This window comes from Chamaea fasciata, unplaced genomic scaffold (genome assembly GCF_029207755.1).
Source record: "Chamaea fasciata isolate MVZ Bird 193981 ecotype frontalis unplaced genomic scaffold, bChaFas1.0.hap1 SCAF_22, whole genome shotgun sequence".
Taxonomy (NCBI): domain Eukaryota; kingdom Metazoa; phylum Chordata; class Aves; order Passeriformes; family Sylviidae; genus Chamaea; species Chamaea fasciata.
Genome location: NW_027094107.1, coordinates 334,809 through 402,371, shown reverse-complemented (window position 1 = coordinate 402,371; position 67,563 = coordinate 334,809). Strand labels below are relative to the sequence as shown.

The 67,563-nt window shown below is 56.0% G+C and overlaps 5 protein-coding genes across 12 annotated transcripts; 1 reads left to right on the top strand and 4 right to left on the bottom strand.

Moving 5' to 3' along the window:
* Nucleotides 1-20,110: 20,110 nt before the first annotated feature.
* On the bottom strand, nucleotides 20,111-28,405 carry CNGA2 (cyclic nucleotide gated channel subunit alpha 2). The gene is made up of 6 exons (XM_066202471.1): nucleotides 27,953-28,405; nucleotides 27,686-27,796; nucleotides 27,037-27,207; nucleotides 24,178-24,285; nucleotides 23,695-23,801; nucleotides 20,111-23,034 (listed from the first exon to the last, which is right to left on the bottom strand). Exons 1-6 carry the CDS (start codon nucleotides 28,309-28,311, stop codon nucleotides 21,587-21,589), a joined length of 2,304 nt encoding a protein of 767 aa, XP_066058568.1. The 5' UTR covers nucleotides 28,312-28,405; the 3' UTR covers nucleotides 20,111-21,586.
* Nucleotides 28,406-30,494: 2,089 nt separating this feature from the next.
* LOC136300186 (mitochondrial fission factor homolog B-like) lies at nucleotides 30,495-41,392 on the bottom strand. Its single transcript, XM_066202394.1, has 7 exons — nucleotides 41,307-41,392; nucleotides 38,363-38,586; nucleotides 37,638-37,786; nucleotides 36,820-36,908; nucleotides 36,096-36,257; nucleotides 33,680-33,758; nucleotides 30,495-32,823 (listed from the first exon to the last, which is right to left on the bottom strand). Exons 2-7 carry the CDS (start codon nucleotides 38,556-38,558, stop codon nucleotides 32,692-32,694), a joined length of 807 nt encoding a protein of 268 aa, XP_066058491.1. The 5' UTR covers nucleotides 38,559-38,586; nucleotides 41,307-41,392; the 3' UTR covers nucleotides 30,495-32,691.
* Nucleotides 41,393-42,642: 1,250 nt separating this feature from the next.
* Nucleotides 42,643-53,465, bottom strand: PRRG3 (proline rich and Gla domain 3). 8 transcript variants are annotated; one of them, XR_010723644.1, is made up of 5 exons: nucleotides 53,074-53,439; nucleotides 49,630-49,671; nucleotides 48,893-49,061; nucleotides 47,802-47,983; nucleotides 47,503-47,706 (listed from the first exon to the last, which is right to left on the bottom strand). XR_010723644.1 is itself a non-coding variant. In XM_066202468.1 (4 exons), the coding sequence occupies exons 2-4, from the start codon at nucleotides 49,634-49,636 to the stop codon at nucleotides 44,720-44,722; spliced, it is 705 nt and encodes a 234-aa protein (XP_066058565.1). In that variant the 5' UTR covers nucleotides 49,637-49,671; nucleotides 53,074-53,465; the 3' UTR covers nucleotides 42,643-44,719. The 8 variants fall into 8 exon arrangements, 3 of the variants coding, with proteins under 3 accessions (XP_066058565.1, XP_066058567.1, XP_066058566.1); XM_066202468.1 differs by lacking the exons at nucleotides 47,503-47,706; nucleotides 47,802-47,983; nucleotides 48,893-49,061 and adding exons at nucleotides 42,643-45,256; nucleotides 45,756-45,916 and having other exon boundaries at nucleotides 53,074-53,465; XM_066202470.1 differs by lacking the exons at nucleotides 47,503-47,706; nucleotides 47,802-47,983; nucleotides 48,893-49,061; nucleotides 53,074-53,439 and adding exons at nucleotides 42,643-45,256; nucleotides 45,756-45,916; nucleotides 49,992-51,530.
* Nucleotides 53,466-53,472: 7 nt separating this feature from the next.
* On the bottom strand, nucleotides 53,473-54,921 carry RIPPLY1 (ripply transcriptional repressor 1). The gene is made up of 4 exons (XM_066202310.1): nucleotides 54,824-54,921; nucleotides 54,399-54,474; nucleotides 53,800-53,870; nucleotides 53,473-53,719 (listed from the first exon to the last, which is right to left on the bottom strand). Exons 1-4 carry the CDS (start codon nucleotides 54,919-54,921, stop codon nucleotides 53,473-53,475), a joined length of 492 nt encoding a protein of 163 aa, XP_066058407.1.
* Nucleotides 54,922-57,530: 2,609 nt separating this feature from the next.
* On the top strand, nucleotides 57,531-58,965 carry CLDN2 (claudin 2). The gene is made up of 2 exons (XM_066202474.1): nucleotides 57,531-58,581; nucleotides 58,768-58,965. The coding sequence occupies exon 1, from the start codon at nucleotides 57,812-57,814 to the stop codon at nucleotides 58,505-58,507; it is 696 nt and encodes a 231-aa protein (XP_066058571.1). The 5' UTR covers nucleotides 57,531-57,811; the 3' UTR covers nucleotides 58,508-58,581; nucleotides 58,768-58,965.
* Nucleotides 58,966-67,563: the final 8,598 nt, after the last annotated feature.

Genomic DNA, 67,563 nt, shown 5'->3' with positions numbered 1-67,563 from the left:
TGACCAAGGGCTGACTCATGCCCTGCCTGGCTGAGCAGCCCTGGCAGGATGGGAGCCGTGGGACCAGGGAATTCCTCAGCTTTGGACACCAGGAGGAAGGGTGGGGGAGCAATGGAAACCATGTGAGCATCATGGGGGAGAATTGGGCAGCCAGAATAAGGAGTTGGACCCTGCTGCAGGAGAGACAGGAGGGATGGGATGCCAAGGGCACAGCAGCCAATGGCACATGGAAATGGGGGCAGCAGGGACATGCAGGGATGTCCCAGGGACGAAGGAAGCACGGGGACATCAGCCAGTGCTGGAGCCAGAGAGTGGCCACAGCGTGGGGGACAGCAGGAGAAAGGCGATGACAGAAGGATTTATGAGCACAGCCATATTGAGAGCCAGTTATCCGTGACCACCCTAAATCTTGTCAGAGAGAGGAGGAGAGGGACCGTCTCCAGTGGACAGGTTGGAAGATTTAACAGCACCGTTCCACAGCATAATCACAGAATGAGCCCCCAGTGCTCGGGGGGCTGCCTCCTGCCTGTGCTTCCAGGGCTGAGCCACGCCTCAGAGAGGAGGGAGGGAGGTTAAATAACCCCAGAGGCACTGCAAAGAGGCTCAGCATCTCCCCCAAAGCCCAGGGAGGGTGTCCTGGTTTAGGGCAAATGTGGGAGGAAACCTCCGAATGGGGTTCCTCTGGAAAGCAAACCCAAACGACCCCTCCTCTAACTGGTCTGGGAAAGAATTTCCTTGGAGAAAAGTGGAAAAAAACCCTATTTATTTAACAAACAAAGTGCCCACAGGCATAAAAAATTATTAACGTGAACCAACAGAACCTCTCGCCGCTGTGAAGAGAGACGGCAAATTTGAGAGAAGTCCTTGCTATGGGGGTAGCTCGGCTCGCTCAGTCTCTTATCAGTCCCTCAGTGCTGGAAAATGCCTTCCTGGGCCCCAGTGGGCTGCAGGTGTGAGCTCCAGGTGTTTTCTGGGTTTTCAGTCCAGAGCAGGTTTGAACAGTTCCAAGAAAAAGAAGGAAAAAACAACCCAGGGAACTGCCTCAGCTAGCTAGAACTAACTAAAAGCAGAAGAGAGCTCTGTCCCACTGTCTGTCCGTGCTGCAGGCAACACAGTCCAGGAGGAGAATGTGGAGGAGTGAGTGCAGTTTCTGAAAACAAACTCTGCACTTCTTCTTTCCCCCCTTCGCCCTCAGAACCAGTGTGAAAGGTGTAGAACTCAACATCCAGCATAAACAGAAGAGACAATTGGGGACACAACATCACAAAGTCACCCCAGGACAGAGGGTCAGGGTGCTGCCAGCCTGCTGCAGTCCAGGGGCAGGATGCAGGGAAAGGCTCAGGTCCCTGCCCATGGCACACCCCAGCAGAGCCACACACCCATCCTCCCACAGCTTTTGGCAATGGCACCTCATTTCCAGCCCAGCCCCTTGTCCTAGGCACGGGAAAGAGGACACAGCCCCACAGCAGCACCCCAGAGATGGGGAGGTGATACAGGTTAACACGTGGCCAGAGTGTTATGAGCCAGGTGTAAATGTATCAATCTCTGAGGGTCCAGCCCTTGCAGATCGGCTTTAAATAATTTCAGTGAGACTGCTCTTTAGGGGTGTTTTGTAAAGTAAAAGGTTTAATAAATATAAAATAACAAACGTTACAGAAAACAAAAGAAAAGTTGCTCACAGGTGTCCGAGAAAACCTCTGACACCCTGCTAGAAACACTCCAAAAAGCCTTTTACTTGCTTTGTGCTCCGTCCTAAATACTGAATGTTTTAGGAGGGACAGCCTGGCCTGCTGCCAATAGGGAGAGGTGCAGGATTTGAAGAACAGGGAAAGGTTCAATAGGCGCTTCTCTCTTGGCACTGAGCCAATCACTGTTGGAACAGCAAAGAAGTTTCTGGGTTCTTAACTTCATAAGGAATGCAAGGGCTGAATCTTACACCATTCCCTACACAGAAAACACTTGCTGGGTGTGGGAAATGCGTTCCCACAGGAAGGTGCTTTCCCTCCCAGCACCAGGTGTACAAAAACCTCTCAGAGCTGCTCCTCTGTGCCTGGTGCCACTGCTCAGAGCCCGTGCTGGGGGCACACACACACTGCTCTGCCCGCTCTCCACACCTGCCCTGCTCTCCAGCCCAGCCTCAGCTCCTGCACAGCTCACAGAGCAGCAGATATGCCCAGTGGGTTGAGTTTTCACAGCAAGGGCTTGGGGAATGTGAGCTCAGCCAGTAACACAGCAAACCCAGGGGCCTCTCCCTGAGCCTGGGACATGGGTCACCGCCACCTCCCATGGGCAAGAGGAGGGCTCCAGCCAGGGACACGGGGGCACAGGGGACATGGGGAGAGCAGTGACAGCCACTGAAGCCCCTGCACCCACAGATGGAGGCCACGGGAGCTGCCTGCCTCCTCCTCTGCCACCAAGCAGCCTCACCATCCCTCCCCAAGGGAGAAAGAAATCAGGTAAGCAACGTCGATGAGCCCATATGGACGGGCTGGGATGCTGCCCAAGCTTCAGCTTGAAAAAAAAGTGCACATTTTGTGGTATAAATATTTTGGTTCTCCTCCCCCTCGGCAGCCCACGGGCTCCAGCACGGGAAGCACAGCAGCAGCCCTCCCCAGAGCCGTCTGGCAAGAGGCTGATCCCCACAGCTCCCAATGTGTGCTGCAACAAAAGCCCACACACACTGACCCGCCGGCCCACGTGCCTCCCAAGCATTGCCACCAAGGAGAGAGGCTGCTGGCAGAGTGGAGCCAGGCTTTCAGTCCCTGCAAGGTGCTGCTTCCCAAAGAACCTCAGGGATTGCCACGTTCGGGTCCAAGGAGAGGCCTTGTGACACGTCCAGTCCTCATGGAGCTGCTGGGGACTTTTTGTTCCTGTTGTCTCCCATGACAGAAAAGAGCCGGTTCCTTACCTGTTAGCAGCCTAAAATCACAGAATGGTTTGGGTTGGAATGGACCTTTAAGATCATCTCATTTCATCCCCTGCCATGGCAGGGACACCTTCCACTATCCCAGGTTGCTTCAAGCTGTGTCCAAGCTGTCCTTGGACACTTTCAGGTCTGGGGCAGCCACAGCTTCTCTGGGCACCCTGTGCCAGGGCCTCCCTGTCGGATTATGCCCTTTTCTGACCCAGAGATGGAGCAACTGAGAGGTGTTTTAAAACTTTTATTCCATTTTCAGTCCCATGTGAAGGGTGAGACAATACAGGTGTTACAACTCACACCATCACAATCAGATAATGCCAAACTATTTCCTAATTACAATCCATCATAAGCCTTGCTTGGCCTATCAGCTTTTGCCACACAATGCTGTTAATGCCTTAAAGCCAATCATCTGAAATCACCCCTCATGGGTCCTACTACAGTGCACCTTTCATGGTTCACTTTCTCCAAAGTATCTGGTCTATTTGCAAGGCCATCCTTTGAAACTTGTTCCCAGTTCCATTTCTCTCTCAGCAATGTCCATCCTATCCCATGGCATTTCTAAGTCAGCATTTCTTATCTCAGAGTTTGGATGCAGATGCAGACTATCCTACACCTCCCCACCCTCACAGGGAACAACATTTCCTAATACCCAATCTCTAGAAATGCTTGCTCTGAAATTCAAACAGTGGCTGTAATGCAATGGGGAATCTGCCCACCCTGCCGCAGCACCCCCAACACGAGCCCTTTCCTCAGCAGTGGAGCATCTCCTCAGGACACATCCCCACTGCTGTGCGTCCTGTCCCTACCCCACACTCCACCAGCCCACCAGGAGCCACCCCACTTCCCAGCCTCTTCCCCTTTTCTCCCCCCAGTACCATGGTGGAAGCTCTCAGGCACCAGAGCTGCTCTCTGCCATGGCAAGAGCAGGATCTGAGCAGCAATATGTAGCAGCAGGCAGGGAAGACAGGGATGGATCTTTTTTTAACCATCAAAGCACCCATGGCCATGTCTCGCCAGTGCTGAAAGCCAAGAGAACCAAGCTGCCACATTCCCACAGCATAATAGTGATTAAATCCAAGTGATGCCCCCAAAACTTTCTCCAGAGGCTTGGGAAAAGATGATGGGAATTTGGTGGTGTGAAAATGTGTTCACTTGATTGAACAGGAATGGGGAGAAAATCCATCAGGGCTTTTCTTCACCAAGTCCTCTTGGAGCAAGAATAAGAGAGGGAAGGAGAATTTGTCTAAGGAGAGTATTAAAAGCAGTTTTTCACCAGTGTACACTCTATGACTTTTAATTCTTGAGAAATTAGTTTAAAAGCCCAGCTTTGGTTGTGATTGCAGCTGGCCAGGCCCAGCCCCTCACCCTCTCGAGCTGCCCAGGGAGAGACTGGGAGCAGCTCTCAAGCAGCTGGTTTGCTCCCCGACATCCAGAGCAGGACAATTAACCTGCAATACTTGCTCAGACAGTGCCTCCCTGTGTGTGTGCTCCACAGCTACACACCCAGAGCGAAACCTGAGCCTGCGATCTGCACTTACCTGGGCAAACATTTGTTTAGTGCTCTAACAGCAAGGTGAGCCTGCTATTCCCCTGTGTAAACATCAGCTCATCAGACATAAGCACTTCTGAGCTGTGCTGCACTCCTCTCTTGAAACAGCCACTTTCTACGTGAAATCTGCTGCATCCTCCTGTGTCAACAGAGTCAGTGCTTGAGGCTGTCCTGGGCTCCTCTGAAATGTCTCTTGCCTTGGATGGGAACAGTCCGAGGGTGTTTATTGATCCATTTTTAGATGCACTCTGCTCCTTGTGCCAGCTCAGTGATTGGGTCTGCAAGGCAGGAGCCGGAAGAAAGGATGATCGGCAGCACAGACACAGAGGGAAAAGGGCTAAAACACACTGGGTTTGTCCTCCCAGGCTAACGTGGTAAATGTCTTGAAAGAGAAAGGCAAAGGGATTAAAGTAGATTCCCCTCTCTGGTCTTAGCACTGGTGCTCCCTGGGAGATGGTGACCAAAGCAGGAACATGTGGGGAGTGGGAGGACCCAAAAACAGCCCAAAGTGAGTCCTGGAATAGGAAGAATGAGGCTGGAGGAGAGGTGCCAGCAGAGCTCCCTGCAGGGCAGGATTGTGGCCCATCCCAGGGTCTCATTTGTCACCTCATGCTGGTGGCTTTGGAGCTGGTGTGGGGGCAGGAGGAGCAGATGGAGCTGCAGAGCCCAGCAGCCAGCCTGGGACAGCTCGGAGCCACTGGGAGGGGATGAGGAGCACAAGGTGCAGGGCTCAGGCTCAGGAGCAGCTTTCCACTGCCCAGCAAGGGCTCACCCACGAGGAAGGGCCAAGGAAGAAAATGGTCTAAGTCACTGAGTCCAGGAAAGCTTTGATAAACCTGAGGAGAAAAAATGTCTGTGGGGGTCTAAATGTCTTCTTAGACACCCAGGAAACCCCTCCAGCCTCAACAGACGGTGGCACCACACAAGCCCCCAGCTTCCCAGCTTCTGTTGTTTTCAGTGGAAAACAATTTTGTCTTGACTTTCGCCCCTGGTTTCAGGCTCCTGTCAGGACTTGTTTGGTGGTGTGTGGGTGAGTTATCACCATCCAGCCCACTCTGGATGCTCATTTGGGTTTCTCAGCAGTTCTGAGCTGCCTGCAGTGGTGTGGGACAGGACTGATGGTCCCATATCTCTGCTGCTGATATTTCTGTTGAGATGTAAATGCACAGAATACTGAAATGAGCCCACATCGAGGAACTGGACTGGGAAGGAGGAATCTCCTGTACCTCCTGTAGCACCCAGCTCACCCCATGCCACAGGATGGGGGCACTGCCTTCTCTCTATAGGTAGGGAAGCCAAGGCAAGAAAAGTAAAATTATTCACCCAGGATCACTCCTCAGAAGGCTCTGCACATTCAGGGAGACTCAAAAGGAGCAGAGAAGGGCACCTGAATGAGCTGGTGAATGGAGGGCACATGGAATAAAAGCCTTGTGGAAGAACAGAGCTTGCTCAGCCTTGATAAAGCAAACTGGCAGTGATGTGATTTTTTTTTCCTCTATAAATACACCTGGAGGCCAAACACTGGGGGGGGAGGGGGGGGAGCTATTTAAGCTGAAGGACGATAGTGACACATGAAAACATCCATATTTATGTCTGAGGAAGTGAAAGAGCAAGGTGTGGGGAGAGGGAAGGGAGAAAGGAATGGCCTGAAGGGGAGGAGGAGGAGATCCAGGCAGGGAGCTGCCTCTCCCAGAGGAAGATTCCCCGTAGGATCAGTGGCCTTGCAGAGCTCAGGGTCCTCCCCCTTCCTGCTGGATTAGCCCAACTTTGGCACCAAGTGGGAGCAGAGTTATGGAGGAGAGGAAGAGATGCTCAGTCCCAGCCTGAGCAGGGTGTTCAGGGAGCACTGGGGAAGGAGCTGGGTGCCAAACTGCTCCTCAAGGAGAGCAACAGGAAAACAGGTGCCTGGGCCCACAGGAGAAGCTGATGCTGCACGCTCTCATCCCCCAGGCTTTCCACACGCACCTGGCAGGTGCTGGCAAGAGTCCTTACATCCCAGGGCTGTGCACGGGCCAGCAAGGGGTACAGGTCCCCCCAAAATGCCACCAGCACACCCCTGTGCTCTGCTGTCCTCTTGGCTCAGAAGCAGAGGCAGACTTTGCTTTCTCACCCCTGCTCCTAGGAGCAAGCTGGGATTTCCATAACCATTAAAAACAAGCCTTTGTTATTAGCGCCGTGAATTATTTATCCTGTCATAATTAATGCAGGACCCTTAAGGGCTGGGGCAGAGCTCCCCAGCTCTCCTGTCAGCAAACACCTGACAGCCCCGCTCACCACTCGGGCATTAAATATTCATGGGGGCTGATAAATGGCACCAGCGGCACGCTGAGCACTGCCGGGCTGTCGAACAAAGTGCCCCGGGCATGGACACTTCCCTCGGGAAGGGCTGTGCTGGGATAAACTGGAGGTTTATCCCAGGGAGAACAGGCTCATCCCCCCTTGCTGCTCTTCCCATGCCCTGCTCTTCCACCTTCCTGGGTGTCTCTGAGCCATCCTCAGACAAGTCGCTGCCCTCAGGCTCTGGGTTCATGCCTCACTCTGTTTTCAGGTCAGGTTTGGGGAGGATGAGCCCCTGCAAGTCCTCCTTGCCTTTCAGAGATGCCATCTCCAGAGGAGGATTCCTGTAGGATGAGTGGCCTTGCAGAGCTCAGGGTCCTCACCCTTCCTGCAGGATGAGACCAGCTTTGGCACCCAGTGGGAGCGGGGAGGGGAAGCAGGAGGGGCCAAGGAAGAAAATGATCTAAGTCAGTGAGTCCAGGAAAGCTTTGATAAACTCTGAGTGTGACCTAACACCTGAGGAGAAAAAAATGTCTGTGGGGTCTAAATGTCTTCTTAGATGCTCCAGAGGGAGATGCCCACTCTGCCTGGGCCTCCCAGGACCATGAGGAGAAGGGGTGGATTCCTCTGCTCTGAGTGGCTTCACAGGTTTTAATCAAATGCCTGCAAAGAAGGAGGGAGATGGGGAGTAGCTTGCCTAATTAATAAAACAAGAGGTAATCAACAGCTGCTGTGAAGCTGCTGAACTCTTCTGCTGGTTGCTCAGACCAGCCCTTGAGAAGTGAAGCAATTCCAGAGTATGAGGCCTTCTCAAACTCAGCAGGCTTTCCGGCAGAGAGCTGCGCTGGGATCCCGGGGAGCAGGATCCATAAGGACAGGAATTACAGGACACCACAGGGACTCTGTAACAAGCTCACTGGTGTCAGACTGGTGGGAAACAAACCAAATCCAGGCCTAGTGCAACAAGTCAAGCTGCCAGGGGTCAACACTTGGCTGCTGTTATTCCTTACTCCACCAAAATCCCCTCCCATGAACTTCCCTCTGTCAGGCTGGGCCCTCCAGGACACTCTGTACCTCAGCATCCCAATGATGCTCGTTTTACATCTTTTTCCTTTTCCAAAACTGTCACTCCTTATGCATGACAGTGGCAAGATCCAGAGAAAAGCTGATCTCAATTACAGCTAAGCTGATTTAATTTCAAAATATGAGCACAGAGCACATACATTTGATCAAGAGACTATGAGACCAGAAATTTTGGAGCCTGGCTCCATGAAATTGCTTCAAGCAGCCTTTCCCTGGCTACAGTGGAGCCTGAGAAAGGATTATTCCAAAACATGCTATGAACTGACTCTGCCATGGAGGTCTGACCCCCCTGGCTGGAGGGGAGCTGCTCCCATCCCACCACTCAGGGGGTTTAAAACAAGGAGAGGGGAAAAAAAGGAGCATTAAAACTTCTTGTGTGAGCTAATCCTGGCCCAGCAGTGAAATGCTCTCACAATGACCCTTCTCCCACTTGCTGTTTCTCTTATTCGAGGCTCTCTCTGGCTCCAACATCTATTTCTCTGTCAACAGCCCTCAGTGCATCTCTCTTGCTATCTTTAGGCTCAGATTATTGATCCCTCATTCCTATCTATCCATCTCATTCTTTTGTGCTCGTTCCCGCCCGTCACTCGATTTACTGCAGGACACCTCTCCTGGTTTACAATGTGCAGCTCATTTTCAGCCCTCTTCTTTTTTTTTTTTTTTTTTTCTTTTTTTTTTTTTTTCCCCACATTTTCCCCTTTCCCTGGTGAGGAGGGACGTGAGGCAGGGAGCTGCTGGGAGATGAGCAGCCTGGCAGAACAGAGCTGCTTTCTGTCCGGAATCAACCCCCTTTGGCAGGGCTGGAACATCCCCTGGCCCGCTCCTGGGAGGGAGTTAAATATAAACCAGGCACGGGAGCCGCGGTGTCAGAGCTCCTGCCCTGCAGCTCCTGCTGTGACACACCTTATCTGAGGAGATTAGTCAGAACTCTGTCCTGAAGCTGCCTCTGAATCCCAAACACCAGCCCTACCCTCGGAGATAAGGGCAGCCCCTCCGTGCTCCGGGATCACGGCACAGCAAGGAACAAGGAAAGGCAGATGAATGGAGGGAAAATAAAGACTGAGAAAAGGGGGAGGATGAAGGTGTGCCCTCGGAGCTGCTCCGGTTTTGTTTTCACCTTTCATGTCTCCAAAGGTGAGCTGGGGGAAAGAGAGGCCAAGAACAAAGCCCTACCACTTACCCTGGCTGGTTAACTCATTATCCTTAATGTGTGCCATGCTGTGGCAAGCAGAACAAGGTGGAGGAGAAGGATTCTCTGTCTCAGAGCAGGGAAATAAAGTCCCTCCCTACTCAGCAGACAGCCTCTTTTCAGAGGGTTTGACCTGATGGATGCCCAGACTGTCCAGACACCCTCCCCAGGGCTTGGCAGGGCTGAGACCCTCACAAAGGGAAACCCAGCTTCCCTAAGGATGGTTTGGAGCTATAAAACACCAGGCAGAGCTAAGCAGGGACACACAGAGTGTGGAACCACCTGGAAAGCCACCTGAGAGACCTTCCTGAATGAGACTGAGGGCTCAGAAAATCCCAGGGAATCCCCAGATCCTGAACTCACCAAGAGTACCAGGTGGAGCAGCGATAAAGGCTGAGGGGGAACATGCAGCTCCATGAAAATATGGCCAAGGGAAGTACCAAACCTGACCCCCCTCTCAGAGGGAGCAGATCCAGCTCAGGACAATCATTTCTACAAAAGCTTTGGGGTTTGCACTGAAGACTGTCCTGCAGGGTGTTATCCCTGAGGGCACAGCACTGCAGATGCGTCCCGAGTCACAAATCCTTGAGCAGGAGAAATCTCGGGGCTGAACCCCATGGCCCAACGCAGCTGAGGGGCAGGAAAGGTGCTCTCTCCATTTCCCTGCCTGAACCACCACACTGCCCCTGCCTGGGCAAGCAACACGCAAAGACACTGATGCAAAAACCAATTTTTGTCCTTCTGACAAAGGCACAAAAGAGAGAGATGAGGAAACAGCCATTCATGGCAGACAGAGACTGAGGAAGATTCATGCCCCCTGTAAAAACTGTCTCCACATTGTAGTCCCAGCGATTCAAATGGAAATTGTTTTTACAGAAAAAGGACAATAACAGGGAGGCTGCAAGGGCACATCCTTGTTTGAGAATCCTGTTGGGTTCTTGGGAAAAAAAAGGGAAAAAGGGATGGGATGCTCTGGCTCTGGGTACTCCACGTAAAACCACAGTCCAGAGCTTCAAAACCAATAGCTCAAATTACTCCCATGCCCTGTGCAAGCTGGTGGCATTTGAAGGTGCATGCTGGCACCTCCCAAGCAGGAGTTTCCCCACAGCCCTGCTTGGTGCTCTCGCTGCCTCCCAGGCACAGAAACCTGAGGCCAGGATGGGGAATGGTGCCTGGGCTCAGTCCCTGTCCTGCAGGGATGCTCAGCCCTCACCCGACCCCTCTTTTCATGTCTCCTTGTCCCGGCTCCAGCAGCAGCCCAGGTGAGAGGAGGCAGATCCTGCCTGTGTACAGACTCTGCTCCTCCATCAGCAGCCAGCACACAGCTCCTCACTGCACTTTTCCCATCCTAAGCCTGTTGGCACCCCCAGAGTTGCCATGTGCTGGAGTGGAAGAAGCCCACAGCCTCAGGACACGAGTCTCCCTTTCCCAGACACATCTCACCTTCCGTGAACTGGCCCCAGCAGCTCTTCCCTCTCCTGCTGTCCCAGCTCAGGCTGTGGTAAGTGTGGTCATAAGTCACCTCCAGCTTCCCTGTGCAAGTGCAGCTCCCACAGGGTGGGGAAATCCTGCCAGGACACCCCAAAAGTGCCAACTCTTGTCTGACCCAACTGCTGCAGCAGCTGAAACAACCTCCGACCTCACCTGGGCAGAACCAGGAGCACAGAAATCCGTGGCTTTATAACAGAGAAATAGGATGAGAATAGGAACAGAGGAAGGAGGCACGGACACCTTCCCCTCCAGCACGTTGTGGCTGCGGGGATTTCTCTTGTTTGGCTGAAAAGCTGCTCCAAGAGGGGACACAGCTGGTTTGTGACCACCAGGACACATGGGGACAGTCCTGGGGGACAGGATGGGGAAGGGAAGGGAAGGGAAGGGAAGGGAAGGGAAGGGAAGGGAAGGGAAGGGAAGGGAAGGGAAGGGAAGGGAAGGGAAGGGAAGGGAAGGGAAGGGAAGGGAAGGGAAGGGAAGGGAAGGGAAGGGAAGGGAAGGGAAGGGAAGGGAAGGGAAGGGAAGGGAAGGGAAGGGAAGGGAAGGGAAGGGAAGGGAAGGGAAGGGAAGGGAAGGGAAGTTACTCAGCCTTAATTAGTATCAAATATTCATCTGGTAATTCCTCTGAATTGACAGGGAACGTTTGCAGCATCAATACAACTCATTTGCTGCACAGCAAAGTCAGGAGCTGCCCTGGCAGAAAGCAGAGCAGAACATCCTGAGCTGGAGCCAGAGGATCCAGTGGGTCAGAGCAGAGAACTCCATCAGCAGCTGGGGGCTCACTGGAGTGCTCCAGGCCAGAGATGGGTTTGGAGGTGGCAGCTGAGAAATTTTCTGGGCTCAGGAGACAACACGACCTGTGGTGGTGAGCAGGCAGGAAACATCTCAGCCTGAGGTCTGCCAGCAGCAGAGCCTCACCATCCTCCTGGTGCCAGACTGAGGCTGGAGAAGGGAAAAGGAACAACAGCCTCCATGCAAACAGGTCTGTCAGTCTGAGCTCTCCCTGGGAGCACAAGCTCTCTGTGTCTGACAGAAAGCAATCAAGCCAAGGCCAGCTTACAGGGAACCTTTGCCATTGCTTTGCAGTAGAAAGATTTCCATAAACTGCTGCTTTGGTTGTTTTTTTTTTTCTTTTCATGAGACATTTTGTCTCAATTTGTCTTTCCCTAAAGGTCATTCTCACAGACAGCAGCCCACTGGCGCCCATCAGTCAGAGGCTCTGACAAGCCAGAGGATCTGTCAGGCCACATTTTGCCTCCCAGCTACATTCAAGGCTTTACATCCAACGTTTTTAATTCCCCTAATGGAGTTTTCCCTTCAAGGCTAGCACACTGTCAGAGACCAGAGAGCACCAGCACGAGGCAGGGCTTGGCACAGGAGGTTTTACAATCCACGTTACAGCCAGGGAAATGCAGGTGGCTGCAGTAGGAAAGCTCAAGGCAGACTTTAGGGAAGAGGCTACAGAACTGCCCCAAATTTAGGAGCATCCAGATAAAGGTGAGATACACAGGGATCACAGCAGCCTGAGGAGGAGTCAGACTCTCTGTGTCTCAGGGGAATGCAACAGGAGGTGACAAAGCCTTGTCTGGAGCAGGACATGTCTCTGCTGTGTCACCTGCTGGCTGCAGAGCTGGCAGGAGACCCTGGCCGCGGTGGGTGGGGTCCTCCTCCAGCCCTGAAATTGGTGAGGAAACTCCACAAGGAACTTGTTCAGCTCCTGGCAGCTCTTCTGGAGGGCAGCACCCGAGCAGGGACTGCAGCTGGGTGACCAAAACCCGTGCAGGTGGCAGCACCAGCTCCAAGAGGAGTTGTGTCAGCACACAGCATTCAGGGTAATCATTTACACTCCTTTTGCTGAGGTGCTGGAAGGCAGGCACGAGCCATACCCGGACTCGCAGCAGCCCAGATTTATTTCACTGGAGGTTTGAAGAGTGGCTTTGGGACAGCTCAGGACAGCAACACAGACCCGGGGACCAGAGACCCCCAGTGGTCTCACTGTGGAGTTCAGCACCATAAAGTTGTTCAGAATCATGATATAAACAAATGATATAAAAGCTGAGGTAGGGTGAACCCCCGAAGACCCCAGAATAAGCTGCAAAGGCAGCACTACTAGCCTGAGTCTGGAAGATGTGGGCAGAGATGATGTGGGATCCCCCACATCTCAGGGATGGCAATGCAAGCTCATGAGCTGAGCAGAGTTCCCCCCAGGGGTAACAGGAGCATGGGACAGGAGCTGTCCCATGGATGTGCAAGGGAACAGATTTAGGCAAGTCAGATGCCACATGAGCTTGTAGACCAGTGAAGAGTGAGATGAGCATAAAGCCCATAGGAAAATGTATAAATCCTGTCCCAAGGGGATTCCAAGAGGGAGAAGAAACCCCCATGGTGAATGGCAGAGTGCTCCTGGCAAAGAGCTGAGAAGAGTGATAGCTTCTTGTCCCCTCTGAACCCCACAGGCCCTGGGGGAGCCCAGTGCCAGGGGCGCAGGGAAAATCCTGGCTCTGACATGCACAGCAGCCCTGACTGCAGCACTGCTGATGGCATTTGGTAGGTCTTGATTGCACAGTCAATAGGCTGTCATTATTAGTAGCATTTTAACTCGACTAAAAATAACAACAACTGCTTGTTGCATTTTTGGTTATATTGTTAAAACTTTTAATTAGACAAGCAACAAATTTTGAGGCTGGTATAAGGCTGTGTTTTTTGGCTTTTGGCAGGTAACATCCCCCAGCTGGGCTAACACATCTCTGCATCCCAGGGGTATGAGTTCAGGAAATGTGACTGCAAGGAAAAGCTCAGCCCCACACAAAGCTGGTGCAGGGTCCATCCCTGTCTGCTTCACCTCCTGCAGCCTTCCCCAGGCTGCTTCTGGGGACAGATGTGACAGGCATCATCCCGAAGACTGGCACAGGCCTGGCGGCCCCCTGAATTCTGCTCCAGTGTGGGGCTGCTCAGCCCTGGCCAAGCCCCTGTGTGTGCCCATGGCAGCTTTACCTTCTCAGTCCAGAGGGTTTCCCCACCGTGAAGATACAGAGGAGATTGGCCAAGCACCACAGAGCTGGTTAGTTCCAGGTTCCTCATCTCAAGGAGAGGCTTCATCCAGCTCCCCCCAGCAGCCCAAATAAGCCAGGCATTTCTCCATCTCCTCTGTATGCTCTCCCTTGCAACTCCCCTGACCCCTGTCCCGGTGACTGGCAGCATCTCAGGGCTTTCAGGGGCAAGAATCAGCCTGTGCCCACAGCCCACCCAAGGTACAGCTCACCACAGCATGCTCACTTTTAATTTGCTTGTCCAAGCAATAACGCAGAAATGAGGAATGGCAGTTAATTAAAAGTATCGATTCATGTGGCATTCAAAACTACCCGCACCAAGCCAGGGCAGGGAAGGAGGGAGGAAGAGAACAGGGGACAGTGAGACTGCACTGCTGCAGTCAAGGGTGTCCTTGCTCCCTGTGATTTCCCTCATGGAGAAGACTCCTCTGCTCTGACAACCCTCTCCTACAAGGCACCACCCTTAAGACTTTTCTTTACTGGGACTTTTTTTTTTCTGAGTCTGTTCTTTACCAGAGAAATCTCCAAGATTCCCATTCCCTCAGCTCCATGTGAACCCTCGTTTGACGTGCCCCACGTATTTTTAAGGCTGGCTGACAGCAGGCAGACAACCACCCAGAAATGGGGGGCAAACACAGCCAGGACATGTTTCTGCAGTGAGGCTCTCAAAGGTCAGCGCTTGCAGAGCCCTCTGACCTTCACATCAGGAGATGTTTGTCTTCGTGGCTCAGGTACGTGCAGGACTCGCGGGGTGCCTGGGGCCAGAAAATCCAGACAACTTCCAGCTCACCTGCTCTGCAAACCATCGCTCAAAGATGGCTTTAAAATCAAAATCTGTGTCTGACCCTCACATGGGAAGGGGAGTGGGAAAGGTGGGGGCCATCAGCAGCGTCTCAGGTGTCCCTTGGCAGGCAGTTGATGGGAATGGATCCAAACAGAGAGTAGGTTTAGATTAGCTATTAACAAGAATTTTTTTCCTGTGGGGGTGGTGAGGCGCTGGCACCAGAGAAGTCGTGGATGCCCCATCCCTGGAAGTGCTCATATCCAGGCTGGTGGAGCTCTGAGCAGCCTGGTCTGAGGGAAGGTGTCCCTGTATGCAACAGCAGGGTTAGAACCAGATAATCTTTAAGTCAACCCAGGCCATTCTATAATTCTATGAAGTGGAAGATGCTCATGACAAGACAGGAGCTGGAGGTGCCTAAGCCTGGCCAGTGTGGGTCTGTCTGGAGGGGGAGGTGGCTGCTGAATCCTCACTTCCCACAAGGGTAAAAGCTTTGCATCTCAAGAGATGAGCCAAGTGAGGAGCATCCAGACAGTGCTGTGCCAGAGAGAGCTGGGAGCAGGCTCAGGAGCATCCACAGCCACTCGTGAGGTAAGAAACTGTCACTCTCTTCTTGCTCCTCATTACCCATCCCATCATCTCCCAATCCCTCTGTGTTGTGATCCCTCTGGACAGCATAGCTGTCCTCATGGGATCATAAAGGAGCCAGAAACTGACTGAAAGCTTGCTCCCTGTCCTCACCTCACACAGCAAGCATGGCCTGGAGTCCAAAGGGAGCAGAGTCCCCAGGCGCATCATCCCCATCCGAGGACTCAGAAGCAAAGAGGAACCTGCAAGAAAGGACTTCTGCTCTGAACGTGCTCCAAAAGCTTCTCAGAGAAGTAACAAAGAATCTTCTCCTTTTTAAAACTGCCCTGGCAGCCTCCTCAGCGAGGTTTGCACCCACATTGTGGGCATGGACCCTGGGGGGGTCTCCATCCTCTGCCTGTGGTGTTATCAGTGAGCTCTGTGGGGACTGCAGGCACAGCTCGGGCACCTGCTCTGCCTCCTCTCCTGTGTTCCCCCCGAGCCACTGCAGACCATCCTGCCTTGCCAAGCACCCAGGCAGTTCTTCCCAGGGCACAGGTAGACACAGGGAGGGCCAGTGGCCACTTCACAGCACCCCTGTCCCCATCCCACACCACACCTGGGGATCACAGAGCTGGAGGAGATCAAAGATCCTGCTACAGCTGCAGGTAATCCATCCAGGCAAGCGGGCAGAGGGATTCACTCTTTGTGACAGACTTTATCTGGCTCCACGGAGGATAAACCTAAATCCTCTCCTGTATCTCCCCTCCGCTCTCCAATCGAGAAGATGTAATGTGACATGTGGCCAAGACCAAAAGGCAACGTTTAGGAACAGACAGGGCTGGGCTGAGGAGAGCACCAGGGAGAGCCCCATGATGGGGCAAGGGAGCCTTCACTTTCAGAAGCCCCAGACTGGTGGGCCAGGGGGAGGAGGGCTGTTGGGAAGGCACCCCAGGATCTTCCATTCCATCCCTCCACGGGAGGTGGTTGAGATGTGGCTTCACCTCCTGCTCACCCATCGCCCTGAGCTGCTGTCATGGCAACACACGCTTGGATTCAGGAAGGAACAGGTACTTGTGCTTGTTTACCCAAGAAGGAGGCAGCATCCTGGTATTTCGAACAGGAGAGAAGGAGGGGAGAGGGTCAGCGGTGAGCATGGACAGGCTGGCCTGGACCTGCAGCCTCCTGCCACCCACAAAAGGGGTGCAGCTTTCCTCCACTGTGGTTCTGCTGCTCCTGGCCGGGAGTTGTGCTCCTGGGAGTGGTGACAGTCCCCACACCACACTGGGACCCCGTGTGGAGATGGGGTGATGGAGGGCTTTGGCTGCACAGGACAAAACTGGGACATACTGGGCACTCAGCACCAAGCTGGCCCCCCAAAGGGGCAACCACACCTCAGAAAGGTCCTCTGATACTCACCAGGGGCTGCAGAGAAAACACAGATTGCTCAGCAGGGCTCTGGCAGTGGCTCCTGCCCTCTCCAGCCATTTCCCAAGAGCAGCCCCAGGACGTGGCACATCCAGCTGTGGACCATGAGTGCAAACTGAGTGCAGAGCCTTTCCTTTGGAACCCCACTCCTGCCTGCAGGAGAAGCAGGCAGGGCTTTGATTTCAGAGCTCCTGAACCCACAAGAGCCTGAGCAAGATATTTCCCCCTCCAGGAAAGAGCTTCATGGGAGGCTGGTGACCTTCTACACCACCTCCACATGCCAGCCCCTTGAGAACGGGCGGAATCTCGCTTGCAGCAGCCCTCTGCATTCAGTGCCTCACTCCTGGGACAGCAGCACCAGCAGCAGCAGCAGTCCTGGCTCCCCTGGGTGCAGAGGAGGCAGGGGCTGGAGGAAGAAAAGCTGTCTAGGGAGCTCTAAAAGAGGCTTGAGCTGGAGGGTTTGGAGTTGCCTCCAAACTTTCCTGATTTTCAAGAGGTTTTGGTCCAGCCTGCCCGTAGGAGAGACACAGTGTGGTCAGGACAACAGAGCAAGACTGGAGCTTGCCCCTGCACTTCCCACCATTCCCCTGGCACTCAGACCTTCCCACCAGGTGGAGCCTGCTGTGCTTCAGGCTTCATGCCAGACCCTGGGCTCAGAGCCAGGCCCTAAATCCACTGGTCCAAACTCACACAAACCTTGTTTTCATCTTGCTGACCTAACTTAGCTCTGGAGAATGGGCAAAGCCAGATGGTCTCCTGGGCTGCAGCCCTGCTGGCCACAGCCTCAGCAAAGGTTATTTTGGGGTTCACTCGCTACCACCAAAATGGCCTCTTCACGAAACCCTTAAGAAAAACAAAAAGCAGGCAGCTGGGAGGCAGCAGTTATCACTGCTGTGTCCTGGCAGGCTCTCTCCATTTTCCCCAGCTGTGAAATGGGTACTTGCACTTCCCAGAGGTCGATGAGAGCTTTTTCTGGGTATCATGCAGTGATGATCATTTCATTCCTGGAAGCGGTGCTCACAGGGGAGGGAAACCCAGAATGGCACAGTGCAGTCATGGCTGACTCACCTGAGCATCCCAGGCCTTTTCCTGCAGCTCTATTACAGCCAAGCCAGGTCTGGAGATGCATCTTTGAGAGCAGAAAACATCTGCTGCAGATGTCAGGGGGCTTCTCTGCTCTGATGGGGGGCTGCCTAGTGAAGTACAGGTTTCCCCCTGGCATGACCTCTCCCAAAGTCAATGGATTTGCTCCATATTTGATGCCTCCCGTCCACAACACACAGCTGAGAAAACCCCCTGAACAACAGGAGCTATCTTTGGAGAGAGCTAAAAGAAGGAAATTTTTAATAACACATGGACAAGGCAGCTCAGTGCAGTGTGGCACATGGGCACATCTCTGCAGGGCACTGAGCAGACCCTGACAGGGGTTTTCCTCCTGGATGCCTTTGGCAGCTCTCCGCTCCCCATCTCCAGGACAGCCTTAGGGAAACCACCTGTAAAATGGGCAGCAGCCAAAGCTGGATCTGCTGAGCCCCGTGTCCGCTCTGCCGGGAATTGAGGCAGCCTGCAAGTGCAGCTGTGCCATTGTGTGCTTCCCTCCAACATCTGCCTGTCCTGCTCACTGAGAAAAAAAATCACGGAGCTGCTGCTAATTTCATTAGCAGGCCCGTCAAGCGGTTCATCAATCCATGATTTCCTGGCTGGCCGCCTTGAGGAAACAAGCGGGATCTGCTCTGAATTCACAAAGCCATCCCCTGGGGTCATTTGTCTGAAGGCTTAAAATTTCCCGAGTGCATTATTATCTCGGATTAAAACTGGAGGAGGGAGGGAGGGAGCTCGGTGGGGTTTTTTCTCCCCATCCCCGGGAGGAAGGCAGACCTCCCTCACTGCCAGCAGCTCCCCACCCGCGGCAGGAGCTGCCCTGTGCGGGGCCGGGGTGGGGCACAGGTGGAGCAGAGCCCACCGCGCTGGCTCTGCGGGCCGGGGAGCAGCTGTGGAGCGGCGGGCGGAGGAAGGGACATCGGGAAACACTCGTGGGGCTGTCGCCAAAGGCTTGGCTGTCCGCGCCGGCGGGCTGCGAGCCCGCACAGAGGGTCCCGCACGCAGGGTCCCACCCGCCCGCAAGGAGGGTCCCGCACTGAGTGAGTCTCTTCACACTAAGGGTCCCCAATCCGCACGGGGATGTCACACTGAGGGTCCCCCATCCGCACAGGGATGTCGCACTGAGGGTCCCGCACAGGGATGTCACACTGAGGGTCTCGCACGGGGATGTCACACTGAGGGTCCCGCACGGGGATGTCACACTGAGGGTCCCCCATCCGCACGGGGATGTCGCACTGAGGGTCCCCAATCCGCACAGGGATGTCGCACTGAGGGTCCCCTCCCGCACGGGGATGTCGCACTGAGGGTCCCGCACAGGGATGTCACACTGAGGGTCCCCCATCCGCACAGGGATGTCGCACTGAGGGTCTCCTCCCGCACGGGGATGTCACACTAAGGGTCCCCCATCCGCACGGGGATGTCGCACTGAGGGTCCCGCACGGGGATGTCGCACTGAGTGTCCCCTCCCGCACGGGGATGTCGCACTGAGGGTCCCCAATCCGCACAGGGATGTCGCACTGAGGGTCCCCTCCCGCACGGGGATGTCGCACTGAGGGTCCCCAATCCGCACGGGGATGTCGCACTGAGGGTCCCGCACGGGGATGTCGCACTGAGGGTCCCGCACGGCGATGTCGCACTGAGGGTCTCCTCCCGCACGGCGATGTCACACTGAGGGTCCCCTCCCGCACGGCGATGTCGCACTGAGGGTCTCCTCCCGCACGGCGATGTCACACTGAGGGTCCCCTCCCGCACAGGGATGTCGCACTGAGGGTCCCCCATCCGCACGGCGATGTCGCACTGAGGGTCCCCTCGCGCACGGGGATGTCGCACTGAGGGTCCCCTCCCGCACAGGGATGTCGCACTGAGGGTCCCCTCCCGCACGGGGATGTCGCACTGAGGGTCCCCTCCCGCACGGGGATGTCACACTGAGGGTCCCCTCCCGCACGGGGATGTCGCACTGAGGGTCCCCTCCCGCACAGGGATGTCGCACTGAGGGTCCCCTCCCGCACGGGGATGTCACACTGAGGGTCCCCTCCCGCACGGGGATGTCGCACTGAGGGTCCCCTCCCGCACAGGGATGTCGCACTGAGGGTCCCCTCCCGCACAGGGATGTCGCACTGAGGGTCCCCTCCCGCACGGGGATGTCACACTGAGGGTCCCCTCCCGCACAGGGATGTCACACTGAGGGTCCCCCATCCGCACGGCGATGTCGCACTGAGGGTCCCCTCCCGCACGGGGATGTCGCACTGAGGGTCCCCTCCCGCACGGGGATGTCACACTGAGGGTCCCCTCCCGCACGGCGATGTCACACTGAGGGTCCCCTCCCGCACGGGGATGTCACACTGAGGGTCCCCCATCCGCACGGACGGCCCGGCGGTTCCGCGGGCCACAGCGCCCTCTGCCGCCCGCCCGCCGCACCCGCCCCGCAGCGCCGGGGAGAGAACGGGAGCTGCGGGGAGAACGGGGAGAAGAGGAAGTGCAGGGAACAGGCAGTGCAGGGGGGAGAGCAATTCAGGGCGGGCTCTGCAAAGAGCCAGCTGCAAATCCATGATCGATACTCGCAGGAAAGGGGGAATGTGGGAGCTCAGCTCGTGGCATTATAAGCAGCAGTAGCAGAACTACAACTACGCTGACTTCGGCCAAGAGCATCTTGATAATAAAAGGAAAAAAATCAAACGCAGAAGAGGTACAGTTTAATTCAGAGATGATGAAAAAACTTTTATTCTCTACCCCAGCTTCTAATTTTGGTACTGGAACCGTTCCTACCCCCACAATCCCAAAAAGCAAGGACATTATTTTAAAATGGAAAACGTTCATATGAAATGCAGAGAGGCAGTTTTAGATTGAAGGGAAAGAAGGAACAAAGCAAATACCCTCAGTTTTCCACTATGAACCCTTCTGGGTTGATATTTCTCCATGTGTCCTCCCATTGTTTTAGCCAAACTCTTGCCTCAGTTTGACCTAGAACAAGAATTCCCTTCTCCACCAAATACTCCCCTGCCTGGAAACCAGCCCAAGCCCACCCCGTGGGTGCAGAACCAAGAAATGAGGTGTCATCCTCCAGTCCCAGCACCTGCCTTGTGCCCTGACAGGGTGACACTGCTGCTTGCACTGGTGCTGCTGCTGCTCGCAGAGGTTTGGGGGCTGTTCTTGCACTGTTCCCTTCTCCCCCAAGCAGCTCACATCATGGAGCCCCCAGGGCTGCAGCACAGCCTGGCAGAGCTTTGCTGGCACTCGCAGTGCTGCCACGTTTCCACCCTCACACGTGTCCCTGTGGCTCTGCCACTCATCTCTCCTCCAGAAGGCAGGGGCCTTTGCAGCCTGCAGAGCCCCAAAACTCCCACTGAGTACAAGAAAACCCCCTGCCTAAGAAAATAAATGTGTTCTGCACTCTCCCTGAGCTACCCACAGCAAAGCAAATATGGGCACAGTTGGGTCCCACCATGGCTTTGTTCCTTCAAAACATGTGATTTCACTCAAACCTCTCCTGGCACATCTGGCTGTCGTTAGATAGAGGAGAGAGACACTCTGTGTCTGACTCCTGCTCGTAGTCCTGCACCTCTGCATTGCACTTGGCATCCAAGACAGGCACAGCCCCCATGGGAATCACACTGTTTCCACAGGAGGAGGGCTTGGGAACGCTGTCCCCAGGAAGGTGCAGGGCTCAGGGCACCAAATCACCTGCACCAGGTGCTCCCTGACAGCACCAAATAACAGGAGAGAGAGGCAGGCAGGAGGCAGCAGCTGCAGGCCCTGCCCAGCCTCAGCAAGGGTGGTGACCAGGGCAGTGACAGTGACCCAGACAAGCCTGTCCATCTGCAGATGTCAGAGGCACAGTTTGGCCTGTCTTAGCTGAGCTTGGGGATCTGGTGGGTAAAGAGTTTCTGGGTGCAGACTGGGCAGTGTTTGCAGACACTCACTGAGCACTGATTGCCTGAAGTGAGTTACAAAGGCTGAAGCCAAAAGGCAGTGAAAAAAGTGACAGGTCAGAGGAGGAGGCAGGACAATCCCCTGATTTGGAGCCACCGCAGGGGTTGCCATCAAGGCAGTGCCAGCAGCAGTGCTAAGGACCTGAGAAAAGGCCCTGGCAAGGCAGCCACAGGGTCAGCCTTGTGAAACAGCAAACACTGCCTCAGCACAAGGTCAGACATCATCCAGTTGACTCTGCTCCCCCTCTCTGCAACCCACCAGGTGAAGCTTTCTCCTCATCCTCAAGCAGACTGTCTGAGCTATCAGAGAAGAAATCCTCCAGCTCCTCCTGCCTCATCTTGGACTCCAGAGCGGTGATGCGCTGCTTGAGCTGCATCTGGGCATTGTTGTACTCAGCCAGGAGGCGGCCAAAGCGGGTGTGCAGCGTGTCCAGGCTCGAGGCCACCCTGTCCAGCCTCTCCTCCATGCTCTTCCCTTCTGTGTCCTCCTCTGCAGCTGACTCATCCAGCAGCCCCTCCTTGATTAGGATCTCCCGGCCACGCTCCTCCAAGATCCTTTTGGCATCGGGGTACTCCGTGATTGCTTCCATGAGATCTTCCTTTGACAGGCAGAAGAGATCAGAGTAGCCCAAGCTGCGGATGTTGGCCGTGCGCCTGTTGCCCATTTTGCTCCCTTTGATGTTGAGGATGCTGATCTCCCCAAAGCAGCCCCCTGCGGTGAGCAGAGCATACTGCGTCATGCCATCATCAGCCACCACGGCCAGCTTGCCCTCCTTGATGATGTACATCTCCTTCCCGATGTCCCCTTTCCTGCACACGTAATCCCCAGGGCTGAACACCTGAGGACGAAGCTTCAGCACCAGCTCCACTAGCAGCCCTGCCTCACAGTTCTGGAAAATCCTCACCTTCTTCAGTGTCTCCAGGTGAACGTTGATGGCAATCTCTGCCCTCAGCTTGTCAGGGAGATTCTTGAGGACCTCCCGTTCGTCCACTGCCTTCTTGTTGGTCCACAGGTAGTCGAACCACTTGATGACTTTGGTTTCCAGGTCTCTGCTCACCTTGCGGAACTGCATGTAGTGCTTGATGGAATCGATTTTGGCCTGGAACTCGGCCCTGGTGGCGTTCATGTTGGAGATCATGGAGCCCACGTTGCCCACGATGGTGGCGAAGATGAGCACGCCGACGAGGAAGTCAAAGATCACAAAGAGGTACTCCTCATCCCTCACAGGGGGAGGGGTCTCCCCGATGGTGGTCAGGGTCAGCGTGGACCAGTAAAGACAGTAGACATACTCCCGGGTCAGATAGCCATACTCAGGGTCTGTGACATTGGGGTAGACCCAGCTGTCCTCCCCGAAGCCTATGGCCTTGGAGATGGCATAATAAATGCAGGCGTTCCAGTGGATGATGACCAGGATGTAAAGGACCAAGTTGCCGATGCGGAAGACGTTGGGGTGGCTGGTTCTGGTCTCGGTCCTGTCGAAGAACTCAAACATGCGGGAGAAGCGCACCAGCCTGTTGAAACGCAGCTCGGGGCAGTGCAGCCCCACCCAAAAATAGCCCAGGTCTGTGGGCAGGGTGGAGAGAACGTCCAGCTTGAACTGGAGCGTGTGGATGTAGTTATCCTGTAACTTCTTCAGGTCCTTCACCAGGAGGCCCTGTTCCAAGAATCCTAAAGAAAAGCAAATTATAGGATTATCTTGGTTTGGGTTTGACATTCCTGCAGGTTTGGTGAGCACCTGAGCAGTCCTACGGCACGCCACAGATTTGTGTGCATAAACACACAGGGTTACCCAAGTACTACCAGTTCCTGCTCTAATCAGTTTGTTATCACCCAAGGCCTTCATCTGGCAAAAGCCACACAAAGATGTAACTCAGGGATTTAGTCTGTTGCCACAAAGAAAAAGGAGCACAAAGGTTTCCTTCCTCCAGATCATGAATTATTGCAGTTCTGACAGCAAACGTACAGCCAAGTGCTGCCTTCCGAGAACATTAAATTCGACCATTTTTCCATGCAGATAATTCATTAGCTGAACTGATGCAAAATCAGAGATACAGACCTTCAACTATGCCCGAATGCTAATAGTAATGCAGGTAATTTTGTACAATTATTCAAAGGTGAAGTTGAAAGCTGGCATGATTAATCTTTCATATTGAAACTTGCTCCATTTCTCAGATCTTCTAATTAGATTCTTTCTCTGGAGACTCCTTCGTACTAGTGAACACCAAGGTAGGCAAAATCCTCCCTCTAACTGTGGATTAGGCCTGTCCCTTGCAGCTCATCTCCACTTTTAAGGGATTAAAGGAAAGCCAGGATGCTGCTCGTGCTCACCTGTGTGCAGGCGGATCACTGTGTCCCCGAGGTAGAGAGCATCGGAGATGTAATCCAACACCAGCCACAGCACTAAATAGGTCTTCTGCAGGTCAGTGAAGCAAGCCCTGGAGGAAGGTCATCAAACAGGGTGTGAGACCACAAATCCCCACATCTCCTCTAATTATTACAGAGGCACCCAACTCTGCTACAGAGCTTGGCCACTGGGCACTCCCCTTCTAGGAATTCAAACTCCCTGCCTGGAAAAATCTGCCCTCCTTTGATCTAAGTAAAGCAACATCTTGAAACCACCTCCCAAATGACCCCGAAACCATGGCCCTTTCCAGCTGGGCCAGAATTCACAGTGACAGTGGAAGGTCTCTTTCCCTTCAGTGTCACCAGCTCCAGCAGCATCAGTGTCAGGTGGATCCATGGCTGATCCAGTTTGAAGCAGCTGATCAGAAGGGTCAGAGGGGGCAGAGACCCTACAACCTCCCAGCTCACCTGGCTACGAGCAAGCACCAGTTGTAGAGGACAGGAACTGCAATCACAGCCAGCCAGTGGTAATACCAGTCCCCTGCAGGGTCCACCACAAAGAACAGCCATTTTCTCCTGGAAGCAGAGAGAAAAGCCAGAGCTGGCAGAGTATGTGGAAAAAAAGGGTTGGGATGAACCATCTGAGCCACACCCTTCATCCCATGCACTGCACTGCCTCCAACAGAGCTGCAGCCTGGGTGCCAGCCTGTAACACCAAAACCAATCCCAGCAGTGCCGAATCCCAGCACTGTCTAAGCTCCTTTAGCCCTAAAACTGAGCAGAGAATGCAGCAGAAGAGGAAACTGTGGGGTGGTAAGGCCAAGCAGGTGGCCCACACGACACAGCACCCCAGTGGCAGAGCCAGAAGCAGACGGATGGAAGAGGGTGATCAGAAAAGTCCCCGTGATGTGACATGACATTGCTTCCCCCAGCTGAGGTAGGGAGCAGTGCCAGGCAGATCTGAAGGGAAGATTAATTAGAGCAGGAAGGAAAGTGTGCTGCAGATCAGTGGCAGCACCAGGAGAGGCTGCCCAAGCCCCAGAGCAGTGGCCCCGGGGGCAGTTGGCACGGCAGGGCTGCCTCCTGTGCCTCCTGCAGTCTGCACAGCCCGGGCTCCAGCCTTTGAACTGCTCCCAAGTGTTTGATCCTGCTCGTCTTGGGACTCTGAGATAAGAAGTGTGTGCTCCAGTTGCCAGATTCACTGGAGACGCTGGGGAAGAGAAACTCTGTGGCTGGGCTGATAGGCTTATAGCTGCTGCAGCCTGGTGGGGCAAAACACCCTCTCCCTCCTTCCCTCCCAGCTTTTGAACACACAAAACCCCCTCCAGTGATAGGAAAACAAAACAATCCACTTGCCAACAGATTCCCCATGCCCACCCCATCACTCCTGACAACTTCAAAGGCAGAACCCCTGCCTGGAATTCTCCTTCCCCTGGAGTACAGGCAGTGCCCCGAGCGTGGGGACTGGCACTGGGCACAAAGCCAGCCCCAGCCCCTCATGTTCACCCTCTGTGCACCCACAGACAAGTGGTGGTCCAGCCTCCCCATTAAAAGGGCTTATTTTTAACCAGAAAGTGCAACTTGAACATTTGTTTTTTGAGAAAGGGGCTCTGCTCCCTGGGACATCCAGCACTGCCATAGGGGAGCTCTGGCTCAGCTGCAGCCAGCCCAGGCAGTTGTGGCACCCACAACCACTAATGACCTCAACAATGCTGTTAATGGTGTTGGCAATTTCAGCTTTAAATCACCAATGCTGCCACAACAGGTGGCCAGAATCACTGATGTTACGCTGACAGCAGGGCCAGGGCTGGAAAAACAGGGCTCTGGGTTAACCCAGGAAGAGGGAATAATCATCTGCCTCTTCCCACAGGGCTTGCACTCAGGCCTGGAGGCATGAAGCCTGCCACAGGCATAAGCAGCAGCTCACATGTGGGATTACCAGACTTAGGGATCTTACCTGTGGAGCTGAGGACCTAGAAAACCCCACAAGTTCCCACTGTAGCCCCAGAAGCCACTGGCACTGAGCAGCCCTTTAAAAGAACACTTCAGCACCTTTTAGTCATGAACAAGCTCCCCTTAACCTCACAGGGCAGACCAGTATTTTCTTCCATTACTTGTAAAGACCCAGATACAAGGCTCGGATTATTTTTCTCCTAGAGAAAACAATTATTTCTTGGTGTTTTAATTACCATGTATAATGCTAGGGTCCAGAGCAGTCTGTGAGCTTTGCCCTCTAATTAGCCAGCAGAAGAAAAGCCAGGTTATTGCTTCTCACCAGGAGTGTGAGCTGAGGAGATGAAAGGGCTGGATTTGAAAGAGCCTTTTCAGAAAGCTGCTCTTTCTGGGGGCACAGGCAGCAAACACACTCCCTTCACCCTGCAGATGATGAACGAGACTGGCAAATCCCACAGGTTTGTGGCTCCTGGCTGGGATGCAGTGGTTTCTGGGTGCAGTCCTGCATCCCTTGGCTTGTGGCCAGCCCCTCACATGCACAAGCTGCAGATGTATCTTATTACAGACTCAGGGCTGGCTCCAAAAACAACCTCAGTGTGGGACTGGTATGAAATTGGGGAGGTCTGATGTGTTTCCCAGGAGGGAGAAGAGCCCATGGCTGAGGGACAGGCCAGGTCTTTTCCACGGGGACACACCACCAGGACCTGTGTGGCAGCAAAGCAGCCCAGCAGAGCCAGGCTGGCTGCCAAGAGAGGGGCTGGAGAGGGCAGGAGGGACCCTTCCCACCACTCCATCCCACCTCCTTCTTTCCCAACCCCACTGGTGTGGTAATGTGCCCCACACCCCCAGCAGGTGTTTCCTAATAGGGAAAGAGTTTCAGTTTACCTTTAGACATTTTAGGAAGTTTAACTAGAAAGTCCTGTGTTTTTCTTTCAGTAATTGGATTGGGCTCTCAGTGTAACTCAAAGCCTGTGGTTAATTTCATTGGCAGCACGGCAGGTTGTCCCTCCTAAAACATTCAGTATTTAGGAAGGAGCCCAAAGGAAGTAAGAGACTTTTTGAAGTGTTTCTAGCAGAGTGTCAAAGGTTTTCTCAGACACCTGTGCACGGCTTTGCCTTTGTTTTCTGTAACATTTGTTTTTTTGTTATTTTTCCCTATTAAACCTTTTGCTTTACAAAGCACCTCCGAAGGGCAGTCTTGCTAATTAATTTTAGCCACTTCTCTGCATAGGCTGGACCCTCAGAGACTGATGCATTTACACCTGGTTCATTACACTCTGACCACGTGCAAACCTGTATCACACTGTGAGCCCCCAGGCACAGCTGACCCCCACCCAGCCAAGGACGGCTGGCACCACAGGAACGGGACCCTACTTTTTGTGTAACTTCTGAGCCTCCTCATCCTCAGGTTCATCGGCAGCAGCTGCAGGCACTGTCAGGAGCTCAGGGCCTTGGAAGCGCTCCAGGAAGGGGTCTGGCCCCTGCTGCTCCTCGTGCAGGCTCTTGCTGGCCCAGTCCCTGAGCACCAGCACCAGCCGGGCTATCCTGGACAGGGGAGAGAGGCAGACACGGGTTGTTAACAGGGCAAGGGCAAAGCAAAAGCTTCAGAGTCATCAGGGGAGCTGCAGCTGAGAGGAAAACTCTGGCAGCTCCCTCTCAAGCACTAGAATTTTTTTTTTGCCTCCTTTTAGTGACGACGTGGGACCAAAAAAATAAAAGCCATAGAGACCACCCTGATAGAGTTCTACAAGTTCTACCCTGGTCCTGCTGTCATTCCCACAGGAACATGAGGAATCTGTGGGTGACTGAGGCAGAGGGAGGCTGCCTGCAGGGAAAGGAGCCTCTGAGCCCAGTGGTTGTGAAGCCACCCCCAACCAAAACCCTCTCCATGGGCACTGGGGCACAAAGAGCAGCACTCACAGCCCCTCATCCCTGCATCCCATGAATTCCATACAGCAGAGGGGCATCCTGACCCCACTGAAGGCCCCAGAGTCAAGGTCATGCCAGTGGCACACACAGTTACCTGGCCAAGGCTCCCTGACCTCGGAAAGCGTGGTCACCCCTCTGCTCCTCCCCATCCAGGCTGGATCCTCTCTGCAGCTCTGAGGTGGTGTCACCCTGGCTGGAGCAGGTCCTGCAGCAGGGAAAAAGGGGGATCACATCCACGCTGTGCCACCGTGGCACTGCCAGGCACACTGGAGGAAGCTGGCAGCAGAGATTGAGCATCACAGCCCTGCCCTTGCCAGGCCTTTCCCTCCCCTGCCCCAGCCGGAGCAGGGAGCAGCCTGACCTGCTGGTGCTGAGCCCTGTCCCCTCGGTGTCCCCCTTGGGCTGGTGGCTGCCTGCGGAGCTGTGCAGGCCATTGCTCCTCATCCTCAGTGTGAGGAGACCACGGGCACACACCCTGCCCCAGGGACCTGCAAAAAGCACAAAACAGCCGCAGGAAAGCACGGGCAGGACACATCCCGTGGCTTGAACACAGAAATTCAGCCCAGTGTAGGAAAAGAGGGTCAAACACCACGGCGTGGGCCCACACCTTGTCTCCCAGCACCAGCCATGGCTGCTGCTGCAGGAGGGGTCCTGCAGGGCATTTTCTTCTCTCCAGGAGATCCCACAGCTGCTTGGGGCCATGAAAGATGCTGTCCTCATGGTTCAGGCTCCTCATCCATTGCCAGAGGAAAAGCTCTTTTTTCCTTCTCTTCCCTGGCACCTCCTTTGCCTTTCCTACTCTCCTTGCCTTCCATTGCCTGGCCTTGCCTGCCCCTCCCCTTCCCATTCCTTGCCTTGTGTACTCCTCCTTTTCCCTGCTTGCCCCTCCCTCGCCTTACCTTTCCCAGTCCAACCCCTCCCTTTTCTCTCTTACTTTCCCCTCCCATGCCTTACCCAGCTCTTCCTGGCCTTGCCTTTTCTTGCCTTGTCCTTCCTACCCCTCCCCTGCCTTGCCTTGCCTGCCTCCTCCTCCTCCTCCTTTGCCTTGCTTTGGGTTGCCTTGCCTGGCCTTTCTGTGCCTTGCCTTGCCTCTTCTACCCCTGCCTTGCCTCCCCCACCCCACCCTTGCCTTGCCTTTCCTTTTCTACCCCTCCCCGTACCTTTCCTTGCCTTTCCTGCCCCAATCCTATCTTGCCCTGCCTGTCCCCCCTTTCCGCACCTCCCTGGGGCACCGGTCCCGCTCTGCCCCGAGGCCACCAGCGTCCACTCACCAGCCCGGCGTCCCCCGAAGCCTTTTTTGAACGCTGTGCTGCAGCCTCAGGCGGGCTGGCAGGGGAGCATCCCTGCCCCAGCAGCTCCCCGGGCTGCCTCCGGAGCGCTCCGGCTTTTTACGGCACAGAGGCAGGGCAGGAGGAGCGGAGGTGGCGGCGCGGTGGCAGCGGGGACAGTGCACACACCCATGTCACTGTCACCGCCCATCCCCTGGGCACCCTCGGGGCCCTGAGGAGCTGTCAGCAGCCAGCCGTGTGTCTGGGGATGGAAGGGGAGGAGGGAAAGGTGCTGCTCGGGGATGCTCCCTATGCACGTGTTCCCTTCTCGCGCCACCCCATCACCTCCTCCTGGGGGCTGCAGGGACCCCAAACAACTGCAGGGCAGTGCCCAGCTGGAGATCACAGCCATCCTGAGCATCTGTGTCCCCTCAGTGAAGGGACACTGCACCAGGGACGGGCACAGCCAGCACCCCCAGATGGGCTCAGGTCCTGCCACACCAGGGGATGCTCCTGGATTGCTCCCCAGGGTTCTGCTCCCACTCCCCTCCCAGCCCCCTGCCCTGGGGAAAAGCAAAGATGGTCATTATTTCCCTGCTTCAGAGGCTGTGCCTCAGCTCCTGCTAGGATGGAAAACTGGGAAAAGCAGACACATTTTAACACCCTCACATCCACTTACCTCTTGTCCTGCTGGCAGAGCAGGGACCAAAAGTGCCGCTCTGGGGTCCCATCAAAGAGAGCTGCAGAGTTTGAAGGTGATCATGAAATGCACCTTTCACCAATTTCTGCCCTCTTATTTTGCTCAGGAAGTCATTCTAATACTCAGCAAAAAATCTGCATGCCCAAGGCAACAAGAGGTCAGTTTTTATCCTCTCCCTCCAGGATGTAACCATTTGCAGTGGCTGGGGCTGGATCCACCCCTGAGGGGCACACGGAGTCCTGCACCTTGTGCAGGGCTGATCTGAAAGCGCCAGCACCGGGAGTCTCTTTTATCTTTGCTATCAAAGGTTTACCTTTTACTTTCCCCTTCAAAGCCTTAAATTCCGCTTGTTCTGATCTCACTGAGCACCCAGGCAGCAGCGAGTCCAAAGGAAAAAACAGAATTTCTCTTGGCTGGGGCCGTGGTTCCTGGGTGGGCACCCAGCAGCACAGGATGTCACCCTGCTCTCGTCCCCACATCACAGACCCCAGGTGACAGCTCACCAGGAGCACTGGCAGCAACGTGTCCCCCTTCCAACTCTCTGTTTGCTCCCTGCCTGCAGCTGCCTCCAAAAGGAACATGGGAACCCCAGGAGCTGCTCCCTCGAGCCCCATCGTGCACAAAACACTTTATCTGCTGTGCACATGGTTGTGGCAGTGGCCCTTGGGGACACCCAGCCCTGCCACAACGTGTGTGCTGCCTGGGGACAAAGCAGCCAGGAGGAGGAGGCAAGGAAGAGAAAAAAGGGAATAAAAGCATCACACTCCAACAGGGAGAGCATTAACCAGAAGCTTTTCTACTCAATATTCCCCCTCAGCCAGGGCAGCTGGGGCTGAGACGAGCAGGTCAGTCCTGCTGCCAAGAGAACGAACCTTACCTGTTCCCACTTACTGGGACATCAGGATCAGACTCCACAGAGAAGAAACACGTCCAGAACACACAGAGTTTATTAAAATATGCATTTTGTGGTCAATGTTTCCAGATTTACAGCAGAATTTATGCCTTCCATAGAATCTTCCACAACCTGCCAGTATCTAGCCTGTGAGAACACATTCAGTTTGACCACCTCTCCTCCAAACCCCCTCAAGCCACACTTTGAAGGTGGTGTGCCCTCCCAAAGTCATCCCTTCTCACCCTAAAACACAGCTTAAAGTAAACCCCAAACACAAGCTTCCTCCAAAACACGTTAACATCTCTCAGAGGAGAGGAACCAGACAAACCATTCACCTCATTTCCTGGCACAACTCCCCCTTACAGAGAACAGTTGTGTAAGGTGCCCTGGTGACCCTGAGCCACAAGCCACAGGAGCCATCTCTCCTGCACATCCCTCCTGCCACAGCACAGCACACCAAACCCACCACACCACCCTGGCTCCCGTCTGCAACAAACCCCAGAGCACTCCTCAGCTCAGCAATCAGCCACAGGTTCAGACCTGCAATTACTTTGGGACAGGAATTCATTAATCACTGTCCAGCTGCCAGATTTACAGTCACGGGCACTTGATGCGGTGTCAAGCAGAAAACACCCGAGCACTGGTGTCTGTAAATAAGCTGCTGGGACATCTGGATGACATGCAGATCCAGCTATAATTAGGTAGAGGTGACACAGAGAGGTCCTGTTAAGCCTTGCCAAAACCTGCCCCCAGGGCCTACCTGCACAACTCCAGCAGATGTGCTGGATGAAGCACCAAAAACATCTCAAAGTCACCTCACAATCAAGTGTTACTAAACTCTAGAGAAGGAAACAAAGAGAAAAGCTGTTAAGCTGAGCTTGTTTACAGCTAAAGAGCATCTGGATCAGGAATTTCCCTCACCCATGTTCTTGCACTGTCACTGAAGCTGCAGCTTGGCAGCAGGACGTGGGAGAGACACTCCTCCACTCCCCTCTGGCACGGGGAGCCTGACAAATATCTATTTTCCCTGACCTGTTTGCTGCTATCACTGTTGATATGAGGTTTTATAATCCAGAGTGTCACCACGGGGAGGTTTCCCATGTAAATCCCTCTGGGAAAGAACCGAGCCCCTGGATAAACCCAGATGTCAGCAAGGCTCTTACAGCCACTTGGGACGTGAACATCTGCAAACCTGCTGCAGCTGCAGGGATGGGAGCTCCTGGCCCCTCCTGCTCCATTCCTGGAAGAGGGGCTGTGCCACAGGAGACCTGGCAGTACCACCTCCACCAAACAGCAGCTGCACAAGGAAGGAAAGAAAACCCAGCAGAAGTTTAGGAGCACTCAGTCACTCTAAAGAAGATGAGGAATAGACCACAGCAGTTGGCTGAGAACTTTTATGGGGTCAGAGTTGAGATCTCCAAGGTGGGATGTGGCCAGGGGACCAGGCCCACCACAGGCTGTGACTGTAACAGGACCCCATGTCAAATGATACCTTAAGTTTCAGCTTTCATGTTTTTCAGGTTCTGTGCTGCCCAGGGGTGCAGTTCTGAGCTCACATTCAATGTCACTCAGCTCTGCACAGAGCAGGGACACAAAACAAATCCTTTCACTGCTGAAGACCAAGGACAATGAGTACAACTATCCGGCCCAAAAGCACAAACAAGGGTGGGCTGAGAAGAGAAAACAAGAAGGATGGGACCTCACAACCTGAAGCTGGAACTGGACAATTAAACCCCAACATGCAAATGGACCAAAACTTATCAAAGTGAGACCTTGTAACCGTTTGTCCATTTTGTGAACATTTTGGGTCCACCTTGGCTGTAGCCCTGGCCAGGCTCTTGTCCTGCCCAAGGTGGATCCTAAAGGCCTTTCAATAAATACCTACTTTATTCTCTACGTCTGTCCAGTCTCTGTTCCAGGTCAGACTTCCCAAGGCATCACCACAAACACCCAGCACCTCAGGTTTGTATCTCCTCTGGCAGCCTGAGGACAACTGCACAGAACAGACATCTCCTGTGCAGCCACCAGAGCTCCTACGAGACCTCAGCTCCTCACAGCAGCTTCTCACACCTTCACTGCCATCAAGGCCTGAAGGACACAGATTCTTGAGGGCCCACAGTGTAAAAAGCAGTCCTAGTCACGAAAATAGAGTTTCACAGCTGGCAAGTACAGGAGGAATGCTCCTCCCCCTGCCCTCACCCACCCTGCCAGGGCGAGCAGGGGCGGTCAGGCACGGGCCATCATCTTCTAAGCCAGAGCCAGGTGTTGATGAGGCAAGCAGAGATCATCACAGAGTACACCAGGGCCTCCTTCTGTCTCCAGGCGTGGCTCTGCTCCTCCAGCACACGCAGCCTCCCCGAGATCCTGGCCAGCTGCAAGGGAAGCAGAGGGGCACTGTCAGCACCCCAGGAGCACGGGACAGCATGGGACGGGAAGCTGGGAGCTGCTCCTCCTTCAGGCCCTCTGTTGGCAGGCACCCCACACCCCCAGCAGGTGTTTCCCAAGAGGGAGAGGTTTAAGAGTCACCCCTCGTATTTCTTATAAGGTAAAGGACCCAGAAACCACTTGACTGTCCTGTCAGTAATTGGCTCAGATAGGGATTGGACAGTGTAACTCAAAGCCTGTTGCTGATTTCATTGGGCCAAGAGCCAAAGAGCCCACCTGAATTTTTGAGTACTAAAGAGAGAGGACAAAGAAGCCCAGGGAGTTTTTGGGGTGTTGTGGCAGGTATGGGACCTGTCTCTATACTGCGCTTGGCTTTGCCTTTGTGTTTGTATTATTTTCTTTCCTTACTAAAACCTTTTGCTTTTTCAAGACACACTCAATCACGCTGTCTGGCTAATTGATATAAGCCACTTCTGTGCAAGGGCTGGACCCTCAGAGGTGTTGGGAACCCCAATACTCCACCCTTTCTAAAGCAGCAGCTACCTTTGTGTGGGAGGAGTGACAGCAGCACCTCAGGTCTGCAGCAGACGCTGCAGGAAAAGATTCTTCCCACCAGAGAGCATCTGAGTCCCTCTCACTGCCACCAGAGGGGTCTGGCTGTGTCCTGCAGCCCCTTAGGGTAGAAGCTCGATGGATCAACACACAGGTAAGTCCTCTCCTTAAGGTAGTAGCAGTCTGACAGCACCAGCCCACCAGGACTGACCAAATTCCCCCTAAAGCCCCCTTGCCCACCCTGTGTGGCTTTCCCAGAAAACATGAGCAGCCCCTTCATCCCCAACTCACCTGCCTTCTCATGGCTGCCACCTCGGTCACCCCGGCCTCCTCCAAGGTGCTCTCTGCAGCTGGGCTGGGCTCCTGGGAGCTGGGGAAGGAAAGCAGAGATGCAGGTGGACAAGCACTGCTCGTGGGGGGCAGCTGAACCCCACAAATGCAGTGCTGCCACAGGGAGCAGAGCCATGCAGGGAGTGTGTCCCCAAAAACAGCAAACAGCACCTGCACTGCATGCACCCATCTCTCCTGAACCCCCACCATGCACATTGGTGCCCCTCCAGCACCCAAAGTGAGCAGGACAAACAGCACGTGTCATGACAGGTAACAGGAAACATGCTTGTACTTCTTTGGAGGTGCAACAGAGAGAAAACAGATCTACTAAGCATCCATTCTCTGTAGTCCCAGAAATTCACTGAGGGCTGGATAAAACATCTTTAGAGCCAGTCAGGTCAACAGGTATCACAGGACCAATGCTGAAATGGAGGAGTGATCCCAATTACACCAGCAGGTGAGGAAGCTGCCATCAGCTGCGGGGAGCTATCACTTTTTGCTCTTGTAGCAAATTTTACCTGCAATTTGAAACATAAACAAGCAACTCAAATGTTCACCACTTTCTTCCCAGCCTGGAAACAACAGGGGTCCCCACTGGAATGAGCTGCTGCACTGGCAGAGGCAGCACACACCACTGATCTCCAGGGCAGCCCCTGCAGGCACAGCCTCACTGCAGGGTCCACACCACAGAGTCACAAAATAAAGCAGACCCACGGTGAGAAAAATACAAATGCCTGTCATCATAGGCTAGCCCAAAATCACCTGTTCTCAAACCAAAACTGCCCTGTGCACAGCAATAACTCACACAGGCACTCAGTGATCCCACAGGGGTTGACAAGCACCTAACCCCACTCCTTGGAGACCCCGGGGAGGAGAGGGTGTTTATCCCTGTTTGCAACATGATGCTGATCTCGCTGAAGACAAGCCAGAAGAGCACGTGGAGATTCACTGAATCCCCATCTGAAACTCCACTTGTGAGATAATACCTCCACAAAATGTGGCTGCATTGTAAAATGACCGTCACAACAGAAAGAAAATGCAATTTTCCCCAGTAGAGAACCATGAAAAAAAGGCACATCCTGCAGCTTTTGGCTCAAAATCCCAGTTGATACAGGTGAACACCCTTTAAAGAAGAAACTAGAAATTGCCTGCTGGTGCCTTCAAGAGGCCATTGTCAGCCAGATATTCCAGTCTCTCTCTCTGAGACCAGACTTCACTAAAATTTTAGGACAAACAAGCCAGCACAGTCCTTTTGTTTATTTTATTGTTGCATAGGGGTACAGAGCTGTCATATTGAAGGGATGTATGCATCTGAAAGGATGTAAAGCACTAAGAGGAGGTGTTTGAGGGTGGCTGGTTTCAAAGGGACATCAAGACCTGGGGAGAGGCCTCAGAGTCATCCCACTGCATTAGGGCAGCTCTGCAGGCTACCCTGGCCTGAATGTCCTCCACTGCTGGAGGGAGGAGGGAGAAGGTCTTTTGCAGCCACTAACCAGAACTCTTGGTCATTAACAAATTAAAATGATGTTTGAAGACAGCCTCAGCCTACAGTTCTTAAGAGCAGAGACATCACTTTGGATCATCAGCATGCAGCAGGCAGCTGGGGAGGGAAGGCAGGATGTGCCACGGAGGATGGATGTGATGATGGATGCTGCTTCTCCTCCCTTTCTGCCTGGAGGCTTTGCTCAAGAAGAATGAGAAGTATTTAGATGTTCCTCCAGGTGCTCTGCAGCCTTAGAGCTGTAGGGACACCTTAAGGCCGCAAGGATGTCTTTGAACAAAGAGAATTCACTGCACAGGCACAGATAAGGGTGGTGGAGATGGTTCCTCCAGCACATCTGCAGGGATGGAGGCCACTGCACACCTGCTCCAGGGAGCACAAAGGGACACCACACCCTGGCCAGGGGCACTGCCTATGGGCTGAGTGCAGCCAGTTCATGGAAGGGTGAATTAAGAGTGACCAAGACACAGCCAGAGGTGCTGGGAGGTGCAGGAGAGGCTGTCTCAGTCAGGGACAGCACCTGGGCCAGGCCATCTGCTCTGGATTTTGATTCCATTCACACACCCCTTTCCAACAAGCCATGAAAGTACACAGAAAAATTAGTCCGTGCTTAGCAGCAAAGCCCCAGCAGCGTCACAGCAGCACTGGGTCACTCGGGGTGCCCAGGGGACTGGTGTGAAGCTGAGTTGCAGACTCAGGCCTGGCTGGGTTAGTGAGGTGCACCAAGGCCTGGCACCCAGAGCTGGCAGACAGGACAGGTGAGAAGTAAAGTCCAAGGCAGCCATGCAGGACCATCCTGCAGCCCAGAGCTCACAGAGCTCGTGCCTCAGTCCTTGCAGAGTGACAGAGAGCTGGCTCAGGACAAGACAAAGTCACCTGGATGGAGCTGGGTCTCGCAGAGAGTCCTGGACACGGTGGAAGAGCACCTGGCCCAGGAGGTACATGGTCTGGAAGATGTTCTGCATGGAGTAGATCCTGCCTGGCTCTGTGAGGAGGGGGACAGGGGCACTGGGAGCAGGCAGGGGACACGAGCCTGGCCTGGGTGCACACAGAATCACGTCTGTTACTCCCTGGTCTCACACCACAGGGCACAGCCAGGCATTAGGCACTGCCCCTCATCCCTTCAGCAGCTCCAAGCATCCCTGGGCAATGCCACTGGCACCCAGACCCCAATGGCAGCAGCTGGGAGACCCTCTCCAGCAGCCCCCAGACTCAGAGGCAGCCAGCTGACTCCTCCAAAGCCAACCATGGCTGTGTGCCCATGCTGCTCTCCTGCCACCCAGGACAGCTCTGGACTTCAAGTGGGACAGGAGTCCCTGCTCCAGGATTAGCTCAGAGACAATGTCCCCACTGCAGAGACTCTGGAGCCCAAGGCCCTGAGCAGAGGCCTGGGGAACAACACAGCTGCCTTCAAAGCTGCCCAGCACAAACACCTCTGGCACCAAAGGCCATGTTCCTCTCATGGATGAGCAGGAATGCCATTGCTGATTTGCATCCCCCTGCCCCTCTCAGGACACTAACCCCAGAGAGCTTCAAAAGAGCCCAGTGAGAGGAGATGCTGCTCCCCACCCGCCCTGGGTGACCCTGGGCCCGTGCTCACCCCTCATGGTGCTGTCCTGGGCTGTGCAAGGCCAGCTGGGCACAGTCACCCGGGCTCCTGTCCCTCCGTGACCTGCTGCTGTGGTGGCCCTGTGGGAATCAAACGCAACCACGTTAGCACAGAGCTGAGCCCAGGCTGGTGTCCTGTGTGGGCTGCAGAGCCAGGGGCCCACCAGCACTCACTCAGTGCTGCGAGCACCACAGGAGCCCCAGCAGGGTGACCTGATGCTGCTGCAGGTGGGGAAACATGCTCAGAGCAGACAGAGGGGCCCCAGCCCTGGGGACCTGCTGATCTGACCTCCAGCCAGATGAAAAGCCCTGAACCTAACCCAGCTGGGATCAGCTCTCGAATTTCAGAGAGGTTAAAGCACTTGAGGAGGCAGAACAGCAGCTCCAGCAGCCAAACCAAGTCTTTACCTGCCCATGCCTGGGACCTCTCTTTGAAAGAGTCTCACACAAGGTTAAAATCTGCTTTTGGCTCTGACCACAGAACCCCTTACACTGCTGTGATGAACCAGTTCTGCCCCATACTTCATCAAGAAGAAAAACAGGTTGAAAAAGTACTTAAAAAGTAGCAGCAGCCAGTGGTGGGGCTGCACCTACACCAGCCTAAAAATGCAGCAGCAGATGTGGCTGAACCAAGGTCCCAGCACACAGGTGTGCACTGGTCCTGGGTCAGGAAGAGATCCCAACATCCCTACCCCCTCACTCCTAGGGCCTCCTGGAAGAAGAATCCTGGCTTGGGGTGATAACAGCCATCTGGAGAACCCCAAATTTGGGACGGCTCCCATTCCCCACCCCGTCCCTGCCCGTAGGTACCGATCGCTTGCGTCGCTGGGTGCTGGCTCTGCTGCCTGAGGGCAGGAAAGGGACGTCCCCAGAGGGGTCTGGGGACACGTGCACCACAACAGAGGGGACCTTCCTTGGCTGGGTCAACAGCACCGGCCTCAAACTGGTGTCTGATATCTCTAGAGAAAGGAGAGAGGGAAGAATTAAGCCAACCTGAATGGCCTCAGGAGAGGGAAGAGAGATGCATCCACGTGGAGAGTCAAGCCAGCAGGAGGAGCCCAGCATTCCTGCCTGGATAAAACCTGGGATTCAGAACAGCAGCACAGCCTGCTTGCACTGGATTCTCAGAGGAAGACTGAACACATCTCACCACCACTGGACCCTTCTACAGGATCATCTCTGCTCCAACAGAACCACATCTGTCACTGCAGAAGGATTTAATTGGATTGCTCCCAACACCCTGACTAACAGGGTGTCATGTCGTGTCCTGACTCTGTCAGTGTTTCTAGGATTTTTTTGTTTGCTTGTTTTTTGTACGACTACATTTGTATTTTTCCTAGTAAAGAACTGTTATTCTTATCCCCATATCTTTGCCTGAAAGCCCCTTAATTGCAAAATTATAATCATTTGGAGGGAGGGGGTTCACATTCTCCATTCCAAGGGAAGCTCCAGCTTTCCCTGTCTTTCCAAACCAAGACAATGCTGTAGTGCCCCACCAACCTTCAGCCACCCCAAAAGGCAACCCAGGGCTTTACCTGCCAGAGAAATCCTATCAGGGATGTGCATCTGAAAGGATGCAGGGATATCCTCTGCCACTGTCCTCCTGTCCCCAGGGCTGCAGCTCTCTGCCACCTTCAGCCTGTTGGGCACCTGCATCCTCTGGTTGATGGCCTCTGTGAAGAGCAGGTCACAGCGCACCCGGTTCAGGTCCAGCCCCCAAAGTGGCCACATCTTTGCAGATGTCCCCAGATGTCCTGGGCTGTCACACAGAAGGGAAAGAAAGCTGCGAAAGTGGCAAGAGGAGCAGCACTTCCAAAAGTGACAACAGGGGCAGCCCTTTTGCACCTGCACACAGACAACACAACATGCTGCAGGACAGTTAAAATACAGAACAGGCAGGAATTGGCAGGAATAGGCAGAAACAACCCAAGAGAGAGGCACTGCAGCAGTTGTCTGGGAGAAGGGGATGTCCCACAGTGCCCAGCTGGCAGGGTGTCCTAGGGTGACAAGGCTGCAAGTGTCCTGGGAGCCACGTATGAGCTTAGGACCCAACTGATAGCTGCCTCAACTGATAGCAAGGAGAGGGCTCAGCACACAGTTCAGTGTACCCTGAGAACTAGTGAAAAAAGATTTATTTTCCATCCAGGAGTAACTTTTTATGGAGGGCTGGGATCACATTTTTGTGTTCATATACACCTTTGAGGAAAAATGAGGTTTGCTGAAGCAAAACACACTTTTTGGTGATGGGCTTCCAGGTTACCACAGGAAAGGCCCTGGTGCTCAGTTTTTCTCCACACACACATTCACTGCAGTGTCCCCAGGGCTAAATCCCATTCTCCCCTTGATCCAGCACTCCTTGGGTGACCCACATCCAGCCAAGGATGGACTTTGCCCTGAGCAGAGCTGCCAGATGCTGAACCACCCTCTCAGAGGGGAAAGGAAACCACACATCCCTTTCCTCAGCTTGGAGCAGAGCCCCCAGCTCGGCTTTTTGCCAGGTGGGGACCAGCACCAAGGAGGGACACAGCTCCCAGTTCTCACTGCTCCTGGGAGCAGGACATGGGACACAGACACTACCTGGGGCTTTGCAGCTCTCAGGGCACACAGTGGCCCCGCGCCTCAGTTTCCCTTTTGCCAAGTCCCAGGGTTTTGAGAAATGCTCTGGGGCCACACTGTCCCAAGCCTTTCACTGAGCCACACAAGCAGAGGGCAATCAATGTACACTGTTGGGAGAGGAGCCCCAAAAGTCACCTTCCTGGCTCCAAGCATAATCTCTTTATTCTTTCCCAGAAAGATGCAGCTGAGGAGAAAAACCCAACAAGCAAGAGGTGCTGAGGCTGGAAGATCCCAGCCTAACCCCAATGCTTCCCAGGCATGCACAGCACCCCTGCACCCTCCTTGCTGGCACCTTTTGATCTCACCATGCCCAAAAAGGTCCTTCTTTGCTTCTAGAAAAAAAAAAATCTCTACCCGAAGAGGGGCCAGCAGCTGCCAGGGCTGCCCACCACCCCCCTCACTGCTGCTCCCCGGGCCCCTTTGGACCCCCTCACCTTCCCCAGCCCCCTGCAACCCTTTAGGATTTCACCCAGGGTAGAGGAGCAGGAGGAAATCTCCGGGGAAGGATCACAGGACCTGTCCCCTGCAGCTGCCAGGCCTTGACACTCCGGCTACAGGAGGGTGGCAGAACCAGCTCTGCACCTGCCACAGCCAGCACCCCCAGTGACGGCTCACCTCGTGCTGCTCCCTCCTCCTCTGTCATTAAAAACCTTTTAATTACACAGGGGTTTGCTCAGCATCAGCAGCGGCGATTCCCTGCTTGCAGCCTTGCAGACACTCCATCCCTGTCCCTGCACTGGCTCTGTCCTGGAGGCACTGCTGGGGCCCCACACATCCCCACCACCCTGCCAAACCCATGGGTCTCATAACACACACACACTCCTGCTTCTCCCAAAACCCCCCAAAAAGTGGATTATTGCAGGTACCCCCTATTCAGAAACAGGACAGGAATTCCTGGGGTGGTCCCAGAATGTGTCAGTCCCGCAGAAGCCTGCATCAGACCCCCCCAGGCAGGGTAAATAAACAGCCAAAACAGCCACGGAGTCCACCAGGATTCTCCTTCACGTTTTTGGTATTTTAGAGGAGCAAGCATCCTGTGTTGCATTCCCAGCCTGTTCTCTGGGAAACCAGCACATATTAATAACAGCATATCTGGAGAGGGCAGATCTGCTCATTTTTCTAATCACCTGTGAAACCACTGCAGCTCCCAAGGAACAGAGGGATGGGAGGAGGTGAGAAGCAGGCTCTGAGACTAAGCCATTAAGAAAGGCAAAAAAAATAAATAAATCAGCTGTCAGAACTCATAAGAACAAAACGCTTAAGTGGCTGGATTTCCTCCTTTAACTTTCTTTAGGGCTTTTTCGAGTTCCTGCCAAGCACCCCCCACTCGCCTGGAGAGGCTCAGCCTCTGCTTTGGCACTCCTCCTTGGATTTGCAGTGACAGGGAATTTCCGGCTCACTAAGCCGGAGTGGGTTTAAGTCCTGCAAGCCACGAAAACCTGCCCTGGGGAGGGAAACCCTACAGCCTCCCTCTCCGTGTCCCTCTCCAGCCCAGGACACCCCAGACAAGGCAGGCGGGGATCAGCCTGCTCCAGCACACCCCGCTGGCCTCGCGGGGAGGGGAATTGGAGGGAGGAATGGATTTGTTCCCAGCTCTGCCCTCCGGCTCGGGGATGCGCCTTGTCCCGGCGGAGAGAGGGCACAGGGAGAGAAGGGGATCCTCACCCGGCTTGGGGTGAGCCCCCGCCCCGGGACGTCTCCGGGCACCGATCCCCGCGGGGACACACGGGAGGGGACAAGGGGCACAGGGGGTCCCACGTCCTCCCGGTGGGGACACCCCGGCTCTGCCGCCGCCAGCAGAGCCCCGGCCGAGCTGTCCGAAGGGACAAGGGGGACACAGCGCGGCGGGGGAGGGACACTTACGTTCTTTCGCAGACCGACGCAACTTGTCAGACCTGTAAACAGCCGCGCCCGCCGCCGGGACGGGGCGGGGCGGGGGGAATAGCCCGACCTCCCGGTAATGAGCCCGGCCCCGGTAATGAGCCCGGCCCCGGCAATGAGCCCGGCCCCCCGGCAATGAGCCCGGCCTCCCGGTAATGAGCCCGGCCCGTAATGAGCCCGGCCCCCCGGCAATGAGCCCGGCCTCCCGGTAATGAGCCCGGCCCGTAATGAGCCCGGCCCCCCGGCAATGAGCCCGGCCTCCCGGTAATGAGCCCGGCCTCCCGGTAATGAGCCCGGCCTCCCGGTAATGAGCCCGGCCCCTCGGCAATGAGCCCAGCCCCGGTAATGAGCCCGGCCCCCCGGCAATGAGCCCGGCCCCGGCAAAGAGCCCGGCCCCGGTAATGAGCCCGGCCTCCCGGTAATGAGCCCGGCCCCGGCAATGAGCCCGGCCCCCCGGCAATGAGCCCGGCCTCCCGGTAATGAGCCCGGCCCGTAATGAGCCCGGCCCCCCGGCAATGAGCCCGGCCTCCCGGTAATGAGCCCGGCCCCGGCAATGAGCCCGGCCCCAGTAATGAGCCCGGCCCCGGTAATAAGCCCGGCCCCAGTAATGAGCCCGGCCCCAGTAATGAGCCCGGCCTCCCGGTAATGAGCCCGGCCCCCCGGTAATGAGCCCGGCCCCGGTAATGAGCCCGGCCTCCCGGTAATGAGCCCGGCCCCGGTAATGAGCCCGGCCCCCCGGTAATGAGCCCGGCCCCGGTAATGAGCCCGGCCTCCCGGTAATGAGCCCGGCCCCGGTAATGAGCCCGGCCCCCCGGCAATGAGCTCGGCCCCCCGGCAATGAGCCCGGCCCCGGTAATGAGCCCGGCCCCGGTAATGAGCCCGGCCCCGGTAATGAGCCCGGCCCCCCGGCAATGAGCCCGGCCCCAGCCGGTCGCTCCTCGCTCAAAGCCGCAGCCGGTAATTAACGCTGCGACTCATCCCGGTGCCAGTTCCCCCGGGATCCCCCCTGTCCCCAGCCCGGCTCCGCCGCCTGCTAGCCCACGGGCACTGCTCTCTCCGGGGCAGAACCGAGCCCAGGGCCCTCCCCGTGTCTCCATCCCGGGATGTTTGCGGGCAAACCCCGCTCCCCGCAGCCCCCGGCCCGGCCCAGCCCCGGGGCCGCCCTGTGCCGGAGCTAATCTCTGCCCCTCCGCAGCGATAAAACGATCCCTCTGGGATTAACGGCAGTTTTAAACACTTGTGAATGCGGACAGTGTCCGAAACCTGACCATAAAATCTGGGTTTGAAAGGACTTAAAATAAATCCCCCGCTGCCCTAGTCTTGCTATTTAAAGGGGATTATCTAAGGGGTTTAGGAGCACACAGAGGACAGCAGGACAACCTGTGCACCTCAATGCCCTCAAAGACCCTCAGAAAACCTTTCTGCATCTCACCTGCTGACAGCTCGGGGCTCGCAGGACACCCTTCGGGTTTCTCAGAGGGTACAGCACATGCCCAGGTGGAGTTCAGGGCTCCAGTTGGATGTATGGGGTTCATTCCCATCCTCACTGGGGATGATCCTGCAGCCGTGGCAGGGGTGCTTGGTGTCACTGTCCCCCACAACACCCTTTGTGGGAAAAAGCCACCCTGTGCCGCTCAGACAGTGAGGGTTTTTTAATAAATACCTTTTTTTTTTGGTTTTTTTTTTTTTTTGCACAGAAATATACCAAGTTTTACAGAATACAAACTGCAGGGATAATGACCGAGCATCAAAGACAGAGGATGCAGAGCACACCCTTGTGTCTCCCTGTGGTGTTCTCCAGGCTCTGGCCCTGACGCTCGCTGCCAGGTCTCCCCATGACCCCGATCTGCTAAGGCTGGGGAGGGGACAGATGAGGTGCCAGCATGTCCTGCCCCAGCAGAAGCCACGCTGGGCACGCCTCAGCTCTGGGCTGAGGGCACCAGCTGCGAGAGCATCGCTGGGGCCGGGCGGGATGCAGGCCAGGGATGGATGGACAATAGCCTTTGGGTGCTGGTGGACAGACTGGTGCTGGGTGCACACCGGGTGGGGGCAGTGCTGGGAGCTTCTGGGCTGCTTCTGGGGGGTTGGAGCACAAATCTCCTACTAATCCATCAGACGTGACTGGGGAAGGACAGCCCCGTTGCCTGCACCCTACAGGCAGCTGCCCAGGGAAAGGGGACACTGATCCCACAGCAAAGCACCTGGCTCTGCCCTGCCCTGCCCTGGCAACACAACCACCGGAGCAGGGCTTGGCTCTGCTCCTGACTCTCAAGGCATGGTCTTGTGGCTCCTGCCCCTGTCAGCAGGACTTCCACACCACAGCCCTGGACACCAAACACTCAGCCCACCCGAGAGGTCAGGATGGGTCTGGTGGGGTCTGGCATTCCACTTTACCTGCTCTGGAGGACAAAGAGCCCCAAAGAGAGGGGCCAGGCAGGGCAGAGAGGTTTGGGGGAGGGAGAGGAGATGTTTGGCCTGTCTGCAGGCTCTCAGCTCTGGGGCAGACACCGGACAGGCCACACTCCAGGAGAGACTTGAATCCTCATCACTTAAAGCCATGAGACCACATTTGGCTCGGGGTCAGAGACGACCCCCTTGGCCAGCTCTGCAGCAGCCAGACCTCCAGCTGCTCAGCACCCACAGGGGGAAAGCAGAGAGCATCAGGAAAAGGCCCTGCTACTCCAAAGTCACTTACCTCAAGTACAAGACCACCACGAGCCCTTTCTCCCTTTTCAAAGAGATCTAAGAGATCAGAGAGCACCTTCCTGACTGCTCCTCCCTGATCTCCACACAGCAAATACCGCTACCACAGTGTGGACCGGGCTCCCCACTCCCATTTGGCAACAAATCCACATGGGGGAAGCACAATCTCCCCACAGAGCTGGCCCCACCAACTGCAGGGATGGACAAAAATCTGCCACCCCGATCCTGCATCTCCATCACCTAATCAGAGCCCTGAGCAGTAGAACAGGGCCCAGTGAGGACATGGGGTGAGGCTGAGCAGCAGCCCAGGGAGGCAGCAAGGCTGCTCTAACCATGGGAAATGTTCTGTCAGTTTGAGGGGGAAGTGAGGAAATCAAATGCACCATGGGGAGACCCCCGCATTGAGCCAGGAACAAGCTGCTGCTCTGCTCTGGCTGCTACAGCACTTACGTGAGTGGGGAGTGAGGGGCAGGAGACGGCTGGCTGGCTCCAGAGCCGTCCCACAGCCCTGCCTCACCCCACCTGGGGACAGCTATTTTTGGTTAGGAGGGTAAGGCTATTGTGTGATGGCACCAGATTGTACAGGTGAGATGGGGAGCCTGAAGGACACCTGAAGGGGGCCCCAGGCACGGCGAAGGGAGGGTGTCTGGGTGAGTGTGAGTGTGTGAAGAGGCAGGAGGGAGGCGGACCCGCTATTTGCCGGCGGCAGGGGCCGTGGCCACGATCTCCTCGTACTTGGGCGGAGGGTCGTTGTAGGAGACGCTGGTCTCCTCCCCGCTGCTGCTCTCCGGGTGGCCCGTCACCTCCTCATAGGAGGGCGGGGGGGTGGCACTGGACAGTCTGGAGAGGACGGAGACAGAGTGCTCGGGGGGGCAGAGGGAGCCGTCTGGCTGGGGCGTGCCCCCGGCTCTGCCATCCCCAGCCCCTCGGCTGCTGGCTTCCCGCTGGCACTGGGTCTCCCCTTGGCTCTGCGACCGCTCCCGGTACACCATGACCCTGGGGAGGCTGCGGCCCGTCCGGCTGGCCAGGTAACGGTTCTGGGCATAGGAAGGGCGGTGGCGGGTGGCTTTTTGCAGCTGGCACCTCCAGATGATGAAGAGGGCGATGACTATGAGAAGAGCCACTCCCAAGAGGGGCACCACCACGTACATAGCGTCAGAGCGCTCCGTGCTGTGCCCGGGGTCCTTGACAGAGTACACAGAGCTGGTGTAGCCTTTCCAGAACTCCATCTGCGAGGGGAACAGAGAAACAACCGTCACATGCTGCAGATGGGAGAAGGACCTGCCAGCAATAATCACTGCCCTCCCCAGGCTCACAAAAGGGGCAGCATTTTGGATGTCCCCCACCCCTTCAACCTGAGGCGCTGTGGGAACCAACACAAAAGATCCTGGGAATGTCCCTCAACAGCCCTCACACCAAGCAAGGAAAAATTTACTCCACCCCAAGCCCAGCCTAGAGAATCACGGACAACAACACAGATTTGCCACACATGCCGTGGGAGTGCCAGCTCAACCTGCAGCTGTGGGCAGGGTGTCCAGGCGAAAGCAAGGGGAGGTCATTGCCTGGGAAGGGAAAGCCATGCTGGGAAATGAGGCCACAACATGCTGCCTGCAGCCAGAAGAGGACAAAGGGAGCAGGAGAGGCTGTTCTCCTCGTGCTTCCCTCCTGTCTCCAGCTGAGGTGTGAGCCTTCCCACATGCACTGGGCAGCAGCGCAGGACAAACGCACCGTCTTCTCCTTGTTCTCAAACACCTCCTTGACCTCCTCATAGCTGCACACCTCCTCGATGCACTCCCGCTCGATGGTGCCCTGCCGGATCTCCTCCAGGAAGCCATTGGCTCTGGGAAAGCGTTTCAGGAGCGAGTGGGCATTCCTGGCCCCCAAGAACACTGCAACACACAAGGCAGAGACGTGCTGAGCAGGGACAAGCCTGTACCTGGCCTCTGCCCAGCCAAGCTTTCCCACCCAGCTTCCTGACAGTACATGCATCCCCAACACCAAAAACCCAGGGCTACAATCAGGTAGGACAGCAGGTAGGACAGCCAAAGGGGCACAGGACTCTTGGGGTCTGCCCAGACTCCTGCAGCCCTCCTGTCAGGGCTGAGGTTCTAGAGACATCAGAAGACGCAGCTGCAGCCACACAGGGCAACTGAGGAAGAGACAAAAGGCTGCAAAAGTATTTGTTTCCAACCTTCTGCCCCTGATGGATTTCATCTTTCTGCCCCTTTTGCTGCAGGGCAAGGGAGACCCCACCAGGAGAGCAAGACCCCAGAGGGCTGGGACACAGAGCTCTGGCAGGACACAGGGCCAGCACCGAGAGGGACTCAGAGCACACAGTTCAACACGACAGCCTGCTGCAAGCTGGTGTCCCTACTGCCAGCTGCTCAGGGGTCATGCAAGCTCAGGTGGCATCAAGGACTCTGTTCAGGCCCCAGAAAAACCACTGTCTTCTCCCAGGCCCAGGACAAGGGCAAACATCCCCAAAACACAGGGACAGCACAGGGGGTTGGTTATGAGTAGGGGCCTGAGCAACCTCTCCTCACACAGCATCACATTCTCATCCCCACCGTGTTTTGATGCAGTGGCCCCACAAACTGTCCTCTGCTCCCAAAGCCTGGGAGACTCCTCAAGTCTTCCCACAGCACATGCAGTCCTGAAGCCAGACAGAGCAGGAACAGCACCTTCCTGCCTGCAAGAGAGACAGCAAAGCCTCTCCCCCATATCCTGCAGGAGGAACTGCTCCGTAGGGAGCAGGAGGCAGGCACCTGCCAGGACCTGCAGCAGCACAAGAGGCAGAGCTGTTTGCTCAGTCAGCAGAAACTTTACACAAAACATGATCCTTCCAGGATCCAAACACGCATTTCATGAATGAGTGTTTCCACAATGCAGTTCAGCACACTCAGCTGTAGGCTGGTTCCAGCTCTTCCCACCAAGCCACAAAATCCTGCTGCTTCCCTTGGGAAGATGAATCAGTTCAGCTGGGTGATCCACAGGAACCTATTTACCTCCTTCACCCTCAGGCTCAGTCTTCCACTGGATCAACAAGGTGAACCCATTCACACAGCAGCAGCATCAAAGGAGGCAGGGGGATAGAATCTCCCATCTGACCAGCTTGGTGCTAACAAAACACTGGCTCCACAAGCAAAACAGTCAGTGAAAAGCCACCAACTTCTTTCCTTAGGAGCCTTTTGCCTGGGAGAAAGGCAAGTTTCCTTCTGCTTTACCTTCCACGTATCCTGCTGCTGAAAAAATCAATACAAGGTATTTGTGAGAGTATTTGGAAATATCAACAGGGACAAGATCATGGTGTAAGAAACAACTGCTACTGTGCTACACCATCCTGGGCTTGGAGGCACTGAGCTGCTTTCGTGCTGTGTAGGTGCATTTTCCCTGTGTGATTTATTAATGCCTTGCTTCTGTGAGAGAGTTTGCAGAGGGCTGAACCACTGAGGTGTGAATGAAGAGCAGCATGAATGATGTGAGTCACAGATCTTCCCTCAGAATCGACTTTATTATGCAAACCATTTTTTTTTTACAAGGACAACCGAAAAAGCATTTTCAAGAGGCACAGAAGGCATCTTGCAGAAGGGCAGGGATCAGCTTGCTTTGGCTTTCACAGTTGAGGAAGGCTATCCTGGCTGGAGAGGGAACAGGCTGGCAGGCTGGCTTTGTCTTGAGCCTTTCCAGAAGGAGATGAAATTTTACAAAGACAACATTCTGCAAACGTCCCGTACTTTGCTGGAGAAGTCTGGCCTCACCTCCTTTGCCTCCCACCTTGATCAGGCCGTGGTATAAACTCTCCCCTCCTTGGCACTTGAGCCTGAGACTCGGATTTCAACTTCCTCAGCACATCTTAGAGCAACAAGCTTGGCTGCAGATGTCACTGTCAGGGTTTTCCATCCCTGCAGAAAGCAGTCACTGGACCCCTTCCCTGCTTTGCCATGCTGAGCTGGCCACTAAGGTAGGAAATAAAAACAGACACACAGGCAGGCAGGTATCATAAGCACTGTCCCAACTGCAAGCATGCTGTGACAGAGGTGTGTGTGTGTTTTCCTCACATGCAATTTCCCTCAGGAACACAGAAATGGCAGGAGAGCAGACACTGAGTCACTGCTCCCTCCCCTTGCAAGGGCAAAGAGCTCCCACGTGGCTCAGGACCAGAGCAGCAAAACCACTGGCCTTGAGGAAAGGAGCCTCTCATCTCTACTGGATCCCCAACTGACATGAGGAGCAGCCAGCCAGGCAGGCCCTGTCCCCAAACCACAGGGCTGAGGGGACCTGCCGATGCCCAGCAGCCTCAGTGCTGATCCCCTGTGCCTCTCCAAGCCTCCCCACACCAGCTGGAGAACCGGTGCTCAGGAAAGATCAGAGCTTTAGGCAGGGGAAGCAGGAGCAAGGGCTGGGTTCACCTCATCCCTGCTGGGTTTCCTGGGGTGCTGCTGGCCCCTGGTGGACTCCACCCCATGTCTCAGCTGCCCTGCTTGGGGGGGACACCCTGGGGCTGCTTCTCTGGGGAAGGACTGTGACTGTGCCTGCAGAGGGACAGCCAGGGATGGCAGGGAGCGTGTGGTGGGTGGAGAACCTGCCCATCACCACATCTCCTCCTGCACACCAGGGTCACCATGAAGGGGACAGCTTGGCAGGGGAGCCTGCCACCATGAGGGACACCTTCCACCACCAGGAAATGCTGGTGAGCCAGCACCTGAGCTCTGGGAAGGAGAAAAGGCAGCAGAGGAGGAAGGCAGGGACCCAGCTGGGCACCCTCCTCATTAACTGAGGATTAAAGCAGCCTTTTAAAAACACTGCCTGAAGATCTGTGCTCCCTCCCGCCCCGAGCACAGCACAGATAATGAAAGAAGGCATACCTGTCATCCCTGGGGTCCTCCTCCTCCCCAGCATGGCTACTGCCTCCACCTTCACAGCTGGCTCGGGCAACACTCCAGGCAAATCCCAAGATCCCAGACAGATCTTTCCTTCACTGCCGCTGTCCTCCTTATGCTCCCATCACACCAGGGCACGGAGCCTCCGTGCAGGCTGCCCAGGAGAGCGAGGAGGGAGGCTTGAGCCCAGCTCTGGGCAGACCACACACCCCTCTGCAGCCTCGCCAGGCTCAGCCCATCTTTAGTGCTGGCCCAGCGCTGCTCTGGGTGTGCCACAGCGAGCTCGGGGTGGGGCTGAGCTCGGCAGCTTCCACGGCACACAAAGCCCCGGTGTCACCAGCCACACAGGGCAGGGTGGCCCCCGGGGTGGCAGTCATGGGCATGAGGAGCACTGCTGGTGAGAGATGTCAGCACAGACAGGCAGCCCAGAGAGCCCCGGGAGGCCCGTCCTGCACAGCAGGCACCACACAGAGACACAAATGCTGCAGCCTCCGGGTAGTCAGCACCTCCTCTCGACTCCCACCTTACAGAGGGGAGAGAGAAGCACAAGTCAGGCCAGACCTCACCCCGGGCCAACACCCGATGGTAGCTGCTCCCCACAGAGGGTAACACCCCCCAGAATGCACAGGCACCCCTTTCTTGAGAGGTGGCTGTCAAACATCCCCCTCCTCTCCTCCAACACCACCACCACCACCTCTCCGTCTTGCCTGGGGAGCACTTACTTGCCATGCTGCCTCACTCGGCCAAGGGGGGCTCCTGCCTACCTGCAGGGAAGAAAGCAGGAGAGTCACTGACAGCTTAAATTTCCAGCCCAGATTCAAAGCCCAAACCCCCATCACCCAGGACAAGATTCATGCAGAAAGCATGGTGCTGAGTGGCAGACCCACGACAGATCCCAGCCGAGCAGTGCCCCTGCAGAGAGCCAAGGATTCCAGCTGCCTCCCCACTCTTCACCTCCCTGGAGGGGCTCAGGGCACCCTCAGCTCCCAGAGTGCTGGGGCAGGTCCCAGGGAGAAGCAGGGCCCTTGCAGACCAGTGAAGCAGGAAGGGAAAGACTGGATGGAGGATAGAGCCCATTTCTCACCAGCAGACGAGATGACCTGCATGTCAGAGACTGCTGGGAGCAGCCTGGCGCTCTTCCCTTCCACAAGAGATTGATGGATACAGGTGAAGCAATCATCTTATTTTAGAGCAACTCCACAGACGTGTCAGTTCTCACTTCTGCAACTCCTACCCACAATCTGGTTGCTGGGCCAAGCTAAGGGCAGCAGCAAGAGTGACAGAGCTCCCTGCACACCCAGGACAGCAGCTCTCCAGCTGGACAAGCTGTGCTTCAAAAGCAAAACTAAACCAAACAAAACCCCACAGAAGTTAAACAAAGCCCTGCAGAAGCAGAGGATATCTTCTTGTTTTCCACGCTTTGTCTTCTCCCTGTGCTCAACGCCCCACGGATCACACTGCCCTGGGCTGACTATTGCTGCATGTGATGCTTGCTGTGGCAAAGCCACAACTCTGTCAGGAGACATAGGGGACGGGACTGCCCAGCTCTTACAGGGATTTATTGCAGATGAAGGAGCAAGCATGGTTAGAAACAACAGGAACTAAACCCCACGCTGGTCTCAGGCCCAGGACTTTAGATATCCAGTTACTCCAAAAGCACTTGGATCTGCTCTGCTGGAGTGAGGTCAGGGGCAGCACAGAGCTGTTCCCAGGGTCAGCAGGGCTGGAAACACAGTTCTCCCCTCACATAAAAGGCAGGCACACAGAAGGGCTGATGCTGCACACCAGCACACCTCACAACAGCCACCTTCCAGTAAATGGAGCAGCTCTCCCTGCCAACACCAGGTTTGCTGTGCTCTCCAAGGTTCCTACACCGTAAAGTGGCAAGAGGGCATGCAAGCCTGGAGCTGTGGCCAGAGAGAGAAAGCAGCTCCTTCCCAACAGTTTGGGAAGCTCACATTGCAAACCTCAGTCTGGAGCTGAAGCAAGAGCAAGGGAAAGCAACAGAGCACCAGAAGTAGATGGGAGGGGTCTGCTGCCTCCAGGGCCCCACAGCCCAATCCCGCTTCTCTGAGCCCTTCTGGGGGATGTGAGAGGCCTCTGGATCCATGAATTCCCCCACAGGCTCTGAGCAGGGACCACCTGACCCACTTCTGCTGTCATCAGTTTTTACAAAGAGACCCAAAGCCCCAGGATAAAAGGAAGCACAGCACAGAGAACATGCCACAGTTTCCACACAAACCCTCGTTGTCACAGGCATTCTCCCCCTCTGACGGACAGGAGAACAAAGACACAGAAAGAAGGATATTCTCACGTCACACATCAGGCAACAAATTTAATGTCGTTTAATTTAATTCACACTCTTCTACTTTTCTTCCACGTTATCTGTGTCAATGCACCCAGTGCCACAATCAGGGAGGGGCACACAAGCCTCCAAGCACGAGAGCAACGCCAGCGAGAAGGGCAGACGCCCCAGACGCTTATTTTTATTTCCACATGCAAATTCCTGGCCACCTCCCCTGGCTCCAGCGAGCAGGAAAAGCTGGAGCACCGCACACGCTGACGCCGAGGGGAGCAGCGTCCCTCCTGCCCCCACGCAGGCTGAGAGAAGCCTGAAGCTGGAGGCTGACCTAGCAGACGCCCACCCATTCCCGATCCCCCCCCCTCCCCGGCTTCCCATCCTCTATAAATACCCCATCGATAGGAGGTTGCTAAGGCAACCGTGAGGAGGCGAGAGGGATGCAGCCAGGGGAGTGAGGATGCTGCAGTCGCACATTTGTGTCTCCCCCAGGCTCCCCCCATCTCCGCCCCCGCTCCCGTCACTGATGCCCAAGGAGGAAACGGCGCCGGGAAAACGCGGTGCGCGCGTGGAGCCAGCCCCCCGCGGACCCCGAGGGGACCCGGGGGGCCACACTGGGAGGTGGCACCTCCTCGACAGACTGGAGGGGGCACAGGTAGGGGTCGGGGGGCTGCAGAGCCCCCAGTGAGGCGCCAGGGCGCGCAGGGAGGATGCTGACTGTGCCAGCATCACGTAGCCGCGGTGCCAGCGGCTCAGCTGGATCCCGGCAATATTGGGGCTTTTCCGTGCCAAGAGGCACGGCGAGGAGAAGAGGCTACGTTTGACAAGGCAGGAAGCCTCGCCCTCCCAAAAAAGCCTTCACACCCCACCCTGCTCCCCTGGCTGCCCCTAGCCCGGCCCCTCTGTGCCCAAAGCCAACTCCAAATTATCCCCACTGCGCTCAGCTTCCAGAGCCACCCCACGGCAGGGACCCCCCCCCCAGCTCATCTGCCACCCCGCAGCAGGGACCCCCAGCCCACCTGCCCGGGCGTGCAGGGGCTTTCCAGCCCCCCCTCAGCTTTCAGTGCACAGCCCTCAAGCCGAACTGTCACCCCACAGCCGAAACACCCCCCCAGCTCACCTGTGACCCCACAACAGGGACCCCCAGCTCACCTGTGACCCCACAACAGGGACCCCCAGCTCACCTGCCACCCCATGGCAGAGCCCCCCAGCCTACCTGTCACCCCACAGCGGGGTCCTCTTCCTCACCTGTCACCCCATAGCGGGGTCCCCTAGCTCACTTGTCACCCCATAGCGGGGTCCCTTTCCTCACCTGTCACCCCATAGCGGGATCCCCTCCCTCACCTGTCATCCTATAGCAGGGTCCCCTAGCTCACTTGTCACACCATAGCGGGGTCCCCTAGCTCACCTGTCACCCCATAGCAGTCTCCTAGCTCACCTGTTATCCTACAACAGGGACCCCCATGTCCCCTGTCACCCCATAGTGGGGTCCCCTAGCTCACCTGTCACCCCAAAGCGGGGCCCTCTTCCTCACCTGTCACCCCATTGCAGGGTGCTCTTCTCAGCTGTCACCCTACAACAGGGGCCCCCATGTCCCCTGTCACCCCACAGCGGGCTCTCCCATCCCACCTCCCCGGCTGTGCGGGGGCTTCCCAGCCCCACCCTCCGCCCCACCGACACGTCCTCCTCGTCTCCGCCGCTCCGCTGTTCGCCGCGCGCCCAGACACGCCGCGCCAGCCCCAGGGCTCCCGGCTCCCGCCTCCGCAGCGCCAGCCCCCTCCTCCCCGCTCCGGCCCCGCAGCCGCGGTCCCACAGCTCCGCTCGGCTCCCCCCGGCCCCGCTGCCGCGCCCCGCTCCCCGCCGGTACCTCATGGCGGCCCCGCGCCCGCCGCAGCCGCTCCCTCCCGCCGACGGGCAGGGGAGGGGAGGCCCCGCCCCTGGCACGCCCCCTCCCGCCCCTCGGCCAATCGCGCCCCTCCGCGGCCGGCGAGCGCCGCCTTCTTCTTGCACGGGGGCTGCGGGGCGGAAGGGTGGGCGGAGCCACACGCTCCTCCCCCAGCTAGGGATGGATCGACAGCCAATCAGAGCGGGCTGCGGCTGCCGGGCGGTGCCGCGGGGGCCGCTGGGAGTCGTAGTCTTGAGCCCGGCCGTGGTCCCGGGGAGCGCGGGCGCGGCCCGGGGGCGGCCCCGGGAGTTGGCCGGAGCTCCGGGCGGGTCTGGCCCCGCTGCCGCACGCAGCGCTGTCTGCCTTCCCCTGCCCGTTGCCTCACGCCGGCCCGCTGGGGCCGGGGCTGCCGGCATAGCGCGGGTGTACCGCGGTCACATCCCCTGTCGCCTCCTCTTCTTCATCAGCCCCCTCTTCTTCTTCTTCCTCCTCCTCCTCTTCCTCCTCCTCTTCCTCGCTGCCCGAGTCCTCATAAAAGGAGAGGGTGGCCTGCACCGGGAAGTTCTCCAGCAGCTTCTCCCCCACGCTGTACAGGTGGTCAAAGGCCTTGGACTTGGGCCAGAGGAGCCTGCGTGGGGAGAGCCGGGGTGAGCCCCCGCCCGCCGTGCCCGCCGCGCCCTCCCGGGGCCCCGGTGCCACGGCACGTACCTGACCGGGTGCTGGAAGAACGCCAGCGCTTTGCTGGGACTGCCGTCCCCCTCCGCTGCCCGAGCCCGAGCCTGGGGAGACACAGCCGGATGGTCCCGGTGCTCCCACTGCCCCTCCCGCAGGGCACAAGGGCTGGCACTGGGGTGCCCTGTGCTGGCGCCCCACACACCCAGCAACTCCCCCTCCCCTGCCCCTGAGTTGAGGCGCTCACAGCACCGCAAGGAAGCTGGCATCTACCCCCACACCCTCCTGACAGGCTTTTTGCCAGTGTAATCTCTCCCCCGTGCTCAAGAGCTGGTGCCCAGGCATCCCACTAACCCCCTGAGGAATGCCCGCCCAGCCTGGGAACAGGAGACCCTTTCAGGCTCCCGTGGGGAGGCTGCTGTGGCCGCGTCCCCCCGAGGGCTCAGCCTGGCCCTGCCCCAGGGGCTGCGTGGGGCGCGGGGTGATGCTGCAGGGGCGGTGGACACGGCACAGCCGTGGGACAAAGGACTCCCCCGTGGGGTGACAGCCTCCGGGGCGAGAGGCCGGTTTTCTGCCAGCAGGGACCCCAAGCTCCCGGGCATGGGGACAGACACAGCAGGGAGCACCAAACTCACAGGGTCCATCTCCTCCCGCCGTGTCGCGGGTCCCTCCTGGGCTCGGGGCAGCCACGGTCTCCAGAGAGGAAAGGCTCTGGGAGAGAGAGCAGGTTCAGCGCCACAGCCGCTCACCCCAGCCCGCTCCCCTTTGCCTTGCCCCCCCGCCACAGCCTCGCCTGCCCGACCAGCCCTGCCCGGGTGCCAGCACCCTCTGTCCCACCCCGAGGTGTCCCTAGCACCGCAGCCTTCACCCAAACCCAGCCGGAGCTTCCCCATCCCACCCTCCACACCCCCCTGCCCGCCCCACTCCCCGCAGCCTGCGCAGCGCCCAGGAGGAGCCGACTCTGGGCAGAGGGGAGCTCAGCCTGGGGTGTTTCCCTGCCCCTCGAACCCCAACACAGGCAGCACAGCCCGCAGCGGACACAGGGATGGTGGCACAGTACCTCGCCCCTTGCTCCAGCCCCAGCGGTGGGCAGGCGCTGGCCGCAGGCCCCCGGAGCCCGTGGGCAGTCAGGCAACAGGCAGCAGCAGCAGCTTGCATGGTGGCAGAAGACGCTGTCCCTTCTGACACTGCAGACCCTCGGTGGGGACACATTTATAGCTCTGCCGCGGCCGTGACTCACAAATTCTTTGGGGCAGGGGAGAGAGGGATTGGGGCTGTGGGGACAGCAGTGTGAAATTTGTCCCAGTTGTGTAAACAGAGGGCCGGGGGGAGGCTGGGGGCGGAGGGGCCGCGATCTCTGGTGGAAAAGCAAAACACAAAAGGGAAAATTTGGACACCATTTGTGAGAAAATCCCCGGGGGGGAACAGGAGAGGGTAGAGACAATTAACAAGGATGATTAAGTGCTCTTTGTAGCTATTTGCATAAGGGAGGCAGGAGAGATGGGAAAGGGATGGGAAATGGCGGGGCAGCATGATGGGTATGGGATTGGGACAGTGCAATGGGGATGGGACTGCATGCTGGGCATGCCATGGGGACAGTGTGGTGGGCTTGTGATGGGGACAGCACAAAGGGCATGATGGGGACAGTGATGGGCTACAGTGGTGGCAAGCACAGAGCCACCAGTAGGCAACTGATGACTCAAGAGAGGCTCAAGAGCAGCCAGGGAGGGAAGACACGTGGCAGGGATGGACCGAGGGCACTGCCAGGGCAATGGTCTTGCTCAGGCACCCATGGCCCATCACCCCAGGGAGCTGCCAGATCCCATCTCCACAGATGGGAGAGCACAAACTTGCCAGTGCTCCCTGCCCTCTCCTTTGAGTTTTTGAGATGTGGACCACACCAGGAAGTACAGAAAAGCTCCTCGATGTGAGGGTGCAAGGCTAATGCACCCCCTGGCCCCAGCAGGGCCACTCATCCCATCCCTGCCTGTTGCTTCTGCCCGAGCACTCGAAGAAAATTGTCACTGGCAGAAGTGCCACTGGCAGACCAGTCACCTCCTGCTCCTGGGAGAGTTTCAGTTAGGGACAAGGAAAGAAAATAGCAAATGGTCCCTGCTGTAGCTCTGCTATCAGCATCCAAACACCACTGTCCAAACGCTGGCCAGATCCTGCTCAGCTCCAAGCACAATTTGTCACCAGAGGCCCTCCCTGCCCCTCTCCATCTGTGGCAGCCGGTGAGCAGGAGGGGGCACGGGGCCAGCACAGCTCTCATTACCTTCCCCATTTGCTCCTCATTTGGGCAAGTAGTCTTACAACAACAAACCCCGTGGAGGACAAGCAGGGCCAGGAAGAGTAAACCAAAAGCTCAGGCTGGCTCTGAGGAGTGGGGAGCTCAACCTGCTGGGGTTTGACTGCCCCTTGAACCCCAATACAGGCAGCACAGCCCAGAGTGGACACACGGATGGTGGCACAGTCACCTGCCAGCTACTAAGGCTGTCCAGAAAGATGACAGCAAGGCTCAAACCTGAACCCATTGGGTGAACCTACCCCGACAGTTCACAGACAACAAGCAAAGTGAGGCATCCCAGCTCCCCAATCCTTCCCGACGCCCAAAGGGTTTAATTCTGATCTGCAATAAGCCTCTGATCCAGGCGGAGATTTACAGGTGGATTGTGCAAAGCTGTAGCTGAAAAACTGCAGCCCCTGATCCCCTGGGCTGGGGCCCTGGCTGCTCACCCTGCCCTGAGCAGCCACCTCCAGTGCTGGGTGACCCCCAGCTGCAGCCACCCTGGGTCACATCCTGCACCTCCAGCCAGCTCCGTAAGTACCACAGAGCTCCCTCCTGCACCCTTCTTCCAGCCACTGAGACAGTGGGGGAAATATTAGGTAGGGCGCAGGAGAGACAGAAAGCTGGGAAACTTTGGTGCCAAGCATCTGAGGTGGCAGCGAGGGGAACAGGGGCAGAGGGGAGGCCCTGGGTGGTGGCAGCACACTCAGCCAGGAGCGTTCCCAGGGTGAGGGAGGCCACTGGCCGCCGTGCCGGGGCTCAGTCCGGTTTCGCAAGGCACCACAGGAGGAATTTTTAAACAAAGCAGAGGGAAAACAAACCAACCCTCTCCACCTCCTCTGCCAACCTGCCCACCTGTGCAGGGGGCTGTGGGTGGGAGGTGGCGCCGGCACAAAAACCCAGCATGAGCTGCACCCCGAACTGCTCACCCTTCCACAGGACAGGTCCCCCTGCTTGGCTGGCATGCTTCCAGGAAGCATCCCAAAGGAGATGCCAGCCCTGATGTAATTCTGCCCTCTGTGGGCCTCCAGGCTCTCCTGGGGATGCAGGTGTCACTGTCACATGCATCCCTCTCCATCCTTGTCCCCAGCAGCACAGAAAGGCTGATATCCGTGGTTCAGTCTCAGGTAGCTGTGTCCCATTGTCCCAAAGGAGCCTCAGCAGCTCGGGGTGGGTCATGGATGACTGCAGATGCCTTGAGTGAGCCCCGTGCAGATGGGGACAAGGTGCCATCCCCTTTCCTCAGCCGGGGGAGCTTTGTGTTCACCACCTGAAGTCACCTGCTGCAGGTCCCAAGTAAGATGGTGCAGCCACAGCTTTTTGGCTTCCTCAGCTCGAGGCATCACAGAAGACAAGGGATCTGGAGGAAGGCAGAGGGCACTTTCCCCACACCAGCAGCTGGCTCTCCATCCCTGCCCGCGGCGTCAGTGCAGGGGAGGGCTTTGGCGTCCGTCCTTCCTGGGCAGTGCTTCTCTGCCTCTGGAGCCTGCCTGGGGAGATAGCGGAGGTGAAAGGGCGCCTGGCACTCCTCCACGGGCTTGGGTCAATCGTTAATCGGGGAGGGATTGCTTTCCACTCTCGCAGGTAACCTCCCCGCGGCTCCCACCCCGCACAAAACCAGCGCCCCCGGGAGCGGGGTGGAGCTGCAGCGCTGCGAGCCGAGCCTCTCGCAGGGCCATGGGAACGTGAGCACACGGGAGGGACCCGGGTGACAAGCTGCCAGCCCTAGGTAGGTGACAGAGGTGACATCCAGCCCCCACCATGGTGTCCATGGGGCTCCAGCTGCTGGGCTACACCGTGGCCTTCCTGGGCTACATCGGCACGCTGACGGCCACGCTGCTGCCCAGCTGGAAGATCAGCTCCTACATCGGCTCCAGCATCGTGACGGCCATCAGCTTCACCAAGGGGCTGTGGATGGAGTGCGCCACGTACAGCACGGGCATCACCCAGTGCGACATCTACAGCTCCCTGCTCAACCTGCCCGCCGACATCCAGGCGGCCCAAGCCCTCATGGTGAGCTCCTGCGCCGTGTCCTCCCTGGCCTGCCTGCTGTCTGTCGTGGGCATGAGGTGCACCGTCTTCAGCCAGGGCTCTCCGGGCAAGGACCGGGTGGCGGTGGCGGGCGGCGTGGCCTTCGTCCTCGGGGGGCTGCTCTGCTTCATCCCGCTGGTGTGGAACATCCACGTGGTGCTGCGGGATTTCCGCAACCCTGTCATCCCCGACAGCATGAAGTTTGAGCTCGGGGAGGCGCTTTACCTCGGCATCGTCTCCTCCCTCCTCTCCCTCATCGGCGGCTTCATCCTCTGCGCCTCCTGCCCTGAGCGGGACACCACGGCCGCCTACTCCAGCGCCTACCAGCCCCAGCTGCTGGCGAGCAAGAGCTCCCGGCCCTCTGGCAGCCAGGTGCAGAAGAGCAAGAGTGAAGTCAACTCCTACAACCTGACAGGATACGTGTAGTGGCTGCAGCTGGGATCCAGGCTGGCACCTCTCCCGGCTCCCCACAGCGTCCGGGCTGGCACCAAGGGAACGCGGTAAGAGCAGAGGACACGGCGGCATCGCCCGTGCTCAGCCCTCTCATGTGCCTGGGGGGGTTGAGCCCGCTCCCTCCCTGGGATTCTGAGGGCCTTGTGACTGCTTGGAGATCCCGGCTGGTGGCTTACATTGATGAAGGACCCTGAATCTGGCTTTGTTCTTTACTCCGTGCTGCCGGCTCACAGGCAGCCCCTGGCACGGCGGGACCCCAGCCTGCAGCCCCGATGAACCTGCCTGGAAAGGGGAGTGGGCTTGTGGCCGCAGGGACCGGCCCGCTGGCCGTGGAGGCATCACAGCAGGGTCAAGGGCATGTGTGTGGGTCTGCAGTCACTGCTGGGGGAGCTGAGTGCTGGTTGCAATCCGATGTCGCAATAAATATGTCTTTCTAACCAGACTGTATCCGAGCTTTTCTCTGGCACCGAGGGGCCAGCAGGGGGGCTGTGGAGGGGCCAAGGTGTGAAACGTGCCCCTGGCACTTGCTCTGGCCTGCCTCCCACACCCCGCAGCTGGTGGCTTTGTCACCCAGGAGCCCCAGCAGGTGGGAGCACTGCTGAGGGGGAGGAGGGCCACTCCCTGGCACAGTTTGTCCCTGGGCACCACGCAGGGAGGTTGCCACGCACCACTACTGCCAGGGTGCCAGCAGGGACAAGCAGAGCTCCCTGTGGGATAATAGCAGGCAGCACCTTCCCTCTGTCCCCCCAGCCCTTCTTGCTTCTAGAAGTGCAGGTGTGATGAGACTGGGGTGCCCACAGGGGGGTTCATTGCACATCCAAGTCCCTGGGTTGTGGGGAGCCCTGGCATTCCCACATCCCCATCCCAGGGAGCACTGGCACCCCTGTGGCAAACACGGTCCCAAGGACCAGAGGCAGCTCCTGGCTGTGGTGGAGTCTCAGCAGCCCAACTCAGCTGCAGAGAGGCCTCACAGGTAGGTCCTGAGCCCTGAGGTCCTTGAAGGGTGTGTTTTGGGAGAAAAATGCTACCAGTGAGACATTGGAAAGCTGCAAGGGATGGGCAGGCAGAAGCCAAGGCTGTGGAGGAACAGGCTGTGTCACTGCAGCCCTGCACAGGAGCAGCAGCATGACATCCACACGGGCTGCTGGTGGCACTGGGGGATACTGGGCATTTGCCAGGGCATGGCAGGAGAGGAGGTGCAGGCAGCCCAGTCCACCAGGGAGCAAGAACACTTTAATCCACCTGACGTACCACTGCCCCACCTGAGAGAACCCCTGCTCTGCGGTGCCACAGCACAGGGACACCCACAGTCCACCTCGTCCTGGCTCCTTGTCCCCCAGGGAGCAAGAGGCCTTGGTCTACCTGCTGACCCCTCATAAAGCAATTTAGATTAGGTCATGGAGAGGAAGGGACCACGTCCTCCACTCAAACGTCACCACCATCACCCTTGCACCAGTGAAATCATGTTTGCTGTGCAGTTAACACGTTCCTGATAACGTTGGGTCACACTTTCTCCCCTCCTCAGAGAGCAAGGAGCCACACGGGGACCCATCTCCAGGGTGACACTTGCTGAAGGGGACCAGGGTGGATCTCAAGGCAAAGGCCAGTGACCCCATTTCCACAGCCAAGGGACAAAGCACAGCATAACCCCAACTGAGTTATTTACTGCTGCCCTGGGGAAAAGAGTGCCCTGGGGCTTAACCTGCTGGCTGCAGCGCCCCAGAAGATGCTGCAAGTTCTGAGGGTCCTTTGGCCATAAATGTTTGGGCTTTTTTTGGTTTGTTGTTTGTTTCTTTTTTTTTTTTTTTCTGAGCAGCTGGTAGAAAGAGTGGGAGAGAAAGTAGTTGGCACAAAAGGTCACACCTTAAAGAGGAGGAATTCCTGGGCACTGGGTCCTTGCCCCTCGCCTCCCACCCCTGTCTGCGGGCAGAGGCTGTGCTAATTAAACAAAGGGGCATTTGAAACGCTCAGAGCTTGATTGGTGCTGAGCTTATTAATGCTTTAATTCAGGGAGCAGAAGGGAAGCTTCCCCCAGAAGGAGAAAGGCAGCTGGCACAGGCAGAGAGGCAGGCAGAGCTCAGAGCCTGGGTACAGAAACACCCATCACACTGGAGCAGGGACCAGCCTTTCCCCAGGCCCCCGTGCCACCAGCCCTGCCACAGGGGAGCCCCTGCTCTAAGCACTGGGTGGGTTCAGGGAGGGGAACGTTTCTCCCCTCCAGCTTTCCTGGCCTTCAATGTGAATGCACACAAAGATGTGAAACCTGGCTACAGGGCAGGGCAGGTTGACACAGATTTTCCACTCGAGAAGGAGGATGGGGAAGGGGAGGGGAGGACACTGGGTGCACAGATGTGGTGGCAATGGTTATCTCAGCATCACGCAATAGCTGTGTTCGTTATTATTGATAAACCAGGTTCTTGAGGGCAGCCTGGATGTGGTCCAGCCTGGGGACAGAGAGAACAGGGGCCCAGACTGCCCTGGGGGACAGCTCTGCTGATGGTGTGTGTGAGTGAAGGGATGGAGCCAAGCCAGCCAGCACAGCAGAGCAGAGCCAGCCCCTCAGATGGTTCTTGCCCCTCACCAGCTCAGTGGCAAAAGCTGAGGGTGCTCCAGGATTCTCTGCAGGAGAGGCACAGGGGAGCAGAGCCAAGCTCAGGACAAGATGGGCAGCCAGGGGGAGAGCAGGGGTGGGAAGAGGGCTGGGTGGGGAAGAGCTCTCTCCATCTCAGGCTGGTGTGGTGGAGTGGGGAACCTTGCAGCCCTCACTGGAGGGCCATGCTGCAGTGACTAATCCCCTGTCATAAGGAAATGAGTCCTTCCCCTCACCTCTTCTCACTCTGGATGATGCCTCGATGGAAGGAACAGGCAATAAAATACTAATGGGCCCTTATCTTCAAAAGCAATAGAGGCACTATAAACACTCAGTACACCCCAACCCGGGATCAGGGACTGCAACCTCATCAGCTGGTCACGAGAAACATGCAAAAAGTCACAACTTCTCCTTCCAAAGAGGGAACAACACAGCCCATCTCCAAAGCCCCTTGCCCACCAAGCACTGCCCCAGGTGCAAGCAGAGCCCTGGGCAGGGGCGCCCAGGTCAAAAAGGGCACAGGTTTGCCCTAGACCCATCAAGATCACACACCTCCTCCCTCCCTGGAGCCCTCCAGGCCAGCAGAGCTCCTGGCATTCCCAACTGCTTCTCATCTCTGCCTAGCACAGCTGACCTGAAGCAGCAGCAAATAACCCATGCAAGCTCTCTGGGGAGTATCAGCCACGTGCTGGGAGAGCCCACCTCTGCCCACAGCCCCCAGGAATTGCTCAGATAGGAGAGATGGGAGGGGGAAGGAAATTCGGGCCAAGTTCCTGTTGGGCTGAGGCACTTGGAAAGGACCAGCACATTCCTCCACCCTCTCCCCAGCCACAGCACACTCCCAGCTGCCTCCCACACCGTGTCAGAGCCTCCTGGCCCCTCAGCAAGCCGGGGCTGATGTGGAAGATAGCCCGTGGCTTTGCTGCAGCCCTTTCAGGAGCAGCAGAGGATCCACAACTGAAAGGGGCTGCTCCCAGACACTCCAAATCCCGACTCCCAGGCTGGGCTCAAATCAGGCACTGGTAGGAATGGGTGAGGCATTCCCTGCCCCAGCCATGCCCCTGAGCCCAGCAAAGAGCCTCAGGGATTCACCTCTGGGCATCTGTGGTGCTCAGCTGGCAATTGCACTCACATTTCACCTCCCAAAGGCCTCCTGCCCTCCTGGAGCCGCGGGGATGGCCCTGTTTGGAGCCAGGGCAGACAACACGGGCTCTGGGTGCCTGGCTCTCCTGGTCCTGCTGGCAGACCCTGCAGTGGATGTGAGAAACAAGCTCCTCTTTGGAACATCCCTTCTGCCAGGGGAAAAACTGGTGCACAAACTCATGGCTTTCCACAGCCTCCCAGAGGAGACCTGTTTAAAGGCACTTTAAAGGATCTTTGGGTCTTGAAGGACAGAAATGAGGGAAAGAGGGCAGAATGAACTCCCTGACACTGCAGGGGACAGAGGCCTTTGGGTGCACCAAAGGAGATTGCTAGAAAGCAGCCTCCTGTTTGAACAACAGCTCAGAAATCTATCAGGAGAGTTATAAAAGGTGTTTATCTCAGAAAACCCGATACCTGTGGAGAGGACACGGAGGTTTGATCTTCCAGGCATTGCATTAACATCACAATCAGATTGTTCCATAATAATTTGAGTCTAATCTCTACTGGAGGAGCTTCAGGTTATTGATCTCAGCAAACCTCATGTACGTGCAAGCTGTAGCAGCAAAAAAAGGCTTTGCAGCAGAACCCACACCAATTCAGTGAGCAAGATATACTTTTGAAGTGGTATAAACATTTTGACTTCTTTTCTTCCTCGCACACTAAAACCCCAAATTCTAAGTTTTCAGTATTCCAACACAAACATAAGCACTTTTGAAAGAAATACTGGGGAAAACATACCCCATCACTCCAAAATCTGCTTTGGAGAGCTGGTTTAGAGAATTGCAGATTAATTGTCCTGCATCCTCGATAGCTCCACTGCCAAGTGGTGGTTCCACAGCACCACACTGGATGGAAGAGAGGAAGGCCAGAGGATCCCAAACACCTTTACATGGACAAACAGAGCTGCAGCCACCTTAGCAAGTCTAGAGAGTCATCCCAAGCAATCCCTGCCATTGTCACCTCCATGCTTGAGGGCACCAACATTTTGGCAGCTGCTAACAAAGGTTCATGCCTAGAAGATGCTCAGACCTCAGGCACAGCCAAGTCCTTCCAGGCTCTCTGGTAAGCACTATGAGTCTGGAAGAAACAAATCACCCCATAAGCAGAGAAACCAGGGGGGCTTCACCAGCTTTGGGGTTGTTTTATCTCTACTCAAGATTTCAGGGTGTGCTTTGGATGAAGTTTTTCCCACACTGGCAAACTCATCTTTCCTCAAGCCAGGTGTCTTTTTACACAGAACTTACAACACCCTCTATTTCTGGGATGTCCAGCCTGCTAAAAAAGGCTGAGAGCAGAACGAGACTCACGTCAGAAGCAGCATGATTGCCTCGAACTTGCTTTCCCAGAAAAGCTGTCTCTCTGGGTTTCTCAGGTCACTGGAGCAAAGTCCCACAGCACCAGCTCTACCTGGCAGGTGCTCCCAAGACTTCTCCAACAGATGCATTTTCATTATCCAAATTTTTAGCCCTTTCCTTTTGAGGCAGTGAGCACAATTTCAGCCTTCAGTATTTTTCAGGGCACAGAAAAGCCCAGAGACTCTGCAGGCATTACAGAGCTAAGGGCAGACCTCAGCTATCCCTGGATCCACCATTGTGATGCTGTGCCCTTTGAACTATTCCAGTACACTTTTACAGGAATGAGGGCTCTGCTCTTTGCCTCTGGTTCTTCCCCAGCTGCCAGAGAAGTCAGGCGCACATCTCACAGAGCACTGGGAGCCTCTGAACGCCTCCTCCTCAGCCTTCTGCCCTTCCCAAACAGCCTTTATTTTAATGTTTCCAGATTGTGAACTGGCAGGATGTTTCACCCCAGGCCTGGCTGCTGGCCAGGGCAAGGCTCGCTCCACCTCAGTGCTGCCCAGGGAGGGGAGAGATATCAGGGAGAAAAACAAAATTATCTCCTTGTTCTCAAGGTAAGGAGAGCAGGCTTTGGGTCCAGAGACATCCTCAGCAAGGGGAAGGCACCTCACTCTGTTGCAAGGCAAAGCCCCTGGAAGTGGCTCCCAGAACAAAGTCCCCATAGCCCAGCCCAGGGAGCTGCCAGGACCCTGCTAACACACAATAAATTTCCACCTGCCTGGGCAGACCTGTCCCTGCAGCTGACACCCCAGGGCCTGCTCACAAGCAAGGCTCTTGCTGTGGGTTGTGGCCTCCTTCCCATCTCCCTGCTGTGCCAGGGTGACCAGTGTCCCAAGGGGCTGATTTCTGCCTTGGGATTCTGAAAAGCTGAAAGCAGGTATGTTTTACCTCACAGGCCACAGAGACAGGTGCAGCTAATCCACCCAACTTCAATACTGAGTAAAATCCTCATGGGGAATAAAAGGGAATAGACAGTGCAAAACACAGCATGAAGGCAGCCCAGAACTATGTGAGGAGACAAGTTTACCCCCAGCTGTCCCTGAGTGCAGCTGCCCTTTCCCATGGAAGTTCTTGGCAGAGCAGAGAAGGGGTGGCCAGGAAATGCAGGACTAAAGCTCCCAGCTCAATGATGGAATGAAGAGAGCCACAGTGCCTTCAGCAGTGTGAGCTGAGGGGAAACACAGCACTGCTCTTCCCTGGCTCCCTGCACTGCTGCCTGCTCCTGCATACTCCCCATGCAATGCCGGGACCAAGGGCAGCACAGGCTGGGTCCCCCCAAGCCTTGCCAGAGCTGCTGGCTGCAGCCCCAGGACTTCACGGGGCACAGCATGGTGCTGGCACAGTGGACACAGAGAGCTCTGGGAGGAGAAGAAGGCTTTGCCAAACATCTTTATCTCTGAAGATGCCTTTCTGACCTCCTCACCTCCAATAAGTGTTTATCTCCACTCCACAACTTAATCCCCCCAAACTGCTCTGGCAGCAGCTCCTGGCACAGGCATCTTTGAAGAGAGCTTTGAAAGATGCAGAAGAGAAGTGCCAGGTTTCAAACCCAGCTACTCTGATACCAGCTTATCTAAGGAAAATTAATAGCTGCAGTTTGCCAAGCTACATCCATTTAGGAAACGCTCCACCGCAGAACTACTTAGTGTGTTATTTCCTCACACTGGGGAAAACAAATCAGCTCAAGAAATGCCAAAAGCCCCATATATTGCTGTAAGGAGCATATATTTTTATCTTGCTGCTTATGTCAGACGTAGAGAGGTGAGAATATGAAGCCTGCTAACTGTTCACAGGCTGCTGAACACTTCCGTAGGCTCAAGGATCTCTCCTGATGGATGCTTGCATCAAAGCTGGCCTTTGCTCACCACCTCCTCATTCAGCAAAGCCCATTCCTCTCACTAACGCCTGAGTTTCTGTTTTCGGTGCATCACCATGCTGGGCTTGGCTGGGCAGACTTAATTTCCTTCCCAGCAGCTGCTGTGGGGCTGGGTTTTGGCTCTGTGCAGGAAACAGAGAACACAGGGATGTTGGATTCTCACTGAGCAGGGATTACACACAGCCAGGGCCTTTCCTGCTCCTCAAGGCACGAGGATTTGGGGGGACACAGCCAGGACAGCTGACCCCAGCTGACCACAGGGGTATCCCAGACCACATAGCATCACCCTCAGCACAAAAAGCTGGGGGAGAAGGAGGAAGGGGGGGCATTCTGAGTTTGCCTTCCCAAGTCACTGTTACTTGTCATGGAGCCTCCCTGGGACACCTGCCTGCCATGGCGGGCAGTGGATGAATTCCCTGTTTTGCTTTGCTTGCATACACGACTTTTGCTGTAGTTATTAAACTGTCTTTATCTCAGCCCACGGGTTTTCTCGCTTTTACTTCTCCAATTCTCTCCCCCATCCCACTGGCGGGGAGGGAGTGAGCGGCTGCGTGGGGCTGAGTTGCCGCCCGGGGTTAAACCATGACAATCACTCCAACATGTTCTCCTTTCCCTGGGTGGCAGGAATAAACCAGGAGACAGCTTTTAGCCCAAGGGCTTGACACACGCCATGAAAAAAACTCTGGAGATGTCTGTGCATAATCTTCTGAAAAATAAGGTCAACTATGTTAGGGATAAAGTTCAGATCATAGAGCGACTTAAATGGGAGGGAATAAAAAAAGATGCAGAGGAGGAGCAGCAGCAGCTAAGATTACACATATGTGCCGTGAAGAACATTGAGATCAAGTCTGAAGGAGGTGTGGACATTTCCTGCTTTAGAAGCAGCTTTGGAGAGGAAAATAAAGGTCTGTCTTTTCACCCGCCCAGGGTAGATGCTTCAAGGGATGATTGGCTTTTGGGATAAAACTTCCCAGAATGGTCAAAAACATGGATGCTCCCAATATCATTGGCTATTTCAGACTTCAGAAACCATATTTCGTGCAACCATAAAAACTGGTGCAAGCATCCCAAACACTGCTGAAGTAAGACTTTGGCTCATTGCAATATCCTGGTACGGATTCAGTCTCCTCAACAGCTCTATTGAAAATTGAATATGATCGTGGTGTAGGCCTGTGCTTTGAGGAGCAGTTGGAGAGATGTCAGAAGCAAAACACCAAACATGAATGAAGGTAAGAAAAGTTCCTTTCAAACCAGGAATGGAGGGAGATAAGGGGGCTACCTTCGATCTCAAGTGTTCCCACCTGCAGCCCTGACCTGAAAACACAGTAAACAGCACAATCTGAAAATGTCAAGAGAGGTCACAGCAACAGCTCTGAAATGTTGAAAGATGAGCTGGAAACGAAACAGGATTCAAGCAAGCAGGAGATCAGGAATGGTAGACACAGACACAGGTCTGCAGACTGCAAAAAACCCCACAGCTGTATAGACATGTCCTTTCTGCCTCCAATAGCAAGAGAGAAAGTCTGTTCTGTGGTAAGGTGTAAGTGCAGCCCTGAGGGAAATGACACAATCCTCACCACGCAGGATGGGGCACTCTCTGTCCACATCGCCATGTTGCTCAACTCTGACTCTCAGGCAATACACACGATACATGTTTGGTGATATCACCTAAGCACTGGTTTCTGTCACATGGCCTCATGCCTTTCCAGGTAAAATGAAGTGTTTGAGTCAAAGGAGTGACGCTGTGCTGGCCACCCACGCACCCTCTCCTCCATTCCCACGGCCTGGGCGAGAGAATGTCCTTCAGGAGGGACAGGGAATGTGTGACTGTAAGGGTGGGTTCTCCTCAGCTCCTTGAAGCCAGTCATTTTATGGCATAAAGCAGGAAATCAGGTTTGATTCAAGATGCTTCTGCACTGGAAATAAGCACAGGCTTGGATAATACTGAATCACAGAATCACCAGGTTGGAAGAGACCTTCAAGATCACCAAGTCCAGCCCAGCCCAGCCCTAACACCTCAACTAAACCATGTCCCCGAGTGCCACATCCAGTCTTTCCTTAAACA

Coding starts and splice junctions, on each gene's coding strand:
- CLDN2 (XM_066202474.1), top strand. CDS start 57,812: ATGGTGTCCATGGGGCTCCAGCTGCTGGGCTACACCGTGGCCTTCCTG.
- LOC136300186 (XM_066202394.1), bottom strand. CDS start 38,558: ATGTGGCCACTTTGGGGGCTGGACCTGAACCGGGTGCGCTGTGACCTG. Junction 36,258..36,819: donor CCAGGACAGCACCATGAGGG/GTGAGCACGGGC, acceptor GTGTGCACCCAG/GCCAGGCTCGTGTCCCCTGC. Junction 33,759..36,095: donor CGAGACCCAGCTCCATCCAG/GTGACTTTGTCT, acceptor TTCCTTCCCCAG/CTCCCAGGAGCCCAGCCCAG.
- RIPPLY1 (XM_066202310.1), bottom strand. CDS start 54,921: ATGCAAGCTGCTGCTGCTGCCTGTTGCCTGACTGCCCACGGGCTCCGG. Junction 54,475..54,823: donor GGGCTGGAGCAAGGGGCGAG/GTACTGTGCCAC, acceptor TCTCTCTCCCAG/AGCCTTTCCTCTCTGGAGAC. Junction 53,871..54,398: donor GGCGGGAGGAGATGGACCCT/GTGAGTTTGGTG, acceptor GTGTCTCCCCAG/GCTCGGGCTCGGGCAGCGGA.
- CNGA2 (XM_066202471.1), bottom strand. CDS start 28,311: ATGAGGACAGCATCTTTCATGGCCCCAAGCAGCTGTGGGATCTCCTGG. Junction 23,802..24,177: donor TGGTGCTTGCTCGTAGCCAG/GTGAGCTGGGAG, acceptor ACCTTCCTCCAG/GGCTTGCTTCACTGACCTGC. Junction 23,035..23,694: donor AGTGATCCGCCTGCACACAG/GTGAGCACGAGC, acceptor GCTTTTCTTTAG/GATTCTTGGAACAGGGCCTC.
- PRRG3 (XM_066202468.1), bottom strand. Junction 45,257..45,755: donor TTGAGAACAAGGAGAAGACG/GTGCGTTTGTCC, acceptor TTCCCCTCGCAG/ATGGAGTTCTGGAAAGGCTA.